Source organism: Coloeus monedula, assembly GCF_965178545.1.
Source record: "Coloeus monedula genome assembly, chromosome: 26".
NCBI lineage: Eukaryota > Metazoa > Chordata > Aves > Passeriformes > Corvidae > Coloeus > Coloeus monedula.
In genome coordinates, this window is record NC_138806.1 from 4449381 (window position 1) to 4510328 (window position 60948).

General features: G+C 64.8%; 5 protein-coding genes across 9 annotated transcripts in view; all 5 read right to left on the bottom strand.

The window, feature by feature from the left end:
• RARA (retinoic acid receptor alpha) overlaps positions 1-16993 on the bottom strand; it is a 21702-nt gene extending 4709 nt beyond the window's left edge. The window contains exons 1-2 of the mRNA XM_082297296.1: positions 16744-16993; positions 9724-10019 (exon numbers count right to left, since the gene is read on the bottom strand). Coding sequence (XP_082153422.1) covers positions 9724-9901 — 178 coding nt within the window. The 5' untranslated portion in view covers positions 9902-10019; positions 16744-16993. The remainder of the gene's footprint in view (positions 1-9723; positions 10020-16743) is intronic.
• A 3814-nt stretch (positions 16994-20807) lies between these two features.
• On the bottom strand, positions 20808-23916 carry CDC6 (cell division cycle 6; the record flags this gene model as incomplete). Its single annotated transcript, XM_082297432.1, has 11 exons — positions 20808-20897; positions 21024-21164; positions 21273-21472; positions 21618-21682; positions 21815-21915; positions 22000-22139; positions 22279-22385; positions 22523-22686; positions 22769-22968; positions 23204-23422; positions 23673-23916. The coding sequence occupies 11 exons, from the start codon at positions 23914-23916 to the stop codon at positions 20808-20810; spliced, it is 1671 nt and encodes a 556-aa protein (XP_082153558.1).
• A 1949-nt stretch (positions 23917-25865) lies between these two features.
• WIPF2 (WAS/WASL interacting protein family member 2) lies at positions 25866-36333 on the bottom strand. Of its 4 annotated transcripts, none has more exons than XM_082297435.1 (9): positions 36251-36303; positions 30685-30732; positions 29912-30024; positions 29591-29723; positions 29333-29452; positions 28274-28924; positions 26974-27183; positions 26763-26864; positions 25866-26046 (listed from the first exon to the last, which is right to left on the bottom strand). In XM_082297435.1, exons 3-9 carry the CDS (start codon positions 29972-29974, stop codon positions 26006-26008), a joined length of 1320 nt encoding a protein of 439 aa, XP_082153561.1. In that variant the 5' UTR covers positions 29975-30024; positions 30685-30732; positions 36251-36303; the 3' UTR covers positions 25866-26005. The 4 variants fall into 4 exon arrangements, with proteins under 4 accessions (XP_082153561.1, XP_082153560.1, XP_082153562.1 ...); XM_082297434.1 differs by having other exon boundaries at positions 30685-32847; positions 36251-36297; XM_082297436.1 differs by having other exon boundaries at positions 30685-32256; positions 36251-36291.
• Positions 36334-37230: 897 nt separating this feature from the next.
• Positions 37231-44834, bottom strand: RAPGEFL1 (Rap guanine nucleotide exchange factor like 1; the record flags this gene model as incomplete). Its single annotated transcript, XM_082297303.1, has 15 exons — positions 37231-37355; positions 38179-38233; positions 38519-38583; positions 38672-38759; positions 38971-39021; positions 39737-39827; positions 39905-40083; positions 40166-40288; positions 40419-40516; positions 40604-40771; positions 40953-41065; positions 41615-41712; positions 41784-41934; positions 42394-42472; positions 44405-44834. 15 exons carry the CDS (start codon positions 44832-44834, stop codon positions 37231-37233), a joined length of 1914 nt encoding a protein of 637 aa, XP_082153429.1.
• A 4306-nt stretch (positions 44835-49140) lies between these two features.
• CASC3 (CASC3 exon junction complex subunit) lies at positions 49141-60707 on the bottom strand. 2 transcript variants are annotated; one of them, XM_082297279.1, is made up of 14 exons: positions 60430-60707; positions 58586-58613; positions 58251-58288; positions 56698-56856; positions 56470-56621; positions 55870-56046; positions 54990-55675; positions 53431-53495; positions 53121-53235; positions 52475-52573; positions 51675-51889; positions 50434-50556; positions 50203-50279; positions 49141-49574 (listed from the first exon to the last, which is right to left on the bottom strand). In XM_082297279.1, exons 1-13 carry the CDS (start codon positions 60694-60696, stop codon positions 50244-50246), a joined length of 2160 nt encoding a protein of 719 aa, XP_082153405.1. In that variant the 5' UTR covers positions 60697-60707; the 3' UTR covers positions 49141-49574; positions 50203-50243. The 2 variants fall into 2 exon arrangements, with proteins under 2 accessions (XP_082153405.1, XP_082153404.1); XM_082297278.1 differs by lacking the exon at positions 50203-50279.
• Between the last annotated feature and the right edge of the window lie 241 nt (positions 60708-60948).

The window sequence follows — 60948 nt, forward strand, 5'->3', positions numbered from 1 at the left end:
GCGGGGCAGGCTGAGGAGTACGCGGGGTGGAATTTGAGATCATGGAAATGAGTGTGTAAGGTGGGATACGAGTGTGTGGGATGGGACATGAGTGTGTGGGGCACCAGGGGAATGTGTGAGGCGGGATATGAGGGCACGGAGGCGATTGCGCAGGGTGGGATATGAGTGTGTGGGCACGAGGGGAGTGTGCAAGGTAGGATGTGAGCGTGCAAGGTGGGATACAAGCGTGTGTGGTGGGCTGTGAGGGTGCAGGGAGGGATGTGAGCGTGCACGGTGGGATACGAGGCTGCGAGGTGGGATGTGGGTGTGCGGGGTGGGACACGAGGGTGTGGGTGGGACACGGGCGTGGGGGCGAGCGCCGGGCAGAGCTCCTGGGCTGAATAAATCACCGCTGCCACTCGAGGGAGCGGAGCCATTAAAGTGACTGAGCGAACGTCGTCTATAATTTATCGCCTCTTTTATATAATTTAAGAACTTCCTCGTGGAGAGCTGCACTCACAAAACGCGGATTTGACAAGATTTTGACGTGCTGGGTGCGGAGGGGGGAGGGGACCCGGCTCCCTCCGCGTTCCTGCGCTGGCAGAGCTGCGCCAGCACCCCGGGAATCCCCTGCCACCCCCACCACCGGCCAAGGGACCGAGGTGCCACCACGGAGGGGACACGGACACAGGCACAGCCGCCAGCCTAGCCAGCTCCCCAGGAGCCCCTCATGGCAGCATCAGGCCTGGGTGCCCCTCGCGGCCCTGGGGGGCATGGGGAGGGCACAGAGCAGCACCCAAAGGCGCGCTGAGCAGGCAGGATGGGTGCCAACCTCCCCTGCTCGCGCAGGGCTGGGTGACGGGGTGCAGTTGGGGACACGGTGGACCCCAATGCCCAGGCTCATCCCCTCCCCCAGCCCGCCCCCCCCCCGCAGCAGGGGGGACCCCGCTGTCCCCCCCGGCCGAGGCAGCGGAGCCCGGCTCCAGCTGCAGACCAGATGCTGCGGCTCCGCCAGATCCCGGGTGAACGCTGAACGCGCCGCCCCCGCCCGCGGCCCCGCCGGCTGCTTCCTGCCCGCGCCGGGGGACCCCGGGGCACCCCGACACCCGCACCCCCGCCCTGGCGTGGGAAAGCGCCCGCGGGGACACCCCGTGTGCCGGTGCCCGGCGGGGACACCGGCCTCCGCGCCGCCGCCACCCCGGCACGGCTCCGGGATAGACCCCGGCCAGAGGGGGAGGACGAGGATGGGGGGACTAGAGGGGGGAGCCCACCCGAGGGCGCAGCGGGGGTCACCGGGGGTCCCCGCAGCCCCGTGCGGTGGCAGTGCCGTGCCAGAGGTCACAGCCCCCCACAGGAGGGGGGAGGCCCACCCAGGGCTTCCCTGCGGATGAGAATCCCACGTGCCCCGAATTCCTGCGCTTCTGCAGGAGAAGGGGGGGGAGGGAAGAGGGTGCCGGGAACCCCGAGCCGTGGGGTGCCCGCTCCTGCTCACATGCCACCAGCCACGGGGCTCAGCCCACCGGGCACCGCCTGGTCCCCTCAGAGCATCCTGCCCAGGAGCCGGTGTCTGTGCCCTGCCAGCTCCAGGGCCTGGGGTCCCCAAAACCCCGACACACCCATCTGTGACCCACAGTTTTACAAGGCCATGTGAGGCCACCCTGTGCCCAGTGGGGGGGGGGGGGGGTGCCACGCACAATCTAACCCCACGTACCCCTCCCACACCCACACAGCACTCCAAAAACCCCCAACAGCACTTGGCCCCACAGGGGCAGGGGGTTCCCACTGTTTTGGTGGGCTCCTACAAGATCTTCCCCCACTCTCAGGAGCTGCCTCGTGCCTCCGTTTCCCCATGGTAGCAGCCCCAGGCCTCTCTGAGGGTATGGATGGGCTCCCCGTGCCCCCCGAGCAGCTCTGGCTGCTGTGCCAGCGCAACACGCCCCGCCGGGCAGGGCAGTGCCACGCTGGGCCAGCAGCCAGCACCGCGGGGCCAGCGGGCACAGCCGCAGCTGGCTCTGAGGAAACTGAGGCACAGCACGGCTGCTCCGACACCACCGAGCCCTGCCCGGGCTGGCACCCCCGGGCTGCGGAGACACGGCACCTCGTGTGACGTCGGGAGCGGGGCGCACAGCCAGGGAGTCCCGCCAGCGCCCGCCGCCCACGCGCCCGCCAGGTCACGGTCACCGTGACCAGAGCCCCGAGGTGCCCTAGCCAGGGAGGGGACCCACGTCCACCCAGCGCTACGGCCCACGGGGAGGGGGCTCCGGCCCCCGCAGGACTGGGGGGCACAGAGAGGGGACAATGCCCCCCAGCTACCCTGCTCAGGGCAGTCAGAGCCGGGTGTCCCTGCCCTAAGGGGTGGCGCTGGAGCCTGGGACCCCCCTGCCCACCCTGCCTGGGCGAGGCCTCGGAGGCAGCCCCCCCCTCACAGAGCCAGCGGGAGCCCCCGCGTGTCCCCAGCGCAGACAAAGGCCCCTCGGCCGCGCTCGGTGCCAGCGCAAAGGTCGAGCGGCCCCGAGACAATGCGGGGAGCGAGACCGGGGTCCACGGCCACACACCCTTTGCACAGCGCCGGCCACGGGCACCCCGCAATGGGCCCCCGCCCTTATCGGGGTGAAAAGTCCCACGGAACCCGACAGGAGTTTCCCTGGGTTGTTGTGGTGGCCCCTGGGTACCAGGGCACCGGCTGCCCACAGCGGGGGCACGGGACTCCTCCAGCCCCTTCCAGACCTCACTCGCTCCCCACACAGTGGGCACAAACCACGGCAGGGTCCCACATCCCCTTGGGGGAAGAGCTCTCAGGCTGGCCGCCACTTGGGGTGCGCTGCCCGTGTCCCCCTGCTGCCCATCCCGGTACAGCGGTGTCCTCACGCCCTCCCTGCCCCCCCTCGCACAGGGCAAGGGTATGGGAGGGGACACCGGGCTGCGACCCCTCAGGGACACAGGGCAGGGTCCCGCCAGCAGGAACAGAGCTGGCCCGGCCTCACATCCACACCCAGCACCCCCGGCCCAGGGGGACCCCCCGATCCGGGGCAGGGTGGGGGCCCAGGCTGGGGCTCCCCTGCGCCTGGGTAGCAGCGGCGGCTCCGTCTGTAGTTAATTGGATTTTCCCGGAGCCTTTATCAGGAGAGAGCGAAATTCCCGGCGGAGCCGGCGCTGCCTGGACCCCGCTGCGGGAAGGGGGGGGCGAGAGGCGACCCCCCTGCCCCCCTTCACCGAGCTCGGCCCCGAGGTCCTAACTGCCCCCGAAATAGGGCAGGGGGTGTTTAAAGAGCCGGTGGCATCTGCGCATGGAGCGGGTGGGGAGACGGCTGGGGGGGCTGAGCCCCGCACCCCCCCGGGACCAGCACTCAGCTCAGCCCCCCGCCCACGGCCAGGGCCCCCGCACCCAGCACCGCACCCCGCACCCATCCCCGCAGCCGCCCCCCACCCCCGCCCGGGTTTCGGGGCCCCTCTCCCCGGCCCGATGCAACGGAGAGGGGCCCGTCCGCCCCCGGCGCGCAGGTACCTACAGCGGCCGGAGCTGCTCCACGGCGGGGGGCGGCGGGGGGGGCAGCCCCGGGGGTCCGGCCCGTAGAAATCCATGCGGAGGAAGGGGCCGGGGGGCAGCCCCGCCACCGCCGCGCCCTCGTACATGGCCCCGGGGCGGCGGGGGCGGCTCCCCCGGCCGGGGCGGCCCCGGGCGGTCAGTGCCCCCCCCCGCGCCCCCGGGGCGCCCCGCGCCGCGCTGCCATCGCCCCGCGGAGCGGCCCCGCCGCTCGCTCCGCGCCCGAGCGGCGGGAGGAGGAGGAGGAGAAGGAGGAGGAGGAAGAGGAGGAGGAGGAGGAGGCGGGGGGAGGGGAGGAAGGCGCAGCCCCGCCGGCTCTGCGGCTTCGCCAGCCCCGGTCCCTCCCGGCACCCGCCGCCTCCTCGCACTTAACCCGCTCCGCGCCGCGGGGCCGCCGGACACCCGCACGCCGGGGGCACACGGACACGGGGCACGGACACGCGGAGGGCGCACGGACATGTAGGGGACGGGCACGGACACGCAGGAGAGAAATGGACACGCGGGCGTGGGGCACGGACACGCAACACGGACAAGCACACGCGGGAGGTGGGGGGCGCGGACACCGAGGGGACACAGACATGCAGGGGGGCAACAGACGTGGTGGGGGCACGGACACATGAGGTGACACGGCCACGCAGGAGGATACGGATACGCGGTGGAGAAATGGACACAAGGAGAGGGCACGGACACGCGGGGCCAAGGGACACGCAGGGGAACACGGGCATGCAGAGGGACACGGACACGCAGGGGCAGCACCACACGGGAGCGAAATAGGGAAGGGCTCAAGGCGGGGCTGGGGGGGCCCGGGGACTGCCCGGCGGAGATGACGGGGGCCCTGGGGGTCCCGGGGGGGTCCTGGGGGCTGCCCGGCGACCGTGGCTCATTTGCCTAATGGGATGCGGGTGAACTGCGGGTGAACCCGCGGGAAAGGCTCACCTCGGCCTGACCCTCGGCCCCCCCCCCGGTGGGTTGGGTGGGTCTGTGTACATGCATGTGCACGTGTGTTCATGCATGTTCCCAGTGCATGATGCGTGTCTGCATCCCCGCTGCAGCGGAGCCACGTGTGCTCCCGCTACACAGACGCACGGGGAGGTGCGTGTGCCCGCGCAGGGCAGCCTGTGTGCACACACGTGTGTGCATTCCTCCTGCACACACATGCACATGTGTGTGACACCGTGTCCCTCTGAGCACGGGAGCAGCTGAGAATGTCAACACACGCGTGTGTGCACAGCCCGCTGTACCTGTGTGTGCGTGCACACACGTGTGCTGGCGTGTGACCCACGCAAGGCAGAAAACCATGTGCCACCAGTCCCCACCACACCGCCCCTTCACACAAGCCCCCACTGAAGCTGACACTGCAAACCCAGGGACCCCTGAGTGGTGACGGCGCTGCCCAGAGCAGGGACGGTCACACGCCAAGGACAGGCCCCGGGGGTGCCAGTTCCCGCTGCAGCGGTGACCTCCCTGCTGCACAGCGGGCATGCCACGGCACCCGCACTGCCCCAGCCCCACACTGCCTCGCCCAGGAGTGCCCTTGGAGGGAGAGGAGCCCTCAGCTGGGCCTTGCCATGGGCAGGAGGAGCACATGCATGTGCATGGCTGGACACGGATCGGAGGATGTGGGCGTTGCCACGCACATCTGTGTGTCCGTGTGTGTGTGTGGCTGTGCGTGTGTGTGGCTCTGTGTGCATGCGTGTGGCTCTGTCTGGCCCTGTGAGTGTGGCTGTGACTGTGTGTGCATGCATGTGACTGTCCTGTGTGCATGTGTGGCTGTGCCTGTGTGCATGTCCGTGTGTGGCTGTGCACGCGTGTGGCTGTGCACGCATGCGTGTCCATGTGTGGCTGTCTGTGTGTGTATGGCTGTGCACACTTGTGGCTGTATGTCCGTGTGTGGCTGTATGTCCATGCGTGGCTGCGCACACGTGAGGCTGTATGTCCGTGTGAGGCTGTATGTCCATGTGTGGCTGTGTGCACGTGTGGCTGTATGTCCATGTGTGGCTGTATGTCCATGCGTGGCTGCGCACACGTGAGGCTGTATGTCCATGTGTGGCTGTATGTCCGTGTGAGGCTGTGCACACGTGTGGCTGTATGTCCATGTGTGGCTGTATGTCCATGTGTGGCTGTGCACACATGAGGTTGTATGTCCATGTGTGGCTGTATGTCTGTGTGAGGCTGTATGTCCATGTGTGGCTGTATGTCCATGTGTGGCTGTATGTCCATGTGTGGCTGTGCACACATGAGGCTGTATGTCCATGTGTGGCTGTATGTCTGTGTGAGGCTGTATGTCCATGTGTGGCTGTATGTCCGTGTGTGGCTGTATGTCTGTGTGTGGCTGTATGTCCGTGTGAGGCTGTATGTCCATGTGTGGCTGTGCACACGTGTGGCTGTATGTCCGTGTGTGGCTGTATGTCCGTGTGAGGCTGTATGTCCGTGTGTGGCTGTATGTCCGTGTGTGGCTGTGCACACGTGTGGCTGTATGTCCGTGTGTGGCTGTATGTCCATGTGTGGCTGTATGTCCGTGTGTGGCTGTATGTCCGTGTGAGGCTGTATGTCCGTGTGTGGCTGTGCACGCGTGTGCGTGCCCGTGTGTGCGTGCGGGGCTGCGCAGCGCGGCAGCGCCTGTTTAAATAATAATGGCAAGTCGGGGCTTTGCTTAGCCAGCAGGTTTCGAACAAAAGCCCAGCGCTGCTCCAACTTCCTGCAGCGAACATGACAAATGTCTGCTCTGACTCATTTACCAGCGCTGGAAAGAATGTGGCTGCGATGGAGGGGACGGAGGGGACGGCGGAGGGGACGCGGGCGGTGGCACCGCGCGGCTGGGCCATGCCGACGGCCGCCCCGACGGGCAGCGCTTCCCATCCCGCATCGCTTCCTGCACCGCTTCCCACATCTCTTCCCGTCCCGCATCCCCTCCCGTCCCGCGTCGGCGGCAACAGGAAGAAACAGAGATTTAAAAAAAAAAAACAAAAAAACACAAAACCTTAATTCCAGAGCCAAGAGGAACTGGGCGAGGGGACACCCCGCACGCAATTCCGCGGTGTGAGGGGGACAGGGACACCCCGCCCTGAGCCACATCCCACCAGCGGCCTGGGGACACGAAAATGGGGCCCTTACAGCAACATTCCCAGCCCCGCATCCTCCTGGCCCCACTCCCAGAGCGATGCTCCGGGGGGACACAGATGCCTCCAAAAGGCCGACGAAAACCCAATCCTACGGCCCATGGGGACCCCATGGAGGACCCCCCCGTACCCGGAGGGGGCGACTTTGGGATCACAGGGTCACAGTCCCCACGGACAGGGATGCCGGGGGCCCCAATACAAACCCCCTCAGCCCAGCCTGGGGTATGGGGTGTTGGCCGCAGCCCCTTCCCCCATCGCCACGCCAGCACCTCGGGGCCCCGCAGCCCCCCCGGGCCCCGCAGCCCCCCTCTCGCCCGCCCACTTCAAAAGACCCCATTTATCCCCTTCAGCCGCTTTTGAGCCCGGCAAATTCCCGGCTGGAACAGGCGGCTCCCCCCGGCCCCTGACAGTGATAGAGAACCTCCGCCTAATGGGCTTTCCCAGGCTGGGGGCCCAGCGCCTCATCAATCTTCCCGGGTCAGGGATGGGGGGGCCGGGGGGTCCCCAGCACCGCACCCCGCGGGGCTCCCCGGCCACTGCCCTGAGCGGGGCCCCCCAGCCCCGCGGCCCCCCCGCGCACAGCCCCCGGCCTACAGGGAGCACGTTTTGCTCATTAATTTTTAAAAATTAATTAATTACGGGGCGCTGCGGGGGAGCGGCTGCGGCGCGAGGAAACCGGAGCCAGCGGGTAGGGTGACAGGCCAGCCCGGGCGCGGGGCCCCCTGTCCCGGCAGCCCGGAGCGGGGCCGGGGGGGCGCGGCTGCAGCGGGGGCTGGGCTGGGGTCCCGCTTCCCGCAGCCAGGCCTGGGAATCAGGGCGAGGGAGGGTCTGGGGGGGCGGCTGCTCAGAGAGCCCCTCAGGGACTCCTGAGACACACCACGGGCCAGCACTGGGCAAGGGGAGGAGACCTCCAGGGACAGCCAGGCGCCACGGAGCCCCCGGGGATGGGGATGAGGGCACAGGCGCAACCCAGCACCGCCACACACACCAACACGCGTGCACCCACCCGGCACAGGGACACGGGCAACGCTGCTCTGCGTGTGCCATCAACACATAGGCACAGCAGGCACTGACACACACATATGTGACACACGTGTGCGCGCTCCACACAGCCCCAGCTGTGCACGCACAGGCACAGCGGGCACTGACACAAACACACTCACACATGTGACACACGCATGCACGCCCTGCGTAGCCCAGGTGTGCACACACAGGCACAGCGGGCACTGACACAAACACACACGTGACACAGGCATGCACGCTCCACACAGCCCCAGCTGTGCACACACAGGCACAGCGGGCACTGACACACACACACACACGACACACGCATGCACGCCCTGCGTAGCACAGGTGTGCACACACAGGCACAGCGGGCACTGACACAAACACACACACACGACACACGCCTGCACGCTCCACACAGCCCCAGCTGTGCACACAGCTGTGCAGAGACACACCAGCACTGCCAGCAGCACGCAGTGCCACAGACACACAGTTCCACGCACACACACCCAGCCCACAGAGGGCACACGCGTGTACATCCATCATGTGAGCACACACATGCCCACATGCAGCTCCCAACCCACCAGATCCCCATCCCAGCACCCACAGACCCGCTGGGCTCCCAAATCCCGGGAGGGGCATCTGCACACCCAGGAGGGCCCAGCCGGATCGGCCCTGGGGCTGCACAGCTGCAGCACATCTGATGAGGGCTGGACACATGGTGAGGAGGGGGTGGCAGCACCGGCCCCCCCGCAGCCGAGACACAGACACCGGCACCTCCCTGCACCAGGAGCGAGAGCAGCAGCATCAGGGGCCACCCCAATATTGAAGGGCCTACCCAAACGGAGCGCCCACCAGGCTGTGTGGATGCTACAAAGGGGGTGGCAAGACACGGTGCCCCCACCCCCTGCATCCCTCGGGCACCCAGCAGGGAAGGCCAAGGGGAAACTGAGGCACGATTCACCGGTCCATCACCCACCCCAGGACACCCTCCAGCCGAGCCCGCGGCTCTGTCCTCAGTGTCAGGGAAGGGGGGGACACAGGCGGCACCCCCAGCCTGTTCCCACACGCCCGGAATGGCCCCAGAGCCAGCGCGGGGGAGTGGCCCCACCCGCCGACACCCAGTCGCTGAACTGGTCCCACTGGGTCCCACCGCCGCCGGGGCGGCTCCGGCGGGGGACAGCACCCAGGGCCGGCCCTGCCCGGACCTGCACCGGCCCCCGGGGCCAAGGACGGGCCGGGGGGGCCCTGCCACACCCCGACCCACGGGGTTCTCCCCGCCAGCAGGCGCCGCAGGGCACCCATGATGCAGCGAACGGGCACGGGTACCCACCCACCGTGGGACCAGGGTGAGAAGGAGTCCAGCAGCCATCCCATGGCATCCAAGATGGCATCCAGGGAAACTGAGGCACTCTGAGGGGTGCTGGTTCAGGGGGACCCGGGGTGGATGCCCACCTCCAGCAGCTCCCAGCTGCCATCACGGCTGGCAGTGATTACCGGGGCCGTGATGGACGACCCTGTCACGGGGAAATGGAATCGGGAGCAGCCGCGATGATGACTGTCTTCATTGCCTTCATCGCCTCCCCCATGGCAGGCCTGCCACCGACGAACAAAGAGCCACCGTGGGGACACAGCACCCACCAAGCCACCCAGCACCCAGTCTGGTCACAGTGAGGGACAGGAACACCCTGGCCAGGGCCCATGGGCCATTAATAACCAGCGTATAAAACAGCCATTAACGAAGGCGGCCGCAATTAATGACACAACCAGGGCCATTGAGCACTCCCTGCCTCAGTTTCTCCAGCAGGAGCACTCAGATGAACACATGGGGAGCAGCACCCAGCGCTTGCATCATGAAGCCCCCAAAATCAGCTCCCCACAGGTGTGGCAGGGAGCAAGGAGACCCCACCTCACCAGCGCCACTGCCGTGGGGCACATTACAGACCAGTGCTGGAGCAGCAGCCTGGGACTGGCACCCACATCCCACGCTGGGGACAGAGCCCGGCCCGGATGGGTCTCCACATACCCCTCCAGCACTGGGGGTCCCACCAGCCCCTGCAGGGACACAGTACTCACTGGCAGGTGACGGGGTACTGTATCCACTGACGGGGAGCTGGTGCTGGATGCCGGCCAGGGTACTGGGCGGTGAGAGCCCCCCCAGCATGTGTGGGAAGAAGAAGGCATAGGGGGGCACAGGGTAGCCATTGAGGTGCCCCCCGCCCGGTGTGGGGCAGGAGCTGCTGTTGCTGGCCATGGCGGGGTCTCCGGCGCAGGGGGCTCTCAGGTGCGGGGTCCGGGGGACAAGCAGAGCATGGGGCCCGCGGGTGCCCTGCTGCTGGGCTGTCCTCACAGTTGGCGCTGGTCCTGCGGTGCTGTGGGGGAAGCAGAGAGGGGCATTAGCAGAGGGGCTGTGACCGCTGACTCCCACCCAGTGGGGTCACCCACCAGCCGTGCCTCAGTTTCCCCAGCCCCCCCCGGGGCCACATCCCCTCCCGGCCCCAGGAGGGCGCAGCCGGCCGGGCCTGGGGCTCCGTGGGGAATTAAAGCCGATCCCCCGATTAACAACACTGGGACGGCGGCACCGGCAGGCGCAGCTCCCTAATCCCAGCTTAGCTTAGTGGGGGGGACGGGCGGACGGTGTGGGGATGGCATGGGGACACTGTGGTCCCACAGGGCACCCCTTCTAGCCAAAGGCCGCACCACGACCCCAAACCTGCTCTGCCAGGCCTAGCATGGGAGATGGGGCACGCAGCAGGGTCTGGGGGCAGCAGCCCCTGCCCAGCCTGGGGGGCTGCGGGGCAGCTGGGGACGGGGGCGGGACACGGGCACACCGGGGTCCCCTGAGGACAGCGGCTCCGCTCCAGGCCGGCTCTGCCGTCACGGCCACGCGCCCGCTCCGGCTCCGCTCCCCCCATGCTTGCACGGATCGCGAGGGGGCTCAGCCAGCCGGCCTCAGAAGGAGGGGGCTCAGCCCCACGGGACCAGCACCGGGGGGCTCAGGCTGGCCACAGGGCTGGGCCGTGCCCGTCGCGACGCAGCCCCCACCCCATGCCATGTGCCACGCGCCAGCTCACGCCGTGCGCCGCCAGCTCCCACGCCAGGCCGGTGGGCACGGACCCCTCGGCCCTGGCCAGTCGGGGGGAGGTGGGAAGAGGGGCACGGGGCTTTCACAATCCCGGGCTGGCTGTTTATTTAAGTGCTGGCGCAGGGCCCGGCGGGGGCTGTTTATTTGCCGAGAGTGCTGGCTCCCGGCCCCGCGGAGGCGGAAAAGGATCCAGAGGAACAAGGCTGGGCCGCCCGGCAAGGCGCTGGGGAGGGGCCGGGATGGGCATGGCCCTGCCCGCCCCCCCCAGAACCCAGCTGGGTGCACCCACTGGAGGCAGGACCCCTCACAGTTCTCCAAGCTCACACCAGCACCCACCGACCCAGTGGGAAGCACCTATGGGGAGACCCATGGTCCTGTCACTATAGAGTGGGCACCCATCAGTGCCTGGGGGAGGGTCACATTCCCCCCAACACAGGGTGCCCCAGTGAGTGTGGGATTCCCACAGCCATTGCCAGGGCACGGTGCCGGATGCTGGGTCAGCATCAGACTGGGGACAGCCCTTGCGTGGGGTCCACACATGGCACTGCAGGGACCCTGGCCTGCGGTGTGGGGGACTGCCCATGGCCCCCCCCCCGGCCAGGCCGTGGCCCCCGAGTTGTGCTGGCTGGGGGGAGCCAGGGGAGGGAGGCGCGGGAAGAACTGTTTATGTTTGCCGGTGCCAAGTGCTCGCCGGGCACCGCGCCAGCCGTGCTGGGGCCCAATTACTCAACCCACTCCAGCCCCCCCACACACCGCCGGCCAGGGACGGAGCGAGGCCAACGCCGCCAGGCTGGTCATCGTGCACCCCAACCCAGCCAGCAACCCCCTTTTCCAATGCTCCACATGACCAGCAGTGGCCAGGAGGGTCTGGGGATCCTGGCCAGCCTTGCTCCCGTGGGTCCTGGTGGGCAGGAGCTGGTGCCCAGAGGAACTCCCCCAGGACCATGTGCCGGCACAGCCCCCAGCACACGGCTGCTCCCCAGCTGGGGGGTTGTGGGCATCCCAAATGTGGGTCCTGGGTGTTCCAAATGGGGGTCCTGGGTGTTCCGACCAAGCTGCACTCCCAGAACCCGCCAGGCCAGCAGTGTGGGGCCAGGGGCCATGCAGCTCCTCGGCAGGGCCCACGCTCACCCGCCCCGACGCCTTTTCCTCCAGTCCCCACAGGAGCTGGATGAGGCCCGGAGCTTCCTGGAATCCAGCGCCTCGTTCCAGCCCCATGGAAAACGTTGCTGCGGGGCCCGGGCCAAATCCAGACACGAGGAACCTCCCACCCAGGCCGGGGGTGGCCCCCGGGAGTGGGTGGACAGACGCACGGACACACAGATCACACCATTCCCAGGGCTGGCAGCAGTGTGGCTGGTGGGGGACATGATCTGGGGGCCCATGGCTGGTGGGGGGACACAGCTGCAGTGGGACAAGGCTGACCTAGCCACCATCCCACTGTGACCCCAAAGAGATCACAAAGCCCTCCGCAAAAATCTGTGCACACCCAGGTAGGCCAGGCAGTACTGGCACAGTCCCCCAAGAGACCCCTTTCAATAACGCAGCCCCCCATTGTAACCCCCCAGGCTGGGGTCAGTGCCCACAGGTGCATCCTGCTCCCCGACATCCAGCACAGCCAGCACCAACCGCAGAGCAACCAGGATCCCACCGGAATGGCCACACCGCAGCACCCTGTCCCCAGTGACCACCCCAGCCAGCGACACCTCCAGCCCACCCTGAGGCTCCCCGAACCCCCCAGTGCAGGCAGTACCCCAGCTCCAGCCCACATCACGCCCCCAAACCCAGCTGTGCTTCCTGCCGGGGCACACGGTGATGGCAGCACCAGCGCCCGGATGTGACACGCCGGTGAACGGGGGCACCGCCCTGGCCCCCCCGGCAGCGGGGGGCAAGCGGGGCTGGGGGTGTTTGGGGGTGCCTGGCAGGGCAGCGGGCAGCGACCCAGCCCTTCCTGTCATGCCGGCAGGCACCGTGCTCCAGGCCGCAGCTTCCCCTTGCCACTCTCGATTCCCAGGCAGACAGGTTTCAGTTCAGTCCTGGCCCAGTTGTCACAGCCCCTGTCACCCCAGACTCTCTCACCATGCTCCCCTGCCACCCTAGAATCTCTCACCCCATTGACTTATCACCCCACTGACTAATGACCCCGCTGACCTGCCACCTGAGGCCCTTGGCCCTGCTGCCATCGCAGGGTTCACCACCGCAGCATCCTGCACTCCCCAAATCTGGCAGCAGCTGCTATGTATGTCCCCCACCCTCACCAGAACCGGCAATGGGGACCCCCCCGTGCCAGGCTGCCCCCACGGTGTGTGGGCAGAGAGGGGTTGCCGTTCTAGGGTACGGGGGCACAGGATGGCAGCCTCGGGGCAGGGCAGGAAGCGCCTGCGGAGCCGCTGCGGTTGCAGCCTGCGGTTTCCTCGCTGGCGGCAGAACCAGCCCGGGGTGGCCTCGCACGCGAGGCCAAGGGCCCGGCTGCCCCCCGCTGCCCCCCGCCGCCACCGGCCCCTCCGGGCCCTCCCAGGCCAGCCAGCATCGTGCAGGAGGGGTGAGGTGACCCCCTGACAGGGCTGCTGAGAGAGACCCTCTCCCCGTATCCCCAAAGCTCTCCACGGTGAGTCACCGTCACGTTTCTCACGTCCCCGGGCAGGCGTGAATCATGCCCAGCCTGCGGCACGGCCGGAGCCAGCGGCACACACTGGGCCAGGCAGCGTGTGCTGGAGTTGAGGCTGCTGGGAACAGGAATCTGAGGATGCTGAGGCCAGTGCTGACCACAGGACCTACATCCTACTCTCCAGGGCCAGCAAGACGAGGGGTTTGCCCCACCACAGGTCCAGGAGCAGCACTGGTGTTCCTGCACCCCAACACCAACTGCAAGATACACGGAGCCACCATCGCTCCCCCAGCACAGACACAGGGCCAGGGACACCATGCTGGCCCACGGGGACGCTGTTCGTGCCAGCTGGGATGGTGGCCATGCTGGCCTCCCACGGGGAGGGGCACCCCATGGGGGTACATGGGCACCCTATGGAGTTGCCACTGGCCCTGCGGTGTGGGTCCTCACCCCAGCACCCCACATCTTGCTGCCGCAACGAGCCACAAACTGAAATTCCACCTGTTGCGGCCGGGCCGACTCCGGTTACGCCGGGAACGCGCCGCTCCGGTTACACCTCCCGCACCCACCACCAGATGCGCCATTCTTCTGCAGGAACAGGTGCCCCAGCCCCTACCATGGCCCCTGGGATGGCCACGGCTGTGCCACACCACCACCGGCACTGCTCCGGCCTGGCTGCACCGTGGGTGCCTGAGAGGAGCAGGCCGGTCCCAAAGGTCCGGTGGTGTCCCGGCCAGCGTGACCCACCAACCCCTCACACTGTGGGCTGCCCCCACAGCACCCTGGGGACCCACACCCTCTGCTGCCTGCCCATGGAGGGGACACCTCCAGGTACACCCCAATCTCCACCCTGCAACCCAACCTTCAGGACGAAAGCAGGGAACCACAGGCCCAGAACTCCCAGTCCCGGAGTGCCCCATCCCAGGGGTCCCAGAGTGCCCCATCCCAGCTCCCCAGGGGCTCCCGGGAAGCAGGGGGATGGTGCCCCGGCAGCCACTCGCAGCAGTCCCGGTTGTTTTTAGCCGAGGCTGCGGCGGCAGCCGGCACCCTGGGAATGGCGTGCCGGGAACAGCGCGGCCCCAGACAGCCCTCGCTGGCTCGGCGACAGCCGGCAGACAAGTGCAGCTGGCACGGGGCCGCTCGGGACACGGCGCGGGGGGACCCGGCGGGCAGGCGGCCGTGTGACACCCCCGGACACCGAGATTTGGTGGCACCGTGCCCCCAGCCTGGGCAGGCTCCGAAGCAGAGACCTGATGTACCTGGGGGGACCAAACCGCTCCGTGCCGCAGCCACCGCGACCCACCGCGTCGCGCCCGGGCTGGCTGCGGGCAGGCAGGCTGCCGTGTGCCGCTGCCACGTCCCCTTGCCATGTCCCTTGTCACTGCCTGGCAGCCGGGGCTCAGTGGGGATAGCGGAGGCCACAGCGGACGCACGCGGCCCCTCGCCGGGCCCTGCCACGAGCCACCCCCCGCTAAGCCTCCTCCAGCCGCAGGGAGATTAACCCATTTTCCGTAATCAGCACATGTGTCACCGCAGATATGATCGCACCCCCCGCACCCGCTGCGCCCCCCCCGGGGCTGGCGCTTGCCAGGGGGCCCTGCGGCACAGGGGTGCCCCATGGCCGTGGGGCACCTTGAGGCTCCAGGCACGCACTGCAGGGGACCCACAGTTCCCCCAGCCCTGACGTGCTGCAGCAGCACCCCAAAAAGGGCTGGGGGACCCCAGAGCCCAGCCACCCTCTCCATGGCAGCACTGGCATCAGCACTGGACATTGCCAGGACAGTGGCCCAGGGCACGGTGGCTCAGGGCACGCGCGGCCAAGTGTGGCACGTTGTCACGCCAGAACCTCCTGGATATAAATAGATCCGGAGCGGCAGGATGGTAAATCCCAGCGCCGCAGGGCAGGCGGTGGCAGTGGCACAGGCCATCCCCAGGCTCCGCGGCCGCGACGCTGCTCCTGCCACAGGGACCGAGCGCAGGGACACGGAGGATGTACAAGGACAGCTGGGTGAAGCCAGGCATCCCTGTGGGATGGAGCAGCCGCAGGCACCAGGCAGCGCCGGACGAGGCACAGTGCACTGCCCTGCTCCTGCCATCCCACTGTCGGTGGCCGTGTCACCGCGTCACCTGGGGGGGCTGTGAGCAATGGGCAAAGAGGCCGGACACCCACTGAGGCACCCACAGGCATCCCCGGTGCGAGCACCCACGGGAGCAGGCGCATCCCCGCGCCGCAGCAAGGTCACCCCCAAGGGCAGGGTGGGGGCCCACGGGTGACATATGGCCCGGGAGCAGTGGCCGCGGGGCCGCTAAGCCACCGAGCCGCCACCCGCTAATCCCGGCGCGGGGACGCAGCGGGTGCTGCACCCGGAGCCACCAGCCGGTGCCTGCCCGGCTCCCCGGAGCGGGGGGACCGGCTTGGGGAGCCCCCGTGTTCACCCCCAGCACCCGCCGCGCTGCGGGGCGGCCCCTGCCACCAACGAGGTCAAAGGTCAGAGGCACAGATTTGGGGGACAGAAGCACAGATTTGTCTCCGCACCGGCCCACCCCAGCCTGGAGCGCCGCTGCCCGCCCCCGGGGGGGAATCCCCACTCTGCAGGGGTCGAGCACCCGGGGGACAGCACCCCCCACCCGCCCACCCCGCCCGGAGCCTGCGGGGGCTCCGCCGCCCCCGGCCCGGCCCCGGGCAGCTGCTGCGGGAGGGAGGCGGCGGCCGACGGTCCCCTCCCCGGCCTCGCCGCCCCCCGCCCGGCCTCCCCGGGCCCCCCCGCCCGCCGCCGCCCTGTCAGCCGCGCAGAGCGATGGCTTCCTCCGCCCGCCGGCCAGGAAACGGCGCAGACGCCGCTCCCGCCCCCCGGCCCCCGGCGCCCCCCGCGCTCCCGGCCCCGCTCCCCCGCCGGGCCCCGGCCCCGCCGCACCCCGAAAAGGGGAACCGGCCCCGGCCCCCCCCGCCGCGGGGAGGTGGGGGGGGAATGTGGCTGCGCACACCGGCGGCCCGAGGGAGCCCGGTAATCCCGGGGGGGTCCCCTCAGCACCGCGCTCCGTGGCGGTCCTCCGGTCGCCGGTGGGGTATAGAGGCTATCGGAGCCTCCCCGGAACCCTCCCCGGGGTGGGGGGGCAGCGCTGCCGCTCGGGAGCGCCCAGGCGGTCGGTACCGGGAGAGGGAACTCCGGCACCCCCAAGCCAAATGGCAGGAGGCAGGGGCCAAAGCCGCGATCCCGAACCCGCTGCGGCTCCGGTGCGCCCGGCAGCCGCAGCCCGGCGGAGTCCCTCCCCCGCTGCGGGAACCCCGGGATCCCCCGTTACCGGAGGGGGATCCCCAGAGGCGGTACCGGAGCCGCATCAAGACCCTCCTTCCCAACCCCCCCTTCCACTCCCACGGGTAGATCCGGAGCCCACTCATTACCTGCTCACGGAGACTCCAACACCGAAATCCTTAAACCCGGGGAGCTCCCGGTGGTGGCTGCATGGCGGCGGCACCGGGAAGGAGCTGGGGGGGGTTCGCCCCGGCTTAGAGGGGTGAGGGAGGGGTGGGGTGGGGGTTCCCGGGGGGGTTCACCGAGCGGCGGCCGCGGCCATTGCGAGTCATGTGCTCGCGGGGAAACTTTACCCGGGGCTGGGCCGGGCGGGGCGGCGGCGGCGGCGGCGGCGGCGGCGGCGGCGGCGGAGGGCGGGGGGAAGCGGGAGGAGACCACGCCCCTCCCGGTGGCCACGCCCCCGCTCCGCCCCAGCGGCCAATGGGGCACGGGCGGGGGCGGGGCGGGGGCGGGGCCAGCCCCGCTTTGTAACTCTTTGAAGTCTCCAGAAAGCGGAAGGGGAGAAAGTGGGTGCGCGCGCCGCGCCGGGTGGGGGGGCTCTTAAAGGGGCCGCGCACCGCAACGTCGGTGCCCCTCTTCCCTTTTTTTCCCCCCCCCCCACACTCACAGGAGGAGGTGCTCCAAGGCTCCCCCAAGCCCGCTTCCTTTTTCTCTGCCTCTGGATACTCGCCCCCACCCTCCGGGTGGAGGATTGGGGCACCCACATGAGGGAAAACACGGGGGGTGGGTGCTCCAGGGGTGTAGGGAAGAGATGGGAACACACTGGGGAGAAGAGGGGAGAGGAATGGGGAGTCCCTGAGCTGCCCCCCCAGGCTCAGAGAGGAAGGGTTGGGGGCACCCATGGTACCCTGGGGGTATAGAGTGCCTGTACCCAGGGGGATTCCCTGCTCTGTCCCCGGAGAGATGCTGATCCCAGGAAGGGGATGGCGATGGGGACACGGACATGGACACAGGCTACCCAGCCACATTCTGGGAAGCCAGAAAGGGCACCCAGGGCCCTGCACCCACTAGCACAGACCAGACCCTGCATCACGAGAGCTGGGAGGGCAGTGGGGCAGGAGCTCCCCTGGGAAGACACACATGTGAGGCCTGTGGCCAGCCTCAGCACATACCCCGGGGGGAGTCACACTGGCCCCCTACTGCCCAGGACTCCTGCGTGCCTGTCAGGATCCCACACCGGAGGGTGGTGCCCACCAGGCCACTCAGCACATTCCCGTGCCTCAGTTTCCCCCCTTGTGCTCACCAGAGCGAGCCCGGATGCTCTGGCCAGTCGTGGCCAGCCAGGCCGGGGCACCCCCAGCCCGGAGCGGCCGCTGGCCCCCTCCCCGCACACCGGGGCCGCGGCGGCGAGGCCCAGGCGCCGGCATGTGCTCAGCCCAGTGGAATGTGCCAAATCACTCCCAGATGTGCACGGCGGCCACTCCGACCCCCCTCCGCTCCCACCGGGGCAGCCGCCGGGCACCGGCGACCCCCGGGCACAGCACCGCGGGACTGAGCCCATCACCGGCTGGATCCTGCCCGGCCACGGCGCCCAGCCCCGTCCCGTCCCGCGGCGTCGCGGCACCGAGGCCCGGCAGTGCCCCGGCAGCGGGTGGCAGGGCGCGGCAGGAGGTGCCACGAAGACACGAAGGGTGGCCGTGTCCCCATCCCACTGAGGCCCCACAGAGCTCGCCCGGCGCGGGTGCGGCGGGGTCGTGCGGGGTCGTGCGGGGTCCTGCCCCGCACCCCCGGCCCCGGTGCCAGGCGGGAGCAGCCGAGCGGAAAGGGGCTGTCAGATGGAATCTGGGTGCCGGCGGTGACGGCGCGGCGGGAGGCGGCCGTGCCCGCCACGTGGCCGCTTATGTAAGGAGAGTGCAAGGGAGGACAGCGAGGCAGCCGGGGCACCGGGGACAGCGCCGAGGGGACGCCGAGCCCCCGCCGAGCACTCGGGCGGGTGCGCGGCCGGACGTGCGCGCGTGGGGCTGCCCACGGCACAGCTGGGCACTGCCCGGCCCCGTGGGCACGGCACGTGTGTGCGGGGACAGGGGCCACGGGGACACGTGTGGTGGAGCGGTGGGACAGGACCCCAGCGGCCCCTCGGGCTCCCCACATCACTGCTGGGTGTCCCGGGGCGTCCCCTCGCCACGCTGCTCCCACCGCAGCACTGCCAGCCCTCGGTGACGAACGGCTCCGGCGGGAGCTCCGGCACCCACGCGCCTGGATCCAGCTGCGCCATCGATTTTTCATCCACTGCGGCAGAGAGTGGAGCTGGGGCTGGCACTGGCATGGCCAGGGGGGCCGTGTCCCCCACGCTGCCCTGCTCTCCCCATCCCCACGCACACAGCCAGGACACCTCAGGGACAGTGCCAGGACTGGCAACTCTCCAGCCTCGCCGTGGCCAGTGTGGCCCAGATGTGGGGGAGTCCTTGTGCCCTGCCTGCGCCTGCCTGTGCCACCATCACCTCAGCCATCACCGTGGGGGGACACAGGGGGACCAGGGTTGGAGCAACTGGGGGTACAGAGGGAGAAGGATGCCCGCCTGCGTCACCGCCACACCACCGCAAACCCACACGCTGCCAGGCGCTTCCTTCCTGACACCGTCACCGTGTGCCGTGGGGCTGCGTCACTCCCTTGGGCTGGCGTAGGGCAGGACGTGGCCACCGTGGTCCGTGGGGACATGGGGATCAGTGGATAGCCCATGCTCAGCCCAACTCTGCCTACAGGCAGGACAATGCCGGTACCCGCTCAGCCCCAGGACCCGGTGACAGGCGGCAGGGTCACGGTGCCCGCTGAGCCCCACGCTGGGGGAGGGACTGGGTGCCCCCGGGCCCCTGACGTGGTGAGGGCACAGGGACACAGCCCAGAGCGGGCAGAGCCTGGGCGGACCCCAGCGCCCGCCCGTGCCGCTGCACACGTCCGACACATGGCAGTGCCGGCTATAAATAGCGCCGGCAGCGAGGGCTGAGCCTGCTCAGGGCCCTCGGGGCTCCCAGATTCCCCCGTGCCCCCCCTGCCTCGGTTTCCCCACTGCTCCCCACAGCCAACGGGGACTGATGTGTCCCCAGGGTGTCCCCTGGCCCTGAAGCAGCAGAGAGAGGGGGCATCCAGGGGCATCACCAGGCTCCCCTTTGTCTGTCCTTGTCCTGGGCACCCGGTGCAAATGTCTCCGTGTCCTGTGCCCTGCGGGGATCCCACAGGCCACAGAGCTGGCGGGCAGAGCCAGGGTGGAGCTGGGACACAGCAGGGCCACCCGCTGGAGCCATGGGGAAACTGACACACACTGGGGGCTCCAGTACTACATCCTCCCCCATCACCAACACCCCACCCCTGGCCAGGAGCTGCTGAGGGGCAGCCAGGGGTCCTGGGGGACAGGGTGGGACAGCAGAGGCAGGGTGTGATGGAGGGAGGTGGGGCACAAGCAGAGTCTCATCTCCTCCCACTCCCCCCCCCATTTGGAGCCCCCAACACTCCCCCCCCCCCCCCGCAATGAGGAAGCTGCAAAATTAGGTCAAAGCGTCCATTATTTAACAGAAACGGAGGATCTGGGGCCAGGAGCTGAGAGGGGAGCTGGAGCCCAGGAGAGGGGTTGGAGTCCAGGAGAGGGGCTGGGGAGGACAGGGTGGGGTCCCCACAGCTGTGGGGCAAGCAGGGAGTGGGGGAACAGGGGTGAAACAGGGTGGACAGGAGCCAGAGCTGAACCAAGATGACTTTATTAACGGCAGGAGATAAAGGGGTTCCCACTGTCCCCCCACCCCCAGGGGTCTCTGCACCCCCTCTGCCACTGCCAGCACTGGGAAGATTCTCCCTGCAGCCAGAGTGGTCCAGAAGGTCCCAGAGAGCCCCAGAAGGCTCTGAGAAAGGCAGGAGCAACACTGGACCTGAGGATCACACACCGGGGTGGCAAGGGGGGTCAGGAGCACCCACCTCACCCTTCAAAGGGGCTGGGGGTGCCACAGAGGGGCTGGGGGATGTCTCAGCCTCCTGCCTCAGCCACACAGAAATCATAATATAACATTAATAATATTATTATATTAAAAATATTCATAAAAAGACCCCAGACTGACAGCCCCAGGGCAGAACTTGACAAACGTCCAAGACCATGAGAGCCATTTGTCTGCTCTTGCCACAGCAGCAAAATCCCCCTTGAGGCCCTGGGGAGGGGGCTGCTGGGGGGTTAGTGCAGCCCCTGGGCCAGGATGCTGCCCACCAGCGCCGTGTCCTGCAGCCTGTGCTCCAGCGCTGCCTCCTCCAGCGTCAGGGAAACCTGGGCAGGAGAACAGGGATGCTCAGCACCGTGCTGCCAGATCCTGCCCCAGTCCCAGCCCTGGATCGTATCCTATCACTGGACCCCAGCGCTGTCACCAGACCCTGCCCCGCCACCCCACAGTACCTTGGCCAGCCGGGCCTCCTTGGCCTTCTTGAGCTCGAGGACACCACGGGACTCCAGGAGGGTGACAAGGGACAGACACTCGGCCTGGTCGACGGTGGGGAGCTGCTGCCGCCTGCATACCTGGCTGTAGGTGTCGTGGAGCTGGGGAGGGCAGGGGGGGTCACACTGCAGCAAAACACCCGAGAGACACCCCAGGGACGCCCACCCACTGCCCAGGTCCAGCCCTGAGAGGGTCCCGCTGCCACTCACCTTCCCCAGGGTCACCTCACGGGCATGTGAGTGCCGGGCAAGCAGGAGTAGGGAGCAGAGCAGCACCTTCTGCTGCAGTGGGAAAGTGTCCTGGGCCCCCCGGGACCCCGCTGCCAGCCGGTCCCCAAACACCTCCGACAGCACCTGGGAGATGTGCAGGAGCCCCACGCGCTTGGGGACGGGGGACACCGGGGACTCACCTGTGAGACAGAGAGAGGATCCCAGGATGGTGAGAAAGGGGAGGTGGTAGCAGAGAGAGGTGCACCACAAAGGGAGCCCAGACTCCCACTGAGGCGATCCCGGAGGATTCCCCCCAGGGTTTTGGCTCTGGCAGCAGTGACTCACCCCCAGGCAGCGGCTTGAGCAGGGTCTGGCCTCGCACCTCCAGCTCCACCACCTCCATGGCGCGCCTGGGGAGGGACAGCCCTGAGCTCCAGGCAGAGCAGGCACCCCTGGCATGGGCACCCTGGTGCAGGGAAGCCATGGGGACTCGCAGGGGACCAACCTGGCCCTGGCACCACTGGGTTTTAGGGCACACTGACCTGCAGACATCCAGGGCCTTGCGAGCATCACCAGAGACTGCAGAGACTTTGCGGGCACAGAACTGGAGCGCAGCAGAGTCCAGGACAGGGTCACCGGCCACCTACGAGGCACCAGGGCCATCAGCACTGCCACCCATGTGGACAAAGAACCCCATGTCCCCCCACTGTCCTCCCTGTGTCCCCACCTGCCCCAGCCGCTCCTGCAGGATGTGGGTGAGCTGCTCCTTGGTGTAGGGTGGGAAGTGCAGCAGCTGGGGGCTGCCACCTGGGTGGGCTCCCAGCCTGGCCAGGCTCCGGTCTGTCAGGTCCAGGGCATTGGCCAACCCTGAAGGACGAGGAGAGGAGAAGGATGAGGGCTGTTCTCCAAGGAGGGAGCAGGAGGGGGCTGCAAAGGCAAGCCCCCCATCAACCCCTCAAGAGAGGGAGGGTTCCCAGGGCAGCAGTGCCACGCTCTGCAGACTCACCCACGAGGACGAGCCTGGAGCTAGGCAGCTGGGGCCACTCAAAGAGGGTGTAGAGCACATCCTGGCCTTTGCTCTCCAGCTGGTCCAGCTCATCCAGCACCAGGAGGCTGCAGGAGAGCCCAGATCAACCCCTGCTCTGTCCCCTCACAGTACCCCAAGCAGGGAGAGCAGAGCTGCTGCCAGGCTGCCTCTCCTGGCATCCAGGGGGGGATCCCACGCCACCCACCACAGACAGGGAACTCACACCATGGGCCCCTGGGCCATCAGATGCTTCTCCAGGCTCCGGATACGCTCCCGGCCAGTGGCCACAGGCAGTCCCAGCTGCTGTGCCAGGGCAGGGAAGACGCTCTGGGGGCTGCCCAGTGCCATGCAGTTCAGCACCACAGTCCTGCTCCCAGCCAGCTCGTCCTGCTGGGAATGGGAATGTTACACCTGACCCACTGCCCCCAGGCCCCAACAGCAGCCCCACAGCCGTGGCCATGGCACACACCTTGCAGTCGAGCAGAACACGGCTCAGACAGGCTGTTTTCCCGGTCCCGGGGGCCCCAGACACGTAGAGGCTGCCGGGACGGCGCCTCAGGACGTGCTCCCGCAGGAACTGCCGGAGGATCCCCGTCTCCCGCTCCCTGCCCTGGAGCCGGTCGGGCACAGCCACATGCAGCACCTGCTTGGCCTGCTGGTAACAGGTACCTGCATGGGGAGCAAGAGGGCTCAGGGAGGGATGCGGCATTGCTGGGACCCCATCCCAACTGATCATCATCCCCATTCATGCCCCCATCCCTATCCCTGGCTCCGTCCCCCACCTCATCCCCATCCCCATCCCTTGCTTCACCCTCAACTCTACCCCTATCACCATCCCCATCCATACCCCCATCCCTATCCCTATCCCATCCATAACCCCATACCCGGCCCTGCCCACACTCACCTTCCTGCCGGAAGAGCCGGGTGCGTCGCTGCTGCCCGCCGAGCCCCGAGCTCCGAGGGGTCTCTGGCCCCCCACTCTGCAGGGATGACCCCGGGCCCTTGGGCTGCTCAGGGGAGGCCGAGGGGTCCCCAAAGAGCAGGCGACGGCCCCGGTTCTCCTTGCTGCGCTTGGCTGGGGAGCCAGGCAGGGCATGGGGGACATTGCACAGGTTGTCATCACCTGCGGGGGCAATAGGCTGGTGGTGACACGGGGCCAGTCTCCCTGGGGGACTTTGCACTTCAGCTCCCCCAAAAAACCCGCGGGAGCAGCTCTTCCTTCCAAAATGGGGATGAAGCCGAAAACGCAGCTGGGTCAGAGCCGGAGTGGGGCTGGGCCCTTCTGTCTGCCCCAGCCCTCTGGGGTGAGAAGGGAGATGCGCCCCCCACCATTCCCGGGGGTCCCCGGCGAAGAGGACAGAGGAGGGACTCACCCAGGCGCTTGCGGGGGCTCAGGGGCTGCACTTTGGGGCTCAGAGGCTGCGCTGTGACACGGCCTGAGCGTGTGGCCGGGGTGGCCTGGCCGGGATCGGCGGGGCCCGAGGCCTTGGAGCGCGGCGAGGGGCGCAGAGCAGGGGAGTCGGGGTCGCTCTTGGCCGGGGGGGCGGCGAGGCGGCGGGCGCTCCTCGTGCGGGGGAAGCCGATGGTGGGCTGGCTCTGCGGGCTCTTGCTGGCCATGGCGGGGGCTGCGGGTAGAGGAAGACAGCGGTCAGAGGGCGGGACCCCGGTCAGGTGAGAAAGATCCCAAGCCCGCGGGTCCCAGTAACCCCCTGCCCCCCCAATCCCAGTCCCTACCACGCTGTCCCCCATCTCTGGCTCCCGTGTCCCCCTAAGCCCCCCCAGATTCCCTCCGGGTCCCCTCCGGGTCCCCTCCGGGTCCCGCAGCTCCCGCCACCGACCTTCTCGCGCCAAATCAGCCCCGGTTCCGCAATTCCCGCCACCAGGCCCGTCTGGCCCCGCCCCTTTCCCCCCATTGGCTGCGCCTCCGCCACCGCCGCCAATCGCCGCGGCCGGAGGAAGGGCCGCAACAGCGCAGCCTATCAGCGAGCGCACCCGAGGCACGGCGGAAGGTGCCGAGCGCGGCACGCGGGGCATGCTGGGAGTTGTGGTCTGCGGGCGGGTAGTCAGCGCTCCCCGTGTCCCCAGTGCTCCCACGGCCCGCGCCCTCCAGTCCGGCCTTCCCCGTACTCCCAGTGCCACCAGTACCTCCTATACTGCCTTTCTACTGCCGCTCAGTCTTGTCTCTCCATGCTCCCAGTACTCCCCACCCTTCCTCCTAGTGCTCCCAGTATTCCCCACCACGCTTGCCCCATGCTCCCAGGGCCCACACCCTCCAACCCCCCTCCCCCTGCTCCCAGTACCCACAATCCTCCTTCCCAGTGGTCCCAGTGCCTTCCTACTGTTCTCCCAGTACCCTCCACCCTGTCTGCCAGAGTACTCCGTCCCCAGCCCTTGGGGCATCACCCTCAAGAAAGGGGTTCCTGGGCACACACCCCCCCTTAGACAGTGTCCATGACATCATTTATCACTTAATTACTTTTATTTAAATGCAATTTCCAGCTCCTCCAAATTCCTCTGTTCCCTTTTAAAAGGGCCCCTCGCTCTGGGAGGGGCAGAACCGTGTGGAACCTTTATTTAACCCAAAGGGTAGCGCTGGGGGGTGGGGTTCATTCTCCAGAGAAACCCCCCACTCACCCCTCACCCACCTCGCTCCAGTCTCAACAGGGAAAGGTCCATCATCATAGAAAAAAATTCCCCTGAATGAGCCCCGAACCCGTCTGCAGGGGTGCAGCCCCCCCACACCCCCTCCCCTTCCTGCTACGGCGCTTTACAGGTACAAAGAGATCAGTAACTACGTTAGTGTGACCCCCCCCCCGCGGGAACACGGAGAGTCCGGCAGGGAGCACCCGTCGGACAGGGAGTGTAAGGCAAAACATCACCGGCCCCCCGGCGCAGCCCCAGGGCCCCCCACGCACCCCCCGATGCACCAGTCCCAGCACGAACGGGCCCCCCATGTAATTAGTGTTTACTTGTTAAAATGCTCAAGTTTGGGGGGGGTCAGCAGTGAGAGCCAGGGGAACCCGGGGGGGAGTGCCAGGGGAGCAGCGGTTTTGAGGGGGGGTACATGGGGGTGGCCCCCCCCATGGGGTCAGGGAAAGGGAGTCCCCACCAGCCTGGCACTGTCGGGGTGTCCCTGCATGGTCCCACTCACGTTCCCCCCCTGCCTCCACTGGCTCCTGTGCAAAAAAGCAATGGGCTGTGCTGGGATAACGAGGTTCCGCTGGGATCACGAGGCTCTCCCAGGATAACGAGGTTCCACCGGGATAACGAGGCTTTCCTGGGATAACAAGGCTGTGCCGGCCTGTCCCTGCTTCCCCTCGCTCTGGGGGTCTCACAGCATGTCCATTCCCTGCCTGACCCCAGCTCCTCTCCATGAGCCCCCCTGGTCCCAACAGCCGGCACACGGCTCGGCCTCAAGTCCCATGCCCGGCTCCCAGGCAGATCCCAACCCAGGATCCATGAGGAGGAACGAGGGATGGACCCATCCAGGCTTGCTATGAGGTCACTGAATCCTGGGGGGTGCATAGATGAGGCGGGGCTGGTGGAAGGCGCTGGACTGGGGGGATCCGCTCGTCCTGGGAAAACCGGAGAGGCTGGGAGTGTGTCATGCAGGATCCGGGGGGCTGGGAGCTGGGGGGGTCCGGCTGAGGAAGGGGAAGGAGGTCCATGTCTCTGCTCTGGAACAATCCACCTGCACAGTCCAGTTTCACCTGGGGATGGGGGGCAGAGGGGGGGCCCCACGCGTAGCTGGAAGACAAGGAAGCCTGTTGGAAGCGAGAGCTCCGCAGAGCCGGATCCAGCACGTCTGCTTTCCCTCCTCCACACCCCCGCGCCAGCTGCCGGCCCCCCCCCCCCCCCCCCGACCTCCCCGTGGAGATCTGGAGCCTGGGATTTGCGCCTGGCAGCAGCCGCTGCAGCCGCACCGAGCTCGGGGCTTTTCAAACCCGCATTAAACATTCATAGCTCTAAAAATAAACGAGCATCCCATTCTCCCCGGAGTCTCCGCCGGGATCCGCAGCGCTGACGCGCGGCACCAAGGGCACTTTGAGCTCTGCCAGGTCCAAGCGCCGGTGCTTGAGGCCTATCCTGGGATACACGGGGGGTCTGCACCCCCCCCAGCCCATGCCCAGCCCTGGCTATGGGGTCCTTCGAGATCCCCTCTGGTACCAAAGGTGCTCAGCACAGGCAGGAATGAGCCCTGCAGCATTTCCCAGCAGGCAAACCGGGAGCAGGCGGGATAGGGCATCTGCACAGCCCAAATATCTGGCCCCTCTGCAGCACAGAGAGTTGCCTTCAGGGTTCGCTACCCCTGGGAATGGGGCTCAGCACTCCCAGGAAAACAGGCAGGGCCCAGGGCAAGACCGCTGCACCACCCAACCCTGTGCAGGGACAAACAGGACAGTGCCAGCCCTGAGGACACAGAAGGGGAGAAGGAATTTGGGACATCCCCTCCTCCTCCTCACCTCTGTTTGTTTTGCTGGGGTAGATTCTCTGGAAGTATTTATATTCCTCTGGGGCTGGGAAATCTTCGACAGGATGAAAGGAGTATTTGGATTCAAAGTCATCTGTGAAGAAACGGGAAAAGGGGCAGGTGAGGGAGGGGGGCTCTGGGGGAGCCTGGCCAAAGCCACGGGGCTCGGCTCCGAGGGGAATCCGTGCAGGGGTCCCACTCACCCAGGAATGCTCTGACGGTGGAGATGGAGTCCCGGTGCCCATTCCGCACAGGCGGCGGTGGCGGCGGTGGCCCGGCCGGGGTCCGGGTGGGCGGCGGCGGGGGCTTCCCCCGGCTGGGGGGCTCGGTGGGGCCGTGCAGTCTGTAGGGGGGTGGGGGCGGGGGGGCATCGCGCCCTCCGTTCCGCAGCATCGGCGGTGGGGGCGGGGGGGCTGCAGGGACGGCAGGGACAGCGGGGTCAGCGCCGTGCGGCGTTCCCGGGGCAAACCCAGGGACATCCCTCACAGCATTCCGGGCCAGCTGCTGTGCCAGACCGCGGCCCAGGGATGCTCCTACGCGTGCCCGGAGATTTCCTGCTCGCTCCCGACATCTGCATTCCTCATCATCTGCAGTGCAGGGACCAGCCAGCCCCACTGTCCCCCGGCTCAATGCCCACCCCGGCGGCTGCCCCAGCCCCACATGCTCCCAGCCCCACATGCTCCCAGCCCATGCTGGGCACAGGTCCCTCCACACCAGAGGGGATCCCAGGAGCAGCTACAATCCCGCACATCCCCGAGTCTGAGGGCAGTGGCTCCACATGGAGCCAAGATGCTGCCTGCCAAGACTGGAAGCCACATCCGCAGTGCCACCGAGGCAGTGACAGGACCCACGGCCCCTCTGACCCACCTCTCGCTCCTGCCCAGCCTCCCGCGGAGGCTCGGTGGCAGTTCGTGCTCCTCATTAGCCTAATTACACACGGGCTGACAGCGCAGATCCCCAGCTGTAGCTCTGAGGAGGGATTCTGGCAGGGCCAGAAGGACGGAGCGGCTTGGCAGGGGCCCAGGCAGGAGCTGCGGTCTGGACACAGAGCCCAGGAGTGCACGGGGGGGCACCGGGGCGCAGCCAACACCAGTCCCAGCCACAGGGACACACTCCCGAGGGCTGCACACCCAGGGAAAGGCTTCTCCCTGCTCTGTCATAGCTTTTTGCACCCTCCCAGTGACATTCAGGAAACTCAGGGGAGCAGCCACAGCACACACAGCTGTGCTCTGTCAAATTCTCACCTCCCACCCCAGGACAGCATGGGCAGGAGTCGCCCAGCCACAACCCACCGTCAACACCAGGCCTGGAAGGAGCTCGATGGTCATGGGACATGACCAAGGACATGTGTTAAATATGGCACTGCAACTACTGCCCTGGCTTGGCCCCTACACCGCATGCAGAAGCCACTCTGTGCCCCGAAGCCAACTCTTGCCCATCACCTCCCACCAACTCCTGCCCGTTCCAGCTGCCCCCAGGCACTGCAGAGCAAGCAGCTCTTACCTGCTCCACGGCTTGGGGGGTCTCTGGCCGGTGGTGGGGGGCGGCTGCTCTGCAGGGACGGGGAGGCAGCAGTGGGCGGCGGCGGTGCCAGACCCCGCAATGGGCCCGGCGCCTTCCTGTGCAAGGAGTTGTGTCTCTGCGGCAGCTCCGGGGCCGACTCGCTGCTGGGGCTGGAAGGGCCGTTGGGGACACCGGGGGGTTGCCGGTAAGGGGGAGGCGGAGGGGCAAGAGACTGGCCCTGAGCCCCTGACCGGAGACTGACTGGGGAGGGAGGGGGTTTGATGGGCGGCGGGGCGGGAGGGCCGTCCCTGCTGCCAGGCAGGCGCTGTCCTGGGGTGGGCGGCAGCGGCTTCTCCCGGTTGTAGGGCGAGGCCTTGGCGTGCGCTGGAGGGGGGGCCGGGGGGGCGGCGGCACGGCGTCCTGGTGGCGGGGGCGGCGGGGCCGAGGAGCTGTGCTTCATGCCGGTGCCGCCAGCGGTGCCGGGCCGGGACAGGTCAGGCAGGGAGGGCCTCTGCGTGCGCGGCAGTTCCGGTGGGGACCCTCGGCTGCTGTCGGCATCGTCCTGAGGGCGGCTGTTGCTGGCCGGCACGGGGGGCCTGGGGGCAGCTGCTCGGGCGCCAGGGACTTGCAGTGTTTGTTTAGTGGAGCTGTCTGCAGGGAAGGAGAGCACAGTGAGGGGTTGGGCACAGCATGGGAGCAGTGCCCTGTCCGTGCAGAGCCACGGCCGAGGAGGGCCAGGCCGCAGGGACAGCTGTCTGGCACAGGCAGGGAGCTGGCACCGAGCACAGCCACACACGACTCCTCTCTCACCACTCTACTCTGTGGCCACCACAGAGAACACACAGAGTTCAGCAATACACGAAACTCCTGCGCCCTCCAAGAGGTCTGCGTGTGGGACTGAGGGTCAGGGAGGGTGTAGCTGGCCTGTGCCATGCTTGGGATGTGATTTGGGGTCCTGCATCTGGAACCCCCAGGGAAACAGAGTGAGATCCTCAACCCCTTCCTGCTCAGGGCCCTCCCCAGGGACCCCCACGCAGACCACAGGCCTGTGGCCATTACCTGAGCTGTCCTTGGCTCCCACAGGTCTGAGCTTGGGAACGCCGCCTTGGAAGAGGCCGCCCTTGGGCTGGATGGCAGCTGAGCTGGAGCCGTAGCTGCTGCTGCCGCTGCCCTTGGGCTCTGGAAGGAGGGAGACAAAGAGGTTAAGCCTGGAATTATCTGCTCCTCCAATGAGGAGCTGCTGGGAACCAGATGGGCAAGCGCCCTGAAGGGCACAGCAGAACCCAGCATGGGGCCGGGAGCCTCCAGAGGACTCACTTTCCAGGATGGGTGCACTCCGGTCATTGATTTGGGTCACTTTCCTGAGCTTGGTTCCCTTACAGATGTCCTGCAGGAGGGCCCCGCGGCCCCGCTGCTCCTCTCGGCTCAGCTTCGGCGGCTCCGTGTTCGCCTGGAGAGGAGCAGCAGCAGCTCAGCACCTCCCCGGGACCCCCTGGCGCAGGCACAGCCCAGCTCCACATTCCCGCCCCCCGGCGCACCCCACCCCTGCCACAGCCAGCCTTCTCCAGGGGCAATTCCCCTGGTGAGTGGCCCCATGTGGGGACAGGCCACCTCCCCACCCAGCGAGGTGACTCCTACCTGACTGAGGGTGGGGGGTGGCGGGGGGCCGGGGGGCGGCGGCGGGGGAGGAGGGATCGGCATCCTGGCGGCTCCGGCTGCTCAGTGCTGGGGGCAGGCCTGGGCACTCATGCCTGCGGGAAGGGAGGAAGTGGTCAGGGAACACAGGGAAAGCCAGTGGTGAAACACAGCCCCGGGGAACTGTGCTGGTGCCTTGTGCCTGGAGCTCATGCAGAGCAGCAGCTAGAGCTGCTCTCCCAGGTTGTCCCAACGCCCTGGAACAGCAGGTCCCAGAGGTGGGAAGCAGCACATCCCCACCCCAAATGCTCAGAGCCCTCACAGTGCCTGCAGCCAAAACCCAGGACAGGTCTCACACAACCACCTCGCTCAGCAGAGAAAACCCAGCCAAACTGATCCTGCACCATCCATCCAGCTCCTCCAGCTGCAGCCGGAGGCTGCTCACTTGGGAGTGCGACAGTAGCCCGCCAGCACTGGCACGTGGCCCCATGGTGTCTCCAGCCAGGGCCAGGGCAAATCTGCCAGATGGCTCCAGCTCCATGGCAGCCAGAGCAGCACAGGACTGTCCTGTGGCTCCCATCCCCGAACTTCCCAGCCTCTTGTCTCCTACATCAATAACCCCCCAGCACCGAAGGCTCTCTGCACCCCACAACTCCAAATCCCCCTCAAAGCTGTCCAAGCAATGAGGGAAACCAGCTTTCCCAGGATGGATCTGGCAACGTTCCACTCCAACTCATCACAAGCCCAGAACGAACCTGTCTGGCACCACGGCTCACCTGGAACAGCTCCCGGGGCTCCGCAGGGCCCGGCAGCTCTGGTCGGCACTGGAGACAGAGCACAGAGGGAGCAGGGACAGGAAGAGGAGCCTGAATCACTGGGAGGTCACAGGCCCTCGTGCCACTGACAGCAGCGCTCAGGTAGGGCCATCCTGCAGCACAGGCTCAGGGAACAGGAATGTGATGACTGGAGGCATTGCTCACCACACAGAGAGTCCCAGGCACTCAGGGCAGACCCTGAGGCAGGGGACAAATGTCCCTCTCTGGGCCATGGATGTCCTTCCCACAGGAAAATCTATTCCATAGTCACTAATGGGAACCACACCACCAACAGGAGGTAAGGACAGGGCAGTTTCACACCTGAAACTTCCAATTTCCGAGCCATGACCTCCAGGGCAGGTGACAGAGGGCACAGGAACAGCCCCCACCGCAGGGAAAGTTCCTTTATGACTCAGGTTTGTACCAGGTACTAACAGGCAGATCCCTTCTCATCTCCTGCTAGATAAACTACAACTTCCTAATCCCACAGGACACAGGTCCATCCTCTGTCAGACATTCCCGAGGTGCGAGAATGGGAAGCACAGAGCAGCAGCACGGCTGCCACAGCAGTGGCTCCCCGGCCCTCAGGAAAACCACTGGTTCTGGGGTTCAGGGAAATAAAGAAAGAAATACCTGAACTGCCCTTTAATTAAAATCAGCTCTTCTACCCTGTGAGAACTCCTCAGCTACAGCCTCATCAGGAGGACATTCCTCCTTCTATCTTCTCGCATTTTCCAAGCCACCCGAGACTCCCAGTGCCCTCTCCCTAACAAACACGGTGCTCCTTCACCCCAGCCCAAGCTCGAGGCCTCGCACCCAAGAGCCGACGTCCATCGATCCCTCCGGACACTCCACAGTCGGGAACAACACCCAGCAAACCCATCCGGCCTGTGCCTTTCCCACTGGAGCAGGATCACAGACGGCTCCGAGCGTGCTTGTCTGGGACGTGTTGGAACAGGAACTCTTTTCCCTATGCTCCTTCCCACCTGCAGTGGGATCGCAGGGCTGGGGTGGCACGAGTGGCTCCGGGCAGAGCCCCAGCCGTGCTGGATCAGCTGCCGGAGGGAATTAGCAAGGATCCAGCTGAGGAAGGCGCCGGGTAATGAGACTCCTGATTCGGGCTCATGTGTCACAGTCCTGAGCCAGCACAGGACTGATGCCAGGGCCACCACCTCTGCTCCCGACCCACGGGAACGTCACACATTGTGTCCCCGCTCTGCTCCTGTGCCAGCTGGTTACTCCCAGGGTGACACTTCCCTCGGTGGCCCCTGTGACAGGGATGCATCTCACAGACAGACAAACAGGGGTTTGTCAGCTGGCATAAACCATCCAGTGCCATCCGTGCCAGGCCAGCACTGCTGGGGTCTCTCCGTGTGACCTGCTGACACCCTGCGACAGGCTCCGGACAATCCACAGGGACAATCCACAGGGACCTGGAGGACAAGGGGGTATTCCTACAGACAGACCACGAGTCACTGTCTCCCCTCTAAGGTGCCCTTACAGCAAAACCTGCGCTGGGATCCGGGCTCTGACCTAGAAGAGCAAGAGGAAGGGAGGGAAGAGTTTAAGCTAAAGCAGCTTGAGGATAAACTGGAGCTGAATTCCCGAGAAACAGGTCATTCTGTTTCGGCGCGCGGCCCCGTTCAGGCTGGGGATTAATAGCAAAGGTCACATTGAAAAACCAAAATCGAGAGGCCCCGAACTCAGCACACGGGTGGGAACGGTGCCTTTGAAATGCAGCCTGGATCTTTCATGTGCAAGAAGACAGACCCAGCTGATACAGATTAGGGAGACAGGAGCTAAATCCTCCAGGAAAAAAAAAAAGGGGGGAGTTCTCCTCCCAGCACCCCTTCATGCCTGGCAGAAGCCATCCCTGTGAACAACGCTCTGACTTCTCCGCGCTCCTTCTCCTTTGTTCTTCCGTACCAGGACCCTTTCACCAAGACACATCAGAGCCTCTGAGGGCTCCATATGCCGTGGTGGCAGCTCCCTGTGCTCGCAGGGAAAGTGGCTGGGAAGAGCTGAATCCAGAGACACCAGCAGATCAAAGCTGGGCTGAGGCAGGAGGGGCAGGTTTACACAGTGCCTTTGCTTTTCCAATCCAAACCAAACCTTAGGAAAGCTCTGAGCAAAGAATGAGGAAAACAAGGTGTGAAAAGATGTCCCACGGGAGGAGGGAGAGGTCAGGAGATGAGGTGACCCTGTGGAAAGCTGCTTCAGAGCTGCTGTTCCACAGGCTGGAGCCCACCATGGCCACAGACCCCTCGGCAGTGTTTTGGATCAGCACTTCCCTGTCAACCCTGAGACCAAAACACTACTAAATCCCAAGAACTTGACATTCAGCTGCCCCTTGTCCCCTAAAAGCAGCCAGATTGGGCAGATCCGGCCCGGCCAGGGAGACACGCCACATTTTCCAGGCATTTTTCAAGTCCCTGTTTGCTGTGGAGGGAATTGAAATGCCCTCCCCAGCAGCAGCCCTCATCCCGGGGGGATTGCTGCTGGAGCAGGACAGGCAGCAGCAGTGACCTTCAGCCGCCTATTTCCTCGCTTTTCAGGGGGATTTGGGCTCCAGGCGGATTTGTATTTCACATTTGCAAGCCCGAGCTGCAGCGCCTCATCCTTAGGGAGGCTTTGAACTGCAGATCAAGAGGAATTTCCACCCTCTGATGTCGGTGCAGAAATGCGGCCGCACCGGTTTGGGAACGACTTCCAAGGCTGGACCTCTCCAACACCCGCCCCCGCGCCTTTATCTTCCCTCTCTTCCCATCCAAACCCGCAGTTCCTCGTTACCCCCTCCCAAATTCCCGCAGCCTGACATTCCTGCCCGCTCCCGAGGAGCTGAGGATGCTACATAAATAATTTATCCTGAGCGACAGCCATCGCAGGATTTAAGGTCATTCAGGCTTTTAAAATCCTATCAGCATGCTTCCCAAGCCGAGCTGCCAGCTCCATTTGGAGCATCCCGCGGAGCCAGCGCATCCCTGCGTGCAGACAGACAGACACGCTCCGGCCCCGCGGGATCCAGACGCTCCCTGTGAATTATTAACGACCTGCGGGCTCTGACGAGGCGTTTTTAACAAAAACTCCCAACTCCAGAGTTTCTAACTCCTCAGGGATGAGCTCCACAGCCTCAGTTTCCCCATCCACCCACGGCTTCTACAACTTCAGTTTCCCTATCCATCCACAGCTTCCACATCCTGTTTTCCTCTCCACAGCTTCCTTGGCCTCAGTTTCCCTATTCACAGTTCCCCTATTCCCAGCTTCCAAAGCCTGAGTTTCCCTATTCCCAGCTTCCCCTGCCTCAGTTTCCCCATTCCCAGCTTCCAAAGCCTCAGTTTGCCCACCCCGGCTTTCCTATTCCCAGCCACGGAACCCCCAGCTCAGTCTGTCCCTTGCTCCCAGCTCATCTCAGGTCACTCAGCAGCGGAAACCTTTAATCAGGAGCAAGGAATCCTGTCCTGAAATTCCACTGCAGCAAAGGGAAAAGCAGGAAAAGCCCGTCCTGCCAGGCCTGCAGCCTCCCCTGCTGCTCCTCCTTTCCCAAAGAGGCAAAAGGAAGCCAGGAAGGGAGAGGTGGCACACGAGGGGCTGGGCAGGAACCGCTGAATTATTCCAGCGGGAGGAAGTGGCAGGAGACACAGGGACTTCCCGGTTCCTTTGAGCTGGAGCTCGGAATTCCGGGTGCAGCGATCCTGACAGCGATCAAAACAGAGTGAGATCCCGCAGTGGACGCGTGCTCCTGGTCCACCGGCCTTTCCATCCACCCTGCCTTCAGCATTGTGGGCAGGAAGGCTGTTGGACCGGGAGCAGGGAGTCCTGGATGTGTTTCCCTGGAGCAGGAGGGACAGCTCAGCTCCAGCGTTGCCCAGAAAACCTGTGGCTGCCCTATCCCTGGAAGTGTTCCAGGTTGGATGGGGCTTGGAACAACCCCTTCCAGTGCAAGATGGGATTTAAGGTCATTTCCAATTCAAATCATTCCAGGATTCCATGGAACTCTGTGTCTGTGGTCATCCCTAAGCCACCACAGGCTCCAAAAAGTCACCCCCTCCTTCTCCTGTACCCTAAATAGGGTCCCACTCCCTCCCCAGACAAGCCTCAGTGCATCCCCAGCCCTTGCTGGTTCTGGACACGCACAGGGTGGGGATCCAGGGGGGTCCTGGGAAGGGTGGAAGAGTCTAGTGGGTCAGTGGGGGGGGGGGTCCAGAGGGGCCCTGGGAGTCAGTGTGACGGTACCAGGGGTCATAGAGGGGGTCCAGGGGGATCCTGGGAAGGGTGAAGGGGTCCCAGGGGTCACGGCAGGGGTCCCAGGGGTCACACTGGGGGTCCCTGGCCCCTGGTCCTGCCAGTTCTGGACACCCCCACCGGGGAGGGGACCCTGAGGTGACCCAGGAGTCAGGGGAGAGGGGTCAATGAGGTCATGGTAGAGGTCTCAGAGGTCATAGGGGGACTCCCAGGGGACACTCTGGGGTCAGTCTCCATGGTGGGATCCCAGGCACCCAGCCCTGGCCCCACCACTTCTGGGCAGCCCCAGGCTGGGGGACCAGGGGGGTCCTGGGAAGGGGTGGAAGGGTCCAGGGCATCAATATGGGGGTCTCAGAGGGGTGCCAGGAGTCACAGTGGGGATCCCAGGCCCCCAGCCCTGCCAGCTCCGGAGACCCGCACGTTGGAGGTCCAGAGGGGTCCTGAGGAGAGGTCCCTGAAGTGCCCCAGGGGTCAGGGTGAAGGGGTCCAGGGGTCAGGGTGGACGTCCCAGACCCCTGATCCCACTGGTTCCAGCCACACCAAAGACGGGAGTCCAAGGAGTGGTGGAGAAGTCCAGGAGGTCAGTGTGGGGATCGCGGGGGAGGCACAGGGGTCACAGTGGGGGTCCCAGGGCACTGCTGCTGCCAGGTGCAGGCACGCCCAGGGTGGGGGCACAAGGAGGGTCCTGGGGAGGGATCCCACGCGTAATTCAAGGGTCAGGGTGGAGGGGTCAAGGACAGTGCGGGGGTTTCAGTGGAGGTCCATGGGGGTCCTGGGGATGGGTCTCAGAGGAGACCTGGGGGTCAGAGAGGGGGTCCCCATGGTGGGGGGTTCCCAGGCCCCCAGACCCGCCGGTTCTGGGCATACCCAAGCAGAGGGGTCCAGGGCAGTTCTAGGGAAGAATCCAGGAGACCCAGGAGTCAGGGAGGTGGGGGATCTCACAGGCGTCCCAGGGGTCAGGTTGGGAGGGTCCAGGGGATCAGTGTGGGGGCTCCAGCCCCCCCGGCCTTGCCCGTTCCTGGCACTCCAAAGCCGGCCTCGCGGACTCCTCAGAGGCCCCAGGGACCCCTCAGCCGGCTCCGAGGACCCTCAGCCGGCCCCGGACACCCCCCCAGATCCGCGCAGGCCTCAGCGCACCCCCCGCCCCGCCGGTCCCAGGCTCCGCACAGGCCCCACGCGCCCACCCCAAGCCACCGCACCCTGCACAAGGGCCCCGTGGCCGCAGTCCCGGCCCCCCGAGCCCCGGCCCGGCCCCGCCGATCCCCCCCGGCCCTCCCCCGCTCACCCGCGGCTCCTCCCGCCGCTCCCGGCCCCGGCCCCAGCCCCGCCGAACGAAATGGCGGTCGTGGCCCTTCTGCGCCTGCGCGACCGAAGCGGATGTGGGCGGGGCACGGCGGGGCACGGCGAGGCCGCGGCGCCATGATGAGGAGGTCGAGTGGCCATGAGAGAATGCCCCGCCATCGCCATCTTGGGAAGGTCACGCCGGCTGTGTGAACGTCCAGTGCCGCGGCGTCCCGGTGACCGAAAGCAGAGTGGCACCACTGGGAAGAAGTTCCCCGCTCTGTGCCGAAACGCTGCTGAAGGCCCGTGATGAGACGACTGAGCTGGGCTACGCCGCCCGTTTTCCCTTCCGCCATATTGAGAAGGTCAGCTGGATAACCCCCCCCAGCAGCCGCCATGTTGGGAGGGTTGGCGGGAACCGTGGCGGCCGCCATGTTTAGAAGGTCAGACGTTGGCTTCGCGTTGCCGCCATCTTGGAGAGGTCGGATCCACCCGGTCAGTACCGGGACCGTGACGTCATCGACAGCGATGCTGTGACGTCACTCCCATCATTACCTCAATCCCTACCATGACATCAGAGACAGGCGCCGGGACAGACTTTTATTGGGGCTCCCTGCCCCACCCCCAGCTTGACTTTTTTTTTTTTTTTTCTTTTTTTCCTCCTTTTTCTTAAAAAATAAATGTACAATTCCGGACAGCGGCAGTACAAAATATACACGTCTGGGAGGGGGGCGGGGCACACATACAAAAATAGAGGGGACGGGGGGGGACATGACCCCCCCCGGGGGCCCCTGTGCCCCAGCCAGGGGAGGGGGCAGGGGGAGAGGGGGATGCGCCGGGGGGTCCCCAAACCCACCACTCACCCCCCCCAAGGGTGGGGGCAGCACCCAAGGGCCGGGGCTGGGCAAAGTGCGTCAGTGCTGGGGGGCTCCGGGCCCCCCGGGGGGTTTCCCGGGGTTTGGGGATCCCGGGGTGGGTCCCCCCTCACTGGCTGCCGGGCTCCAGCTTGTAGGAGAGCTCGAAGAGCAGGTTCTGGTTGTCGATGACGCGCAGCTGCCGCACGTAGGCCTTGGTCTGCAGCTGGGCCGGGGACGCCTCCAGCTCCAGGCCTGGGAACAGCCCCAGAACGGGGGGAATGGGAATGGAGGGATGGGGATGGGAAAGCACAATGTGGGAATGGGGGTGTGGCAGTGGAGGGGATGCAGGGATGGAGGGATGGAAAGAAGGAAGATGGCAGTATGGGAATGGGGATGTGGGAATGATGATGGAGGGATGCAGGGACAGGGATGGCAAGGCGGTAGTGGGAATGCAGGGGATGTGGGGGTGGAGGGGATGCAGGGGTGGGGATGAGAAAATGCGATGTGGGAATGGAGAGGTTGGGGATGGAGGGGATGGATGGACGGGGATGGGAAAATGCAATGTGGGAATGGAGAGGTTGGGGATGGAGGGGATGGATGGACGGGGATGGGAAAATGCAATGTGGGAATGGAGAGGTTGGGGATGGAGGGGATGGATGGACGGGGATGGGAAAATGCAATGTGGGAATGGAGAGGTTGGGGATGGAGGGGATGCAGGGGTTGGGGATGCGGGAAGGAAATGGGGATGGCAACGTGAGAGTGGGGATTGAGGGATGGAAGAGGTGCAGGGGATGCAGGTGAAGGGATGGGGATGCAGGGATGCAGGAATGGGGATTCAGGAACGGGGATGAAGGGTGAGGGGATGAGGGATGCAGGGATGAGGATGCAGGGTGAAGGGATAAAGGGATGAGGACGCAGGGATTTAGGGATGCAGGGACATGGATAAAAGGTGTGAGGAGGCTCTGGCCACATCCCCATCCCTCAGGGCCAGCACTGCAGGCTCAGGCCCGTGTGGGCCCCCCCAGCAGTGCCCCCCTAGCCCTGGCAGTGCCCCCTCCCCGTCCCCCCCACTCACAGAGGGGGCGGCTCCGGTACTTCCGCACAGTTCTCACTTTCTCGGCGATGCAGTGCTGGGGCACAGAGAGACCCCAGAGTCAGCCCCAGCCCCCCGAGACCCCACCCAGTCCCCCCAGGGACCAGCAACCCCCCCAGGAGCCTCCTGCACACCCCCCACCCTCAGGGACCCCCCTCCCCCAGGATCCCGTTCTGCACCCAGGGGACCCTGAACCCTCCCACTCCCCCCAGACAGGGGAGCCCCAAACCCTCTTGGGGGGTCCTCCAGCCCCTCAGGGGAGTCCCCTCTCCCTTGCCCTCACCCTGGGGGTCCCTCTGCCCCATCTCCCCCTAGAACCCACCAGTTTCTCCACGTTGACCAGCCCATCCAGGAGGGTCTTGCTGCCTTCGTGCAGGAAGGTCAGATCTGGGGGACAGGGGAGGTGATGGGGGGTCCCGTGGGGTGTTAGAGGGACCCCAAACCCCCATGGGGCAGCTCCTGAGCCCCCCCTCACCTTTGAGGATGAGCGGCACAAAGGGGATGAGGGGCGGCTTCATCTTGGCCAGCACCTCCCGGTAGGTCTTGTGGTTCCTGCAGGGGTCCTGGGGGGAAAAGGGGGGTCAGGCTTTAGGGCAGGGCTCCCTGGGGGTGCCTTGGTTCCCCCCCCCCATGCAGGTGGCCATGGGCATGGGGCTGGTGGCCTGTGGGAGGGGGGCAAGGACACCTTGGGAACATCCCCTGCTCCCCAAACACCCCCAGGGGAGGCCTGGGGACCCCCCAACACCCGTGGGAGCCCCCACACCTCTCACCCACCGTCAGGTTCTCAAACTTCCGAAACAGGTTCTTGAATTTCCCTGGGAGCTTCTGGAATGACAAAAAAACGGGAGGGTAGGGAACATCCAGGGGGGTCAGGGAGCACCAAAGGGGTGGGCAGAAGCATCCAGGGGGTTCTGGCAACACCCAGGAAAGGGTCAGGGAGCATCTGAGGGTGTCCAGAAAGGCCCAGAAAGGTCTGGAAGCACCCAGAGGAGTCCTGGAAGCACTGGGGTGAGGGTGAGGTGGGGTCTGAAAGAACCCAGGAGAGGTCTGGGAGCAGCCAGGTGTGGGCATGAGCATCCCGAGGGTCCTGGAAGCACCCAGGGGTGGTCTGGGAGCATCCAGAGGGTCCTGGGGAGCACTGGAGAGTGGTGTGGGAGCATCCAGGGGCAGTCCGGGAGCACCCAGAGAAGTTCTGGGGGTACTGAGGGGGAAGGGAGCTCCTGAGGGGTTCCAAGAGCACTCAAGGGGGATCTGAAAGAACTCAGGAGGGGTCTAAGAAGCAGCCAGCTGTGGGCATGAGCATCCCAAGGGTCCTGGGAGCACCCAGGTGGTGTCAGGGAGCACCCAGGGGTGGTCTGGGAGCATCCAGAAGGTCCTGGGAGCACTGGAGGGTGGGGTGAGAGCTCCCAGAGGGAAAAGGGAGCACGCAGGGGTGGTCTGAGATCACCCAGGGAAAGGGTCAGGGAGCACCTGGGGGTGTTCAGAAAGGCACAGGAAGACCTGGCAGCGCCATGGGGGTCGGGGGCCCCCCAGCCCTCACCTCCCAGGTGAGGCGCAGGCGGCTGACGGCGGCGTTGTTGAGGCCGATGACGATGGCGTAGAACGAGAGCATGTCCTGGTTCTGCTTGCAGCTGGTGGGGGACAGCGTGAGGGGCGAGCTGGGCACCCCAGGGACCCCCCAGCAGCCCCTCCCCGGCCCCCCACTCACATGGCAGCGATCTTGATGAGCTTCTTGAGCAGGTGGGCGCGCTTGCCCAGCCCCTCGCAGAGCAGCAGCTCCGTGCCCACCCAGTGCTGCACTTCACTGCAGCGCTGCAGCAGCAGCTCCAGGTTCGCCGTCTCCCGCCGGCCCCGCTCCCCGTGGAACACGTAATCCACGAATTCCAGCTGGGGGGACGCACACGTTCCATCAGAGCCCACCCCCCGCCACAGCACGGCAGCTCCCCGAGCCCCCCGAGCCCCCCAAAACCTCGTGGATGCAGCGGAAGAGCTCCCAGTGGAAGGCTGTGAGGTGGTTGGCGACGTCCTCGGGCTCCGCACGGTGGATCTCGGTGTCCCCCGGGACCACCTGGATCTCCTCGGGCAGTGGCACCTGCGAGGGGACACCGGATGGGGCACTCAGGGGGTGCTGGCCCCGGGATGGGAGCGTCCCCCCCCGATCGCGGTGCCAGGTGCCGGGAGGGGAACGGTCCCTGCCGGGGTGTCCCCACCACGGAGCTCACCAGGGAGTCGAAAGTGTCCCTGGTGCAGGCGAAGAGGTGGCTGTTGATGCCCAGGGTGGTGAACACGCACTCCTCGCTGGGCTGCAGCACCGCTTTCTCTGCCGCGGGGCACAGGGTGGGGTCAGCACCGGCCGGACCCCCCAGCCCCGCCCGCAGCCCCCCACCACCCCCGGCCCCCCGGGCACCTCCGGACGAGGCCATGGTGACGAGGATGAGCGCGTCCCCGCGGGCGCTCTGCTCCTCCGAGTACTGGAGCTTCTCGGTGACCGAGGCCAGGATGTCCTGCACCGAGGCCGAGAGGCGGCTGCGGATGGTGACGTACGAGTGGTCGGGCATGTAGACGCGGCAGAAAACTGGGAGAGGGCGGGGGGTCAGCGCCGGGCACCCCCACACCACCCCCGGCACTGCTCACCGGGGAAACTGAGGCACGGGGAGGACGCTGAGCAGACCCGGAGTGGGCACGGCCCCGTGCAGAGGCTGGTGGGTCATGGAGGGGACCCCAATCCCCCTCAGCTGCCCCCCACAGTCACTCACTCTCGTCAGAACCCCGAAATGCCACCCGGGTCTGCAGGCAGGAGTCGATGCGTCGGAAATGCCGGAACAGCGGCTTCACCTGCTTGTTCGGGGGGGGCGTCTCGTCGGCCACCCTGAGGGGGCACAGGACAGGGCTCAGGTGGGGCCCTGGACCCCCGGGGCTGCACCCCGAGACCCACGGGGTGCCCCGGCAGCCCCCACCCAGGGCCTCCCGCATGGCAGGAGGGTGGGCACGGGGAGGGCACTGGGGCACACTGAGGGTGGGCACAGGGGGAGGGTGGGCAGGAGGGTGCCGTGGGGAGGGGTCCGAGGCTGCGCACGGCGAGGGCATGAGGGGGGCACAAAGGTGGAGGTGAAGGTGCAACCGGGAGGGCACCAGGAGGGGGCTGCTACTGACCCCTCCAGCCCCTGGGCACCCCTAAGGGCCACAACTCCTCGTCCTTCTTGAGGACTCCCTGACCCACAGGGACCCCCAGGACCCTCTGCCCTCCCCTGGGACATTCTGAACCCCTGTCCTCCCTGAGAATCTCTTGTCCCACGGGGACCCTGGACTCCATAGGATTCCCTGCCCTCCCCGGGAACCCCTGACCAATGGTGACCCCTGGTCCCCCAGGCATCCCTGACCACCAGGGGACCCCCGGACCCCCTGACCCTCTTCTCACTTGAGCTCCACGGTCTCCACGAGCTGGTGCAGCTTGATGATCTCGTCCTCCAGCTCGTGGTAGAGGGATGTGTCCTTCATGATGAGCAGATAAAGCTCCTGTGGGGTGAGAGGGGTCAGGGCCGGGGCTGCAGGGGACTGCTGGGGGGACACGGGAAGGGGACACCCACCTTGATGACCTTCCCGGCGCTCTCCTCCTCCTGCAGCAGCCCCTTGTAGGTCTCGAGGAAGTGCAGCAGCACGGCCAGCACCGCCCGCTTGCGCTGCAGCCCGGAGCCCTCCTCCCAGCGCGCCGGGGGGCTGCCCGCCGCCAGCACAAAGGTGGCACCGTCAAGGAGGTGCCACGGCAAGGAGGGACCCTCGGCCACCCCCCAGCACCCGCTGCACCGAGGGACCTCACTTGAGGGTCCTTGTGCCCTCCCTGGTAGCACCACAGTGCCCAGCTTGCACCCAAACCCGTAGCCCACCCCCATGGCACCCCCACGGCTGCTCCTGTGAGCCCCCCATAGCATCCTGCTGCCCTGCCCATGTCCCACTCCTCCTTGCAACCCCATGCCCATCCCTTTGTCATCCTCATGGCTTCATGGCACCCTAGTGCACGTGCTGGTGCCCTCCTGGTTGCACCCTCATGCCAGCTCTTGTGCCACCACCATGTCCCCTTCATGGCCCCCTTATGCCCACCCTCACTGCACCCCAATACCCTCCTCATGTCCAGCCTCCGACCCCTCCTCACCCACCCTTGTGCCCACCCTCGGGGCCCCCCAGGACCCTCCAGGATATTGCTGGTGCAGCTGCTGCAGGAAGCGCTCGGTGGGCAGGAACAGCGAGTGGGTGAGCACGATGTCATCCAGCAGCGACTCTGGGGGGACAGGGGGGGACAGGGGTGGGCACCCCACCCACAGAGCCCCCCGACACTCCCGGCGGCCCCGTGCCCGGCGGGATGGGCGGGTGAGGGGAGCGATGGTAATTCGCAGGGTGACACCGGGAGAGGCCGAGCCCCACGCGAACCCCCCCGCGCCGGCGCTGACTCAGGGCCCGCTCCCAGCCCCGGGGCAGCCGGGCCCGGCCGAGCCGGTGTGGGGGCAGAGGCGCCGGCAGGGCGGGACCGGGGCCGCGACGCCCCGGCACACCCGGCAGCCCCGTGAGAGCCCGGCCGCGGGCACAGCAGGACACGGCGCAGGGAAACTGAGGCAGGCAGCTCGAGGCACACTGGGTGGGTGCCACAGCCGGGCTCTCCGGGGCAGCACGGGTGGCACCACCCTGTGAAGGTGTTTTGGCAAGGCCAGGTGAGCCGAGGGCCCGGTACCGGCGTCAGTACCCGTCAGAGCCGGCATCAGTCACCGCCACGACCTTTGGACACGGCACCGCTCCCTCGCTCGGCACCAGCGCAACCCTCGGCCCCGAGCGGGTCCCCAGCCGAGGGTGCCCAAGCAGCTCTGCCACGTGCCCAGGGGATACTCTGGTAGCCCTTCAGAGGCCCAAGGACCCAACTCACGGAGGGGCCATGCAGACCATCCCCCCAGTCACCCCCCAGCTGTTAACCCGGTCACGGATCTGTGCCAAGCCAGGGCAGAGGGTCCCCTGGCACCCCTGCACCGGGCAGAGCACCCACGGGGCATCAGCTGCTGCCGAAAGCAGGACACGGCAGTCTGGGGCACAGGGACAGACGGGGGCACCGGCAGCATGGGGGGTGCAGGTACACGGCCCCCACCTCTCCCAGCCCCCCTGCCCTGAGTGCAGCCCCTTCCCATGTTCTGCCTGTGGGGCAGGAGTTGAACACTCCTCCATCCCTTTGGGCTGCAGCCCCCTGCAGCCCTGCCTCAGTTTCCCCATCCCTCTGCAGCACTCACGCTGTACCCCAGAGTCGCAGGGACGTTTTCCCAAGTCGGGACCCCCATGCTGGCTCCTGCCCCCCTGCTCCCTGCCAGCCCGAGCACCGCCAGGCCTGGCAGCGTGTTGATGCAGGCAAGACCTGGTGCTGCCAGTCCCAGCTCGTCCCTACCCGAGGGCTCCTCATGTCAGTGGTTGCACCCAATCCCGGCCCTGGCATCACTGGAGCAGGGGGCTGGCAGTGCCCTGGGGTCCCCGATGGCCCCTGGTCCCAGCAGCCGAGAGGGATTGGCCGGAACAGGGATCCCCATGGTGTGGGAAGGCTCCCACCCACCTGCACCCAACCTGGCTCCCACCCAGCTCTGGCACCAAAACCATCCCAACACCTGGGCACGGGGAGCCGTGGTGGGACAGCACCGGGAGGCCTGTGCCTGTCCAGCCCACCCCTCCCCCCTCCACTGCAGCTCCCGTCGGGGCTAATTTTAGCACCAGGAGGATGTTGAGGACCATCCAACCGGGAGGTGGATGCTGCAGTGACTGCCGGTGCCCGGCCACCCCCGTTCCCCACCGAGCTGACGCTGCCATTGAGCCCATATCCCCCGCCAGCCCCTCTGCCGCGGTGCCTTGCCCGGGGAACTCCTGCCCACCCCGCAGACTCCTGCCCGCCCCGCTGCCACGGGCGCCCTGCCCCGGCGGGGACCCGGCCTTGACCTTGTCACCCCAACCGAGCACCGCTGTGCCCTGTGCAGGGCCACCCGCCTCATCGGGTACCGGGGTCCCGCACCCCGCTGTCTCCCACCCCAGCATCCACCAGCGCATCCCCCCCGCAAGCAGCGGCCGCCCCCGGTCTCTCCCCGCTCCGCCGCATCGCCCCGCGATCCACGCGCTCCCCACCCCGGGCACCCCCGCAGCCCCTCCCGGGGGTCCCGCAGCCCGTCCCGTGGGTTCCGCAGCCCCGTACCTGCCCCGCAGCCCCTCCCGTGTGCAGCCGCCGGCAGCCGGTCGAGGAGCGCGGCCAGGAGCCGCTCGGGGGGCGCGGGCGCGGCGGGGGCGCAGCCGCAGCCGCAGCAGCACCGGGCGGCGGGCGGCGGCTCCGGGCTCGGCGGCTCCCGGTCCCGGTCCCGGTCCCGATCGCGGTCGCCGCACGGTGACGGATCCTCAGGGGAGCGGAGCGGCGCTTCGGGCGGCCGCAGCTCCAGCCAGCGGCCCTCGCCCCCCGGTACCGGCCCCGCGGGCCCCGCCGGCTCCTCCGGGGAGGCGGGCGGGCGCGACAGGCTCTGCCGCCGCGGCGCCGGCACCGACCCCGGCCCCGGTACCTGCCCCGGGGGGGCGGCGGGGCGGACGGGCAGGTGCGAGCCCGGCTTCTTCAGCAACTTCTCCAGCGGCTTCATGGCCGCCCGGGCGCGGCGGCGGCGGCGGCTCAGGGGCCCATCGGCGGCGGCGGCGGCTCCGTTCGGCTCCGCTCGGGCTCGGGCCGCGGCGCCGCTCCCCGCCCGCCCCGCACCGGCTGCGCGTTGCGCCCGCCCCGCACCGGCCCCGCCGCGGCCCCGCCGCCAGCACCGCCCCGCCCCGTTACGGCCCCGCCGCCGCCGCCTCCGGCACCTGCCCGCCCCTTTCCCCGCACCGCCGCCGCCCCCGGCCCCGCCAACGGCACCTGCCCGCCCCCTCGCCGCACCACCGAACTCGGTACCGAACCCGCCCCGGGGCTGCGGTGACAGCGGCTCGCACCCAGGACACGGTCACCGCCCGCTTCCCCGCAGCCCCGCACAGGTGATGCATTACCGGCCCCGCATCCATCTCCCCGCATTCCCCCCTCGCATCCCCGGGGTACCGCCACGCGCGACCTCCCCACCACACCGTACAGGCTGGGGGGACACCCAGCCCGGAGTCTGTCACCCTCTGCTGTCACACACCGCGGCCGGGGGGCGCAGCCCCACAGCCCCCTGCCACGTGCTGCCTCACACGCCCGGCACACCCCCGTGCCTGGTCCCCCTCGCACACCCACACAGCTCCCCCACGCCAGCCCAGGGGCACATGGCACCGCTCCCCCCCCCTCCCCCTACCCAGTGCTGCCACTCCCCAGTGTCCCCTGCACGGAGGGGCACATTCCTAGCTGTGGGGTGACCCACCCCCGGACCCCCAGCCCAGCTCTCTGCACCTGCCGCAGTGTGGGAAAGGGCCGGGGGTGGGTGCGAGACCCCCCACCCTGGCATCCCTGGGGCTGGGTGCCCCCGCGGGCAGGGCGGGCAGGTCGGGGTGGCTGCCAGACCCCCCCTCTGCCGCCTGCCAGGCCGCAACGGGCCCCGGCGTGCCGGGGTAGGTGCCGGGGCAGGTTCTGGGGCAGGTTCTGGGGCAGGGCAGGGCAAGATGTGGCGCTTGCCTGGGGCTGATCCTCCTGCCCCGCACCCGCGGGGTGCTGAGCACCCATCCTGCCCATGCCCACTGCCCCCAGCCCCACCTTGCACCCTCTGGACACGCCAGCGGGTGAAAACAACAGTGGGACAGACCCTGTGTCCTCCTAGTCCCGTTCTCCCGAGTCTATCCCCCTGCAAACCCACGGCCCTGCGGCAACCCCGGGGTGGGATGGCGGCAGCGGCCGGGGGGACACAGCAGGTGACCCCATGGCCTTTGCTGGGCCGCACTGCCCGGGGGGTTCGGGGAGGGATGGAGGAACGAGGGTCCCGGCAGCTCCCGCTTTGTTCCCGCTTCGCCTCCACCCGGCAGTTGCCTGGCAACTCCATCCATGCGGCTGCCAGAGAGCGGCAAAACACGTCCCCACATCCCCACATCCCCATCCGCGGCTGCACCGAGCCCTGTCGGGATGGCACAGCACGGCATGGCCCGGCACATCCCTCCTCTGTTCCTCCAGCCTCCAGCGTTCAGATCCCCCACATCCCATCCAACATCCCCAAAAAATCCCGCTCTGTTGAGCTCCTCCATCGCCTTTCCCCACGGCATCCGGGCAAGGGTTCCCGGACCTGGGTGCAGGTGGTGCTGCTGGCCAGGTTCAGCCACGCAGAGAGGGGCTTCTCCTGACAGCAGGAGGGGAAACTGAGGCACGGACAGACCTCACTCGCTGGTGGCAATGGGGATGCACTGGGCCACACGGGCAGGAGGGACCTGGAGCACTGTGCCATGCTGAGGGCAATGCTCCCCCTGGGAAAGGTGCCCCAGATCCGGCCCATCCCATCCCCTCTCCCCAGCTCGGCAGGGACGGGGGCACTGCTGGCACAGAGTGAACTATTGGCTTAATTAATTTGCTGTTATTTCTCCTAACGAGCTGGGATCTGGAGCGGGCGCTTCCCTCGGTTGGCAGCCAGCGAATTCCCCCGCCCCGGCAGTGAGCCGGGGGTGCGAAGCCTCCAGGCACCGCTCAAAACAGACCGTGTGTAGGAGGGAAAAATTACACCCCGGGAAAAATCCCTCCCCAAGCCAGCGCCTTAACCCACTTCCCAGCTGCAGCGCTGGGAGAGGGGAGTCAGACATTTGGGGAAGGGGAGAACTGCCAAGAGATGGGGGCAGCTCCTCCATTAGGTCCCTGTGAAGGGCTGAGCCAAATCCTGGACCATGCTCAGTCCCGATCCTCCTGCCAGGGAGGGAAACTGAGGCAGAGGCGCTGGGGAGGGATGGCGCAGCACAGCAATGGGGGCAGGAAGGTGATGACTCCTACTGCTGCTGCTGCTGGAAGGGCTCTGGGACCCCCACCCCACTGTCAAATGGCCTCTGGGACCCCTACGCCACTGCCAGCAGTGAGGGCAGGAACTGGGGAGACCTACAGAGAAGGGAGGAAAAGAGAGTGGGATGCAAAGGGGGGAGTTGGGGTCCCCCCTGCCCTCAAAGCCACCCTTCCACTGTGGCATGGGCAAGTCCCACCAGCATCCTTCCCCCGCGCAGCCTGGCCGCAGGAGGGCAGAGCTCACCGTGATGCTCCATCCACAGGATCAGGGTGTAACAGGAGTGGGGTACATGCCCCCCACCCCTATTTGGCGTGGGCAGGTGGGCGGGGGCCTGGCAGGAGGCTGTGGCTGCCAAGGCGGAGGCAGCGCGGCACAAACGCGCAGGCGGCAGCTCCCGCACCACCAACACAACAGTTGGTCCTTCCCTGTGAGCCAGTGAGGCTGGCGAAGAGGAGGGGGCTCACATCAGCCCCCCCCAGAGAGAGGAGGGGGCTCCCTCCAGCCCTGCTACCAGGGCAGAGCTGGGCTGGGGATGGGTGGCAGCTGCTTCCAGGGATGTGGGGGCGAGGACGGCTGGCACCAGGCACAGCGGAGCTGTAATTCCAGTCCCACGGTGAGCTCCTGAGAAGGGCAGAGCTGCACCTAGGAAGAGGAGGGTGGCTCCTGGGAAGAGGAGAACAGCTCCTGGGACACAGCAGAGGTGACGCTGGTCCTGCCAAGGAAGCTCAGGTGGACACTGTCCCTGTGGCTCTCAGCCCCAGGAAGGACACACAAGAGCTGTCTGCTTCCTACAACGCTGTTAGGGATGTACATCCCACAGGATAGGAATCCAGGTTAACACCAAAACCCCAACATGGGGGTGCAAGGTCCAGGATTTTGGTCGTGTCACCAATGCGTCAATGACACACGTCAGCCTTAAGGCAGAGACACGGTGACATCTAAAACACGAGGGGATTCTGCTTTAGGAATGTGGCTTTGGTGGCTGAAACAAGACACAGAAGGTCATGGAGTCACAAACACCAAAGAAAGAAGGAATTTCTGCTGAAGAGCCATGCATGGATAAAGGATCCACACAGAGAACAAGCAGGTGGGTGCCGGGCCCCCATCCTGGCCGCAGATGGGGACGGGGTGGCCGAGCCGCCGCTCGCTCGGTGACGTCCCCCTCACCCGGTGCCTGCGCCGGCAGCTGGCGCGTCCCCACAGCGTCCCGGCACGTGCTCAGGAGAGCAGCAGGAATCGGCAGGAATGGGCAGGAATCAGCAGCCGGCCCTGCCAAGTTTCCTAATGCAATTTGCAAACGGCTACAAGGATGTGGCCAAGCCGGAGCCGCAGCGGGGCCGGAGCCGCGGGGCCGGTGGGATGCGGGAGGCAGAGCGGCGGCACTGCGGCACAGGTGAGCCAGCCAGGATCAGCGTGGCACAGCTGCGGTGACAGTCACCCCATGGGATCAGGAATCCCAATGGGGACACAAGGCTGCTGTGGGGAAGTGAGGCAGGAGCTGGCGCAGGGCTGAGGCGCTTCCTTGTAGGGCCAGAGCCCAGCCGGGTGCGTTGGGGCGGGTTCCAAAACCCTCCACAGCCCCAGCAGCAACACCCAAGTGCTGGGAGCAAACCTGGCCCTGCTGAGCTGGTTTGGGTGCTGGCTGGGCTGCTCGGGCAGTGTCGGGGTGCTGGGTGCCCACAAACCTCCCCCTCTCTCTGTGGATTTGGCAGAGGAAGGGTGGAAACGTCCCCTTGTGCTGCTGCGGACAGCAGGGACGGGGGTCACCCTGTGGATTCCCACCTGAGAACTCAAACACACCAGTTACCAACAGCTTGTTGGGAAAAGAATTGGGGAGCTCCTAAATTAGGTGGTTCCTGCCCAGGCAGCATATTCCCAACAGCTTCCCATGGCTCCATTGCCCTTCTCCTGTGTCAAAAGTGGCAGAAATCAACTTGCTAATTGAAAAGAGAATTGAAATGAAGAATGAACTGGGCTGGGGGGATGTCACTGCTGCTTACCCAAACAAATAAATATGAAATACCCAAAAGAAACAAATCAGCTTTACTGAAGGAGCTGCTTCATTCCTTAAATAAAAACAGAGACCACGATCAAGCCAGCGGAGTTTGACATCCCAGGAGGGAGCAGGGAACATTTAGTAACGGGGAGAACTTGGGAGAACGTGTGGCCAAGGACCGACTCAGGGGTTGGTTCTTCGGCGGCCCCAGCGCGGGGGACGAGGGGAGTGGGCAGCAGCGAGATGGATTTCGGGAAGGCACCGCTCAGGCCACGGGGAAAGTGCCTGGCCCTGAGCACGGTGCAGGTGTCTCATCCCACTGCCTCACCTCCGCACAGGGAAGGAGCCATTCCAAGGAACAACTTCCTCCTTGCTGAGGTGCCGAGTCTGGCGCTGGGATTCCTGTAGCCGTGTTCCTACGTGTTGCTCCTCTCCTTTGATTTTTCACCTTTGCTGTCCTGGGAGGAGAAGAGGGAAGAGCAGCAGAGGTTTAGAGCCCCCCAAACCCTCACATGGGGGGCAACAGTGCTATGGCTGGGTCTTGCCAGCAACCTCCCCCCCACACCCAGGTGCCAACCCGCCCTCCACCTCTCCGGGCACAACCAGCCCCCTGTGCCAACCCCTCCTCATGGTTCCAGATTTTTCCATCACGAGGCCTTTCCAGGGCCCCTCCATCAGACAATTTGTTTCCCATCCCTCCCCATGTACGGGAACCCACCAGCACATGCCTGCCCAGGTCCAGGCTTGCTTGGCTTCCATACGTGAAGAAGGTATGGAAAGGGAAACCAAAAACACACGTGGCATTCCAGCACGCTCACACACGCACAGCTCACAGCACTAGAGCAAGGGACCATTCCCAGCACAGGGAAGCACTCGCATCCTGAAAAACCTTTAACTCTACTGCTTGAATTATCTGCTGAGTTCTCAACGTTTATCCTTCCAGAGAACTCCCTGCCTCCTAGGTCCTCCAGACAGGGCTGGATTTTTCCCTCTCTTGTCCTGTTTTGTCCTGTTTTCTATTGTTCTAATTGTCCTGTTTTCTACCCTGAGCAAATAAAATAAAAAAAGAGTCAACTTCAGACTTACTTTTTACGTGGTTTTAGTTTTAAAGTTTTAAGTAACTCAAATTAACTGGAGCCCTGCTTACCACCTGCAACGAGAAGCTGAGGTTTGGGACAGGTCAGAGACGAGACAAGTTTTAAGATTTCCCCTTACAAAAGAACAACGTTATTTTTTTGGGATGGGAGGGGGAACTGCAGCCAAGCACACACCAGTGACACCACACACACACAGGGACCGACTGTGAGGGGATGGTACCTCTGGAGGGGGCGGCTTGATGGTCACAGGCTGGGACGTCCGGCGGGGCGGGGAGGGCTTGGGCTGCACCTGCTGCTGGACAGTGTTGTAGTAGGTGACCCCCCCATACACCTGGGACTGCGCCTGCAGGAGCAGCAGGATCAGAGCTCCGGGCTGGGGGGCCCTGCGAGCCCCCCCCGGCACCCACCGGGGCTGGACAGCTGACCCCAGCCAGAGCCAAGAGCGGCCGCGCCCCCCAGACATCAGCTCCCAAGGCCCCTTGTGTGTCTCCACCCCTTGCCAAGGTCCCCCCACTCTGGCAGAGACAGGACACAGCCTATGCAGATGGGATTCCCTCACCCTGCAGTCCATGGAATGCCTGAACTTCCCAACAGCAGCTTTTCCACCTGGACACGGCCCCCCTACACACCCAGCCCTGCAGCCTGGCAGGGAACTGCCCTCAAAGCAGGGTGAGATCCTGCCTGGATCAGCCCGAGCAGTGGGAAGGGCAGGGATGGTTGGGAGCTCAGGGAATGTGCAGCTCTCCAGCCTTCCACGGAGTGTCAGCCCTGCTCCAGCCACAGCACCATCGCTGGCACCAGGATCTGGTCTGCTCTGGTCTCATCTGCCTTTTCAAGGATCTGTTCTGATCTGCCTCCTCAGGGATTCGATCTATCTGCTTCCTCACAGGGATCAGATCTGGTCTGATCCTCACAGAGATCCAATCCAATCTGCCTCCTCAGGGATCTGGTCTGATCTGCCTCCCCGCACGGATGTGATCTGATCTGCCTCCTCACAGGGATGTAATCTGATCTGCCTTCTCAGGGACCCAATCCAATCTGCCTCCTTGCTGCCCAGCAGCAGCCGTAGACACGGAGTTGGGCCATGGAGCAGGAAAATCCAGCCCCATGCTGCTCCTACCAGCCAGTTCCCAGCTTCCATCTCAACAGAACTCACTTCTAAAGCCATTCCCAAGGTATCCTTGGCTCAGCAGGGCCCTGGAGGGGCTGTATCCCTGCTCCATAAGGGAACACCTCAATTCCAGACCCCCCAGAACAGGATTTCACCCACTGCCCGCTGCACTCAGGGAGCTGCACAGCAGCCACAGGAACAATCCTTTCTGGGATGACAGCAGCCTTTCCCCATGGAGCAGCCCAGCTGCTCCACATCCTCTCCCAGGAACACCTCGCAGAACACATCCCACACTCCACAGCATCCCACCTGCTCCTGCCCGGGAAGGAGCCGCGGCGCACTTGGCTTACCTGCGTGTTGGAATAGAGATGAGGAGGGGGCGGAGGGGGCAGAGCTCCAGGGGGGTAGGGGTAGCCAGGATTCCCAAAATTCATCACTCCAGGGGCGGAGAAGTAAGTTGGAGTGAGCAGCTGCTGCGGTGGAGGCTGGCCCGGGGGCATGGACACTGGTGGGGGGTAGAGGCCAGGGTTTGCCATGGCAGGGGGCGTCTGGTGGGGGTGTAAACCTGGAGGTGATGGGAAGCAGATGGATGTCACCCAAGAAGCCAGAGTGTCCTGGGGTAGCACCAAGAAGGAGCACACTCTGCTCCAAGGTTTCCCTGCAGCCCCACGCTGGGGAGGGACACAGAGCAGCAGAGCATGGCCCCCTCCCCAGTTCCGCATTCACCGGAAGCAGATATGGCCCCAGCACAACTCCACTGCAGGGAACAATTTGTGTGGGCAAGCAGAGAACGTGTTCGACAGCTCCCAGTTCTGCTTTTTCCTGAGCTACAGGGCCAGGGAGTGAGGAACCAGCCCAGTGCCCACGGAAGGGAGCGGCCCAGCCTGGTGAGGCCCCACAGGCACCTGCAAAAACCCAGCTAGGAGCTGCCAAAAGCTTCAGTTCCCCCCGTCCTGCACTGGCTGGAAGCTCCAGAAACACCTATTTTTTCTTTCCTTAAAACTGATACTGGTTCAGCCTCACTGCAGGAGGGAGCAGGTCTCTTCCATGTTGCAGAAACAAAGGAAAATGGATTCCCCCCATGACAGAGGCTGTGGGAGACCAGAGTTCTCTGTTCCCCAGGTCCAGGGGTGTCCCACTGACTCCTCACCTGGATGAGGAAGGTGCATCTCCGGCTGCACAATCATCCCTTGGGGCGGCAGCGGGGCTGGGTTCTCACCGTGGGTGTAGATTGGTCCCTGGAATTGTACTGCAACAACACATGACAGGCTGTAAGGAAAAGCTCCATGGAATTTCATTCTCCTGCAGCCGGGCACACATAGCCCAGCCTGCTCCCACGGCACACAGAGGCTCCTGGGCTCACAGATGCCACATGCTCCCTAAAGAAAAGCCTCCTACTCCCTTTACAAAGCAGGAAAATACTCAGGGAATTTCTTCTCTAACACTTTAAATGCTGAAGGGAATTGCTAATCCATCTGCAGTCCTGTTCTCCCCATGCTCAAACGTCAAAGACCTGATTTAAAGTTCATTTTAAATCCCTGTTCTCGGGAAGAATTGGGGTGTCCTAAGAGCCCTGGCATAGAGAGGGGATAGCACTGAGGATAATTCCACGGGTTTAAACACAACCAGGGACGCTCCCAGCTGCCTTTTAGACACTGTATGAGGGGACACAGTGCCACTACAACAAAGGAAAGAGAAGACAAAGTCCTGACTCCAACAGGAGTGGGGGGATCCCTGCTCCAGCTGCTCAGCTCTGAGCACACATGGAGCCACAGGAGCAGGAGGGAAACACTCACGTGGGTCGTAGTAGTGCCCTTCCATGATGCTGATGTGCATGGGGGGCGCTGGCTCCGGCACGGGGGGTCTCTGCCGCTGCGACGAGTAGCGCTTCACACGGCCCCCCTGCACTGCCTGCGAGAGTCCAGGGCTCAGAGGGGCTGTGAGGCAACTACCCGACCCCCAAACCTCCCCTGGGTCACCCCCAAACACCCCCACAAGGGAAAGGCTGAGGTGTCAACAGCCTGTAATTACCACAACCCCAACACAATTAGAGCCCGTCTCCCGCGCGCCGCACAGCCGGAGTCACGCTCCGGGATCACACGTTACCATCTCCTCCATCCGGTTAAACTGCGGTGGTGGCCCAGTTCCCACGTGCATATGGTTGGGAATACCTGAGGAAGGAACAGACTGGTTATTACTGTGGTTTGTGCTGGTTCCCAAGCCAGAGCCGCCTCGCCTGGGGGCGTGGCTGCAGCTCAGCTCTGGCTCCCATGACACAGAACCTTCGGACTTCATCGCCCCGGTGATGGTTTAAAATATTTTGGGACAAATTAGAGGCTGTTTTGTCACTGCACACTCATCCACGGTGCTTAGCAATGCCTAAATCCTGCTTCAAAACTAAATCCCCAGCTTGAAACTCAGGTCCTGCTCTGAGCTCTGTGTGTGCTGAGACACGGATCTCCTCCGAGTGGATCAAGGATCCATGTGGGATCTGAAGCTGCAGTTTAAACCCTCTGAAGGGTGTGAACGCTTTTATCACAGGCTCTTTTGGATTCAAACAGCAAAGTGAATCCACATGAATTCACAGCAAAGTCAATTTTAAACCATGGCTTAAAACCACAGAGCCAAGGTGATCACAGGTGATTCCAAGGGAGTGAAAATGGATAAAACAAACACTGGAAGTGCTCTTGGGTCACTGACAGTGCAAATACAGGCAGAGAAATACAGAATGGACTGATGGGAGCCAAATGCTTCCCAGAATTAACTCCTCCCTCCTCTGCTAGGGACAAAAAAGGGACAGCAGAGTCATCATCCTTCTCACAGCAGAACATGATCTTGTACCTGCAGCCAAGAGCTGGCCTGTGGGAAATTTGGGAAGATGCTTCATTTTTGCGCATTAAAATAACCCCAAAACAGACAATCTCAGCACTTTTGAACTCTCATCCCACTGTCACGTTTCCAGCCTGTCCAGGGGTCTGTTCGCACAGACTTCCCAGTCCCACCAGTATCAAATGACTTCTGGTTCCACGACCTCAACCTCACAGACGCTTACGAAAGCAGCAAGTCACTTCCTTCTCCTTGCTCCAGTTTTACTCCCCTCGGGAAGCATTCTAACGCTTCCCAGAACAGACTCTAATTCTGCAAAGGGATAATTATACCTGGATGACCTCTCTGTGGATGCACAACTGGAACTGTCCTCATCTGGCACCGGGTAACTCTGTCCCATGTCCCTTCCTCCTCCCAAGCACAAAGAGATTTGCCAATCCCAGCCAGGCCTTGGCTACTGGCAACCAAATCCCAGTGCCAGGAAATGAGCTGATCAACAGGGAAAAGTTGCTTCCTGCTCCGAGCAGGACACCACGAGCCCAGTTACTGATCCTTATCTCATGCTCTCCTGCAGCAGGGCTCAGTCTTGCTGTGATTCACATCACAGGGAAAGGATCTCCGCTTCCATCCTTCCCAGTCCTAATTCCACTCACCTACACTGAAATGTTTAATTTTTCCTTTTTCTGTGCTGTTGTGTCCATACTGCACTTTCTTAGCAGGAACCATTACTCTGCACCCACCCTGGGAATCTGTTGGGCAGAGGCAGCTCAGCTCTGACCAGCTGCACGGATCAGGATAGAACTGGGCTGCTGGAAAACCGGGAGGCTGCTCCCACTTACCCCTCAGCTCCCGGGGCGGGATGAACTGGGACTGCCCTGGGCTCCAGTTCTGCTCCGTCAGGTTCATCTGGGTCATCTCCTGCTCAAGTCCATCCACGCTGGATTCCACCGGCGACTCCCAGTTGCTCTTGGCTGGTGGGGGGGAGCTCTCGGCTGGCGTGGGTTTTGGAATCACGGGAGCCACCCCCTCGGAAGCGGGCGCTTCCTCTGCCAGCTTCCCCGCGTCCCCAGCCTTGACTCTGGTCCTTCTTGCCCGGGAATAAGATTTCTTCTCGACTGGTCTGTCTGGCGGCGGCTGCGCAGCGTCGGCAGCCATGGCTTGGTTTTCCAGAGCCCCCTCCTCCTTCCCAGGGCTGCCGTGGATATGTGCCACCTCCAACTCGGGGGACGTGTCCCTCGAGGGGCTCTGCTCTGTGCGTTTCCCGCGGTAGCTGCTCTCCTGCTTGGCTTGTTCCCCATTCCGGTGCGGGACAGTCGCTTCCGAAGCCCGGTAGCCCGGCCGGGTCTCCTTGTAGCCCCCCATCCTGGGGTAGTTCCTGGCAGGGGGCATCCTGCTGGTGCTGGCAGAGCTGCGGCTGTTGAATGACCGTGGGGGGGCTGAGGGGCTCTTGGCACCCTGGTGCCTTGGGGGCTTGGGGGGCCTCTCGTTGGACCAGTTCGGGTCTCGCTGAGGGGGACTGCCAAACCTGGGAGAGAAAAACAGAACAATTCACTAGAAAGAAGACCCTGGGTGGGAAGAATCGCTGTGCCAGGGAACAGGATGCACATCTAGAAACCCCAGGAACAAGGTCCCACATGACAAGGCTTTCCCTCTTCGGAGCTCCACACCTGGCCCCTCTCCCTGGGACAATCCAGGCCCTGGGGTGACTCTGGGGCTCACCGTGGTTTGCGCATCCTCCGGGGTTTGATGTCGTCGGGGTTGTGGGCTGACCGGATGTCATATCCGTACAGTGCGATCAGCTCCTGCCTGGTCTTGGGGGCCTGCTCGTCCTCACGGAATTTGTCGTGTTCCCAGCGCCCCTCGTCCTTCCACAGCTTCCGCTGACGACCTTTTGGCCTGGAACAGGGACACACAGAGGTGCAAGGAGCTGTAAGGCCAGTATGTGGCAGTTCCAAGCAGTCCCACACACAGAGCCCGAGCATTCCTGGGGCAGGGAAGGCAGAGGAGGCAGCATCTCTCCTTCCTGCTCCTCCTGCCCAGCAGCTGCTGGTGATCCACTGCTATTTGGGAAAAGCAGCTCAAAGGGTCACTGTTGCCTGGCACAAGGCTTTTTTGTGAGTTTTTTTGCACCTGCCTTTCAAATCAAAGAGCTGAAGTGTCCTGGCAGGACACAGAGCAGGTAACAGAAGCACAGACTTTCCCAGTGCATCCCACTGAAGCAACAAGCCCTGCTGCCAGAGGCTGGCCTGGAAGCTGGCCTGGAAGTTGGCCTGGAAGCTGGCCCATCCCTCCCAGAGCCCCAGGGGGACACTCACATACCTGACCTCCTCCTCCTGCGTCTGCCCTCGGAGGTCATGCTCAAAGAAGAGCCCCTTGCGTGGGATGTATGCTGGGTTCTTCCGATCCTCATCGTCGTCCAGGTGCTTGGGAACCTTCTTCCCAACTTTCTTCTCCACAGGCTCCGTGCTCTCCTGTCAGAACCAGGGAGCTCTCACCACTGCAGCAGTCCTGCTGCCAGCCCCCAGCCCGGAGCCGTGGGACACCCACCTGCCCGTCCCCGCTCTGCCGCTCGCCCGTCACCGCTCCCTTGGGATCTGCCTTCTCACTGCCCTTCTCCCCTCTGGCCGCCGACTCGCAGGAATCGTTGCTGTCCTGCTTCAGCTCCACCTTGGAGCTTTCTTCCTCGCTGTAATCCTCTTCCTCTGCCTGGGAGACAGCCAGTGACTCAAATGTGCTGCATTAGCAACAGATCTGCCAGGAATCTCCCCAAATCCGGAGTTAGATCCAGCAACAGATCCCCCAGGAATTCCCTCAGTTCTGGAGTTAGATCCCTGTTCCAGATGTTAGACATGACTCTTCCAAAGCAGAGGATAAGCTCCTAAAATTCTTCCTATCCCTGTATTTTCACAGGAAAAGCAACGGTTAAACCCAACCTCTCCTGAGAGAGGGAGGGTCCAACAGGCGAAATGGAATGGAGCTGGGAACAGCTGCCCCACAAAGATGCAGCATCCCACCACTCCAGTCTGCTCCTACAGACTGGGAAGACTGGTGATCACAGGCCCTTCCTTCCACACTGAGGGTCTGGATCCAGCCAGGGCCACGTTTCCAAATTCCCTGGAGTTCCTCAGCTGACTCACTCTGCTCAGGAGCATGACCTGGTTTCACCCCCAGGAGCCTCCAGAGGCTGGAGCCGAACTAAAAATAGCTCAGGGTGATTAACCAAACCCTGCTCCATTTTCCTCTTTCAACACAGCCTTTGCACATCGGCTGCTCCCGGTGTTTATGCCGGGGAAGCCCAGGCCGGGCATTATTTTTAGGCACAGGAACAGAGTCATCCTGGCACGGCAGTGATGCAACAACCCAGCTGCCACCAGGAGCCTCCACGCGGGATTCCGGGCTGGAAGAGCTCCAGGAGCTGCCCTGTCACCTCTGCAGCCTGCCACGCTCCTTCCTTGTTAATACCATAGATTAATTCCCAAACTGAAATTAATTCCCAAATAAACAGCCTGGATTTCCTCTGCCTGGTGGTTTGCATGTTCTCTAGCCACTGTTTCCCTCAAGGTTCCCAAAACAGAGATGGATTTTCCTTAGAAAGCCTTCACTATAATCCTTAGAGACCAGAACTTCTCTAAACTCCCTGGAAATCTCGAACTTTAGAGACCTGAACTAAAAATCCAGGGGAACCTGCAGCCCCCAGGCACGGGTGGGATGGGATTCCCTCAGCACTCCCCAACTCCCAAGGTGCATCTCCCCTCTGGCTGCTCCCTCAGAACAGAGGGAAGCTCCTGGGATGCTCCCAACCACCACTTTGCTTTTTAATTCCAACTAATTAAAACCCAACAAGCATCCCACACGCCTCCCACGCCCTTCTTGGCCATGGCAAATCCTGTTCCCAGTGCGAGGAGCCAGGAGAGTTTTCCCTTGCACATACTGGCCCTACACCCTCCCCAGCAGCACAGTGACACTGGTCCCAGTGCCAGGGGCTGGGACTAGGGGAGGCTGTTTCCTCAGGAGACAGAAGGGTCAGTGGAAGGAATCCAAGGATGCAAATTGGGTTTGTTCTGAAACTCCATGAGAATCAGGACAGAGCCTGCCCTTACCTCCGAGTCCTCGGCGCTTTCGTAGTCGGAGAGCACAGCTGTGGGGAGGGAAAGGAGGTGGGGTCAGGGCAGGGCTGGAGGTGGCTCCTCTCCCATGTGACCAAAACCCTTCCAAAGGGAATTTGGATGCCAGCACCACCCCAGATCAATGCCACAGCCAGCTCAAGAGGGAGCAGGGGCAAGTTTGGGGCATGCTGTCCCTGCACCCCATATCTACCTGCTGTTACAAGTGAATATTTGGGATGGCAACAACCAGAAGACTGTTGGAAAAGCTGTTTTGTCTAGTTTTAACTTTTTTTGCACACAAACAACCCTGCCCAAGAGCCATCACTCACCATCTCCTTCAATGCCATCCTCACTTTCCTGCAGAGAGAGAAGAGAGAGGGGAGTTAGAGGAGGGGAGGGCAGCAGCCAAGTACCCAGCAACACAGAATCATGGATTCACAAAATCACAGAACGATGGAATTGTTTAGATTGGAAAAGATCTTTAAGATCAAGCCCAACCTTCTACCAGCACCAGCCCCATGTCACCAGTAAACCATGTCCCCAAAAGCCACATCCACACTTTTTGTACACTTCCAGGGATGGGGATTCCACCATTCCTTGGGCACCTAGTGCCAGTGCCTGACCACCCCTTCCATGAAGAAATTTTCCCTAAAAAACTACTTTCTTAGTCTCTACTATCTTAATATCTTTTCTTAATAGCTACTCTTTTGTCCTAATGTCCATTTTTCCTAATATCCAGCATCCCATGATCCCAGACATGATGACAGCAAGGTCTGGCCCTGACCCTATTGCAGCCACCCTTGAAAGTTCAGCTCCAGTGACCAAGAAAAAACAGATTCCAGGCTCCCAGAGCCGTTTTCCAAGAACCTTCTAGAGCAGCTACAGTGGGGGAATATTGAGAGCAAGGCACAGTCCGTCAGTGCTGGGGGTCTCCAGGGAACAGAGTGACAGCAACAGGGGAACCGGGATCCCTCCCGAGAGCCAGGGAAAGGGCAAGAGCAGGGAATAACAAAGAGAGGCCGAGCAGGACCCAGCTCAGGGAAGGGACTGAATGAAGGGAACAGCTTAGAGCAGGAAAAGTGCTCAGTAAAACTGTCACCCAGAGAAGTTCTGGCTGCCCCATCCCTGGAAGTGACCAAGGCCAGGTTGGATGGGATCTGGATCAACCTGGGATAGTAGAAGCTGTCCCTGCCCATGGTAGGAGGTGGAAGTGGATGAGCTTTAAGGTCCCTTCCAACCCAAACCATTCCATGATTCCACGATAAAAGAAAAGATCAGCCCAACTGTAGAGCAAGAACAACCCCAGAGCACAAACAACCTGACCAAGGTGACAAATAAACCCAAAACCACCACAGAAAAACACACTGGGAGTCAGGGGGAGCTGGAAATAACCAGCCCTGGAATCCAAAACAGGAAAGAGCTGGAAATAACCAGCATTAGAACCCAAACCAGGAGGGAATTGCACCTGCATGTGAACTGCAAGAGCAGAACTGCACGGAGAGGGGAGACAGCAGCACCGACCCACCTGTCCCTGCTGCAGGGACCCCAGAAACAGGGACAGGATCTCAGACTGGGGAAATCCAGCCACAAGGCACAGAGAGCCAGAGAGAAGCCCCTGCCTGGTGCTGGGGAGCTGCGGTGCCCACCCCACCTGAGGCTGCCCCAGCCCTGCTCTCCCACACACACTATGGGGGGGTTCAGCCCAGTTCCCCCAATTCCCCAGACTGGTGCTCCCTCAGCTCTCCACCCCCACTTCGTCCCCAGTGTCCCCCCAGCCCGCAGGTCCAAATATCAGTCCCCGAACAACTTCCCCCACGCCTCCCGACACCAGAGCCCCCCAGTCCTCCCACTGCTCCCCAAGACACTCTTTAGACACCAGAACCCCTCTCTCAGAGCCCTCCCTGCCCTGCGTCCTCAGTGTCCCAACCCCCTCGACTTCCCCAGACACCAGAACATCCCTCAGCCCCCTCCCTCCTTTCCCCAGGGTCCCCAACCTTCCCCCCGAGTCCCCCAGACACCAGAACGCGTCCCCCAGACCCCTCCCTCCCCAGGGCCCTCAGCGTCCCCAAGCTCCCCGACTTCCCCCCGGCCACACTCAGACACCAGAGCCCCCTGTCCCCACCCCCAGCGGCCCCGAGGCCTCCCCAGCCCCTCCCGCGCTCTCCTCACTCACACACTCCGACTCGGCCGCGCTCTTCCCCCCCGCCCCACCGGCGCTCTCGGCCCCGCGGCCCCGCGGCCCAGCGCCGAGGGCCCCGGCGGCGCCGCGCGGCGGGCGGTGCGGTGGGCGGGGCGAGCCGGAGCGGGATCGGGATCCGGAGCCCGAGCGGGAGCGGGCGGAGCGGGGCGAACCGGGCACGGAGCCGGCGCTGTCGGAGGCCGCCGAGCCCTCGCTGTCCTCGCTGTCCTGCGAGGCGCGCTGCCGCCGCCGGTCCGCCATCTTGGCCGCGGGGCACCACGGGAACGGCCCCCGCCGGTACCGCGGCCGCGCTGCCGCCGCCCGCCAGGGGGCGCGCGCGCCGCGCGCGGGGGTGACGTCACCGCCCAGCGGAAGTGACGTCACGGCGAAGGGCGGGTAAATGGGGGAGGGAAACACCAGCAGCCAGCGGCCTTTTCCTTGTTTATTGTAAAAAAAACCAAACCAAAACAAAAAAAAAAAAAAAAACAAAAACCAAACCAACAACGAAAAGCA

Bases quoted from the DNA above. Each gene is read 5' to 3' on its own strand.
- CASC3 (XM_082297278.1), bottom strand. From the start codon at position 60,696: ATGGCGGACCGGCGGCGGCAGCGCGCCTCGCAGGACAGCGAGGACAGC. The intron at 55,676-55,869 runs GTGAGCCCCAGA...TTTCTCTCCCAG, and splicing joins CGGAGGATGCGCAAACCACG to GTTTGGCAGTCCCCCTCAGC. The intron at 53,236-53,430 runs GTAACGTGTGAT...GGACTCTCGCAG, and splicing joins TTAACCGGATGGAGGAGATG to GCAGTGCAGGGGGGCCGTGT.
- WIPF2 (XM_082297433.1), bottom strand. From the start codon at position 29,974: ATGCCGATCCCTCCTCCCCCGCCGCCGCCCCCCGGCCCCCCGCCACCC. The intron at 26,865-26,973 runs GTGAGTGGGACC...GTTTCTTCACAG, and splicing joins CACCGTCAGAGCATTCCTGG to ATGACTTTGAATCCAAATAC. The intron at 26,047-26,762 runs GTGAGGAGGAGG...CTTGTCTTCCAG, and splicing joins CCCCAGCAAAACAAACAGAG to CTACGCGTGGGGCCCCCCCT.